The 72,089-nt window shown below is 41.9% G+C and overlaps 2 protein-coding genes across 2 annotated transcripts; both read left to right on the top strand.

Annotated features, from left to right (window-relative positions):
* The first annotated feature begins 13,907 nt into the window (after nt 1–13,907).
* smoc1 (SPARC related modular calcium binding 1) lies at nt 13,908–52,687 on the top strand. Its single transcript, XM_078289626.1, has 15 exons — nt 13,908–13,931; nt 15,289–15,454; nt 16,357–16,440; nt 18,867–18,979; nt 19,260–19,359; nt 21,270–21,320; nt 22,011–22,058; nt 25,620–25,676; nt 25,807–25,887; nt 33,266–33,458; nt 36,241–36,323; nt 39,776–39,881; nt 40,743–40,987; nt 42,334–42,387; nt 52,319–52,687. The coding sequence occupies exons 1-15, from the start codon at nt 13,908–13,910 to the stop codon at nt 52,333–52,335; spliced, it is 1,422 nt and encodes a 473-aa protein (XP_078145752.1). The 3' UTR covers nt 52,336–52,687.
* A 9,444-nt stretch (nt 52,688–62,131) lies between these two features.
* Nucleotides 62,132–70,598, top strand: slc2a1c (solute carrier family 2 member 1c). Its single transcript, XM_071902338.1, has 10 exons — nt 62,132–62,146; nt 62,818–62,916; nt 64,152–64,312; nt 65,375–65,615; nt 66,523–66,685; nt 67,104–67,288; nt 68,042–68,143; nt 68,981–69,082; nt 69,813–70,016; nt 70,419–70,598. The coding sequence occupies exons 1-10, from the start codon at nt 62,132–62,134 to the stop codon at nt 70,596–70,598; spliced, it is 1,452 nt and encodes a 483-aa protein (XP_071758439.1).
* The last annotated feature ends 1,491 nt before the right edge of the window (nt 70,599–72,089 follow it).

Below are 72,089 nucleotides of genomic sequence, written 5' to 3'. Positions count from 1 at the left end.
GGTAACGCAACACAGTCTTTTTCATAATCTGTCAAAACAAGGCAGTAGGTGCCAGGATGAATTATGTTTGATTCAAAGGTAATAATAGTAAGGAAAACGTCAGTGCTAAACCACATTATGTAAGTATGGTCCTATTGAAAAACTGATTAGTTGGCATGAATCTTTATACTGAATGATGCTTTCCCTTCCTGGTTCTGTCTGAGAAAGTGAAAGTTTCACATTTACTGGCATTTCCAAATGAACATAATCAGATTAAATCCACCACACTGTATTTAGGAGGTTTTTAGGGTTCTTAGTGCCAGGAATTATTTGTCTAAAAATGCAAGTGGTGGGCAGGCAAATTCTTGTTTCCTCTAACATTTTCACTACACTGCGAAAACCGACAAATAATGCAACAGGATGTTTCAGGACATTTAAGTTTCTTTTTTCCAGATTTTCTTCACTGTTTTATGATGATTTCTTGAAATAAGTCATATTGGCATGTATCAAGTGAAATTTCTTGAAACCAGCAGGATTATCTGCCAGTGCAGTGAGATAATTTGACTAAAAATATCACAAAATAAGCTTGATAGGTCTGGAAACAAGTTAAAATCGCTGGACAGCTTGTCATTTCTTGCAGTGTAAGAAACCTGTTTCCAGGTGGAGGTGCATTAAAAAATAAGTGCTAACAAGCGGTTGATGCCATCCACCCGTAACCATCCACCCTTAATCCCCCCTCGAATCCACCTATTAGTGGCGGGGATGGGTTGAGATGAGTGGTCGCCTGCATACTTTAGTGACAGCATCAGTGAAGACTCATAAACTCATTGAAAAACAAACATAAACAGGCCGGCCGGAGCGGAGTGGCAGCCAAGACTGCATACCTCCAGCTTGGGAAAGCAGAGCCCCGGTTCAAAAGCAGGAAAGCCTTTTTATTGGTGTGAGGTAGATCGCAGACACAGTGCAGGTGTGAGTGGTCTGTGTCTGCACGTCTGCACGTGTGTGTGTGTGTGTGTGTGTGTGTGTGTGTGGGTGCAGGTGCATGTGTGTATGCATGTGTGTGATGGCTGTATGGGGAGGTAATGAGTGTTAATTATGGTGCACACAGGAATGGAGAGGGTCAAGAGCTGCGGCTGTTTGTGAAGTGAGAGAGAAAAATCAAGTAAGAATAGACGGAGAATAAGAGGAGTTTGGATATTCAAAGGGAGAATCCATCCTGAAACACTTTAACACTGTTAAAAACAGCTATTGGCGATCTCCCTTGCATTCCTGGGTTCAATTTGTTCTTTGTTGGTGTATTTTTCTTATTCCCACGGATAACTGGCCAAATGTAGATGATGTGATGCCACGTTGAGATATTTCCAGCAGCCACAATGGAGTTTGGTAGCAGAAAATGTTTCAGATATCTAAAACATCAGCGGTAAATGTTGATATGATAGGAGAAACATTTTCAACTATTTGAAAGATGGGCAGTAAATGTCAGGTTTTGCTGTCAGTCCCTCATACAAGAGCAAGGTTCTCTTTCTAGACTCATTATTTTGCACCAACGTTCAAGAGGCATACAGGGAGAAATCCTTCGTAGAAAGGGGCAGAGACGGTAGCCTCAACAGACCAGAATGCAATGCAGCATCAAGACATGTTGCGTTTTGAGTAAGGGGTGCGACTCTTGCTTTTTTCCAACCTTGCTCCACTATCACTCCACTGTGTAAGAGTATCAGAGGGTGGAATTTTCCTTTCCTTTGGATAATTTATAATGGTTTTTTTTTTACCTTAGGAGACGAGATTTAGCATTTCTAACATATTCACTGCAAAAACGTCCATCTTAACAAGACATTTAGTCTCATATTCAGCCTTCAAATCTTATTTTTCTTAAACCAAGTGGAAAAATTCTGGTAGTGAGGTGAGATAACTCCAGAAACAAGTCAGAATAAGGCAGATCACTGCACTACTATCAAGGAAAAGGACATTTGATTCTACAAAATTCTTGAAACAAGTTGATTTGCATTGGAACCAAGTGAAATTATCTAACCCCACTGGCAGATTTTTTCACTTATTTTAAGAAAATTACAATTTTAGGACTCAATAATAGACTAGATGACTTGTTAAGATGGAGATTCTTCGCAGTGTGTTTGGTTGACACCTTTATCCAAAGCACCTTACGGGACCATGACTGCATTTCGAACATGAGCGGCCCTCAGCAGGAGTCGAACCCCTCACCTCAGCTGTGTTGTTGCACCCATCAGGCCAGACGGCACCAGAATAAAACACCGATGAAGAAATGTGACAAATGGACTGGACTTTTAAGGAATCCCAACCATTCGTACTATGTGCTGGGAATGTGTTTGTCCAATAGCTGTTGGTCTCGTTGGGACAGCTGCTGTTCAAATGAAAACCCTCCAGAATAGTTCAGATACAGTGAAGTCATCTCAAGGAAAGCCAAGTCAGATTTATTTATAAAGTGCTTTAAATGAACAGGTTTGACACAAGTGAATGTGTGTGAAAAGACCAAGTAGAAGGGCATTTATTCTACGGGTGATTTTAGGCCGTTTCTGCTTTATTACATCGTATACGGTAGACAGTGACTGGGAATGAGGAGAGAGAGAGAGAGAGAGAGAGAGGGATGACGTGAGAAATTCAAATTTAAACCCGTTACCTAGTGAGAACATGGTACGTCTCTTAATCCGCTGAGGCACCGGGACGCCCAGGAGAAGAGCTGTTGACCAAAATCACACAGATGTGCACTGCAGATTTCTCCATTTAGTCTTTATGGGGGAAAACATTCTTGGCAAAGCGATAAGGTCATAGTTTGGCATCATCGTCTTCTGTGAAAAGAGGTCATGAAATACAAACCTTTTAGATTAACTTTGTCCTGACTCGTTTTCTCAGCAGCAGTTTCTGATTATGTATTTAAAGGAAAAATCCGCCCAAAAACACTTTAGCTGTTAGCGATGTACCTTGCGTTTCTGGGCCCACTTTGCTGTTTGGTGGTGTATTTTTTCTTATTCCCGCAGATTGATTGGCCAAACGTAGATGATGTGACATCAAGATGTTTCCATCACAGCTACGATGGAGTTTGATAGCGGAAACATTTTCAGCTATTTAAAAGATCAGTGGTAAACGTCAGGTTTTGGTGTCAGTCCCTCAGAATCAAAAAGCGAGGGCTTCTTTCTAGAGCCGCCATTTTGCACCAAGAGACGTTCAACAATCATACAGGGAGAAATCCATCGTAGAAGAGGAAGAGAGACCAGTTTCTCCACTGACAGTATCCTCAATAGACCAGAATGCAATGCAGCATCAAATAATGAGCACGACTCTCAATTTTTCTTAACTAGAATAACTCTCACTCTCTCCACCTACACGTATAACCCATAGATGAATGCAACAAGTTCTCTGGGTTGTCAAAAGGCATTCTGGGAAACGTAGGAAATCACTAGCAGAAGTACAGTAGAAGTAGGCGAGGCAGGTTGAGGGAAAGTGGGTTCACCCAAAAATTAAATTGAAACACTTCATCACAAAATAACTCCTGGAATGCATTGGAACATCACAATCTGATGATGTATTCGAGGCTGGAATTTTCCTTTAACCCGACGTTTACACAATCCTGCACACACACACACACACGCACACACACACACACTCACACACACGTCCTGGTCCCATACCAAACACGCAAACACGCAGGTTCCCAAGCCAAGGCCTTACATACACAGGCACCTAGGCACCGCTTATGTTTCGCAGGACGTTGACAGATGGCTTTAAGGGTGACTCCACCAGCAACCAATCAAATTGCTTACACATGTCGATTCCCCTCTGATCACTTGCATGATCAGCAAACGCATTTCATGCTCAATTTCAGGTCTTTCTAATCAGTGTAATGAAATGCAGTCAAAGTCCGGCGCTGTGATTTGAGGCCAGCGAGTTCCCCGAACGGATCATCGCTGCTCCACTCACCCTTCCTTTCCCCCTCGCTAACCGTGACTAACTGACAGTTGCGGTTTATAGGGTGCTTTTGCATTTACGTAATTGTCTAGGGCCATTATGGGAACTCGCTGTATGTAAATTCAGTGCGTTAACGACACAAACCCTTTTTTTAATGTTTCCCCCTCGCTGCAGTTTGAGAGCGATACAGCTTGTTGAGGGAGTTATGGCTATATCTGTAATCCGTCACTTTATCAGAAACACTTCCCCGTCCCTCGCAAACCAGCTCAGTAGATTAGCCTCTGCTCCACCACATATTTAATCATTTCCTTTGATACGAGCGGGTGTGTGGTCTCAGCTTAAATGTGCAATGGTGGCGTGGAGTCAGTCTGGTGTGGGAGACACACACTCACACACACACACACACACACACACACACACTTCCACACTTCCTGGGAACAGGAGAGACAGCTGACTGTTCTGTAGCCAGGATGTAGCATTAGTGACAAACAAGGAATGTTGTTAATCAGATTTACACCCATTTCCGAAAAGGAAGAGTTTTTTTTCTCCCCCTCACTTTCATTTCAATTTCCTTATAATACTTCAAAAGGAAAAATAAGGAAGTCATCGGCTTCCTTCTCATTCATCTGGTGCTTAATCTCTCTGATCATAATCTGAGGAGGAAAGTCTAATTCATCACTGTGTGAAAGTGTTTTCACTGACTCTCTGTCAGATGCATTACATTTACTGGAGTCTATAACGGTAACTAATAAGTTGTTAAAAATAATAGTACACAAATTATAGTTGATACGGGGCATTTATGCATTCACATTACATTCAATACTATTACATTCCAATTTGTGCATTTGTATTTATTACATTACTTTATATTTACTCATATTACATAACTGGCATATGTTATGTTAAAGTCACAATGAAATGAAAAAATGCTAATTCTCCATATCAAACACATACATAACATACACCTACAATAAATGCCCCCCCAAAAAAGATATCTAAATGGGTTAGTTACTTTTTTTTACTTTTACTTAGTGGTGACCTCATGCTGTACCTGTAGTAAAATTCCAGCCAACAATACCATCACATAGTTTTGAACAAGCCGCCTCTCTGCTGCTCCGATCATATAAAACCTGCAACTTCACATCTTTCAAAGTGAAATCAGTGGCTGGAATTTATTCATTTTTCTGAATCCAGAATTTGTGAATGTTCGAATCCGGCCTGGAAATGTTGTCTCTCTCCTGGTCTGTCCCGTCTCTCTCTGCTTTGAACTGTATAATAAATGCAGAAAACATAATCTTAGAAAAAAAACCTTCAAATTCACAGTTCACCTGAATCAGTTTTGTCAATGTTTGTTCTCGTCCAACCTGCCCACTTTTGAACATTCCCTCCCTGCGTCATGTCCCGCCCCAGACATCCTGTTTCAACCGGGAGCAAGACCCCGTTCCTCCTCCACCTCTCCACTCCACTCCTTTCCTTGTGAGTTTAAATGTGCAGAAGACTGTCAGAGTTTGTGCTTCACTCAGCAGAGCCTGTAGCCGCCGGGCCGCCTGGTGCTTCAGCTGAGCTCCAGACAGACTGAAGCTTTGTTCTTTGCAGGGAAAGCTCAGTCCTGCTCAGCCCCTCTTCTCTTCTCAGAGTCGGTCCAGGGGGAGCGATAAGACAAAGCGACAGGTTATCACGCTGATCAACATTGTATATTGTTCTTGACTTGGTTGCTCACCACCGCTATTTTTCCACAGGGTAGTTTTAAACACAGCTTTATTAATATCGAAGCATTGAAACAAGACAGTACCAACAAAAAGGAAATAAAAAAAATCGGGGACTGGTGGAGTGGAGGACTAGACTTTGCTGTTTTAAGCCTAAGCCCCGCCCCCCTGCTGTGAGCGGCACACACACTTTGCACCTCCTGTGTGAAATTTCTCCAGCTCCTTTTGCGCTCGCCAGTTCACAACACGCTGGAACCCTGTTTTAAGGGTTACTTTGAAAATGTTAAATTACAGGTTTCTTTTTAAGACAAAACCTAATTAGAAATTTAAAGGGAATAGGGGGAGGAAGAGGGGAGGATGGGGGGGGGGAGGGAGGGGGGTTGCAGCTTTTCATACATTCCTTTTTATTTTCTCACTTTTTTATAACACGGTTAAGTAAAGTGTGTTAATTGAAACAGTATGAGGGATGGCATTCGCTTTATAGATTTCCTGAAAACTAAAATGCTAATTATCGGACAAAAGTGATTACCTTGGCCTGTTAAAAGCACATAACAGTACACAACAGTACGCAATTAGCCCTGAATCTGGTGGACAACTTTCATTGGCCTGAACAATGTGTAAGGCTGCCTCACTTTTATCCTCTTTTTCCTCATTTTGTATCACTTGGTGGCGAGTGAGGGAATGCCAACAACTCCTGGTGATTAATCACATAAGGATGTATTAGATGGCTATATGTGTATGTATGTATATGTGTGTGTGTGTGTGCGTGTGTGTGTGTGTGTGTTTGCTGTTTGTTGTTGTTGTGCCCAAGGGGATAATGGGTCTCTCACACGTTAGAGCGGAGCTGGCACATGGAGTTTTCTCTCTCTCTCTCTCTCTCTCTCTCTCTCTCTCTCTCGCTCCCTCTCTCTCTTTCTCTCTCTCTCTCTCCCTCTCTCTGTCTTTCTCTCTCTCTCTCTGCCTCTCTCTCCCTCTCCCCCTCTCTCTCTGTCTCTCTCTCTCCCCCATCTCTCTCTCCCTCTCTTTGTCTCTCTCTCTCTCTCTCTCTCTCTCTCTCTCTCTCTCTCTCTCCCACCCACCGGTGTAGCCCGGCCTGTAATGAATCTCCATCTGTGCATGCAGAAGTCTTCTCCTTAGAAGCAATGATGTCATTCATGTCAAGGTGCGTGTTCCTGTTAGTTAAATAGAACAGACAAGACATTTTTTAATATTTTTTTTTACCAAGGCTCAGGATTTGATGTAACTCTCCCCTGTGCTATCAGATGAGGAAAAGAGCTGACATCCATCCTTGCTGCGATGTTGAAACGAGACATACGGGTGAATGCCGGTTTGTCATCGGAGTTGTCAAGTGGAGATTCTCCAATCACAGATGTTTGAATTAGGCCCATGACTCCTCCAGGAGGCTCAACAGTAAATGTTGGACCGCTCCCCTCTATAATAATGATCAGATCTACATTTGCACTAAACTGCCCCCATGTTCAAACCTCCACCTGATCTGTACAGCAAAATTGTCAGTGTTAATTTAACTCTGAGAGTGTAAAAATCAGCACTGTGCCAGTGTTTATATAAGTCCACACACATCAGAGTTAATTTAACACTTTTAGATAGTTTTGAACAGCCGCCTCAGAGACATTTCAGTTCTGTGAGTGGACACACAACTCTCCAATCAACACCTGTCAACTCCAAGTGATTGTTAACTAAAAAATCAGCACTGATTGACACTGGAAATTTGGCTGCGCACCGTGTCGGTCCGATCTTGAAAACCAGTCATGTAAACGTCATGTATCACAGCAAAATTTCCAGTGTTAATAAATGTTCATTTTTCAGTGACGGTTATTTGGAGTTGACAAGTCCAAGCTCTGGGCGAGTGTTCAAAACTATCTAAGAGTATTAAATGAACTCTGATGGGCTTGGACTTATATAAATACTGGCATAGTGTTGATTTTGACACCAAACTCAACATTAGTCTCAACTACTGTAGGTTAATGGAATTTGAAACCTTAACAGCAGCTCATAAACTGGTTTGTACCAACACTCAGAGGCTATATGACCCTTGATACAGCCGTATACTACGTAGAAGGAAACACACCAAGGGCCATGGACAGCCTGTGACTTCCCACTTCGTCCAAAGCTATACCATCAAATGTTAAAGGTCCCATATTGTGTAATCAGGATTTCCTCTTGCCTCTGTGATTATAAAGGAGTTGGATGTGCTATCTAAACATCGTGAAAGTATTAAAATGCATGGTCGCCAACTAAATCCACACAATCCATATTAGAAAAGCGAGCCTCTAAACGAGCCGTTTGAACTTCCGTAACTTTGTGGCGTCACAAAGGTTCGCTCATTATCATTTCTGTAAGAAATAATAGACTAACAAAGTGTTTTTTTCAAAGCGGTTGAGCGGTTGTCATTGTCTATTTACCGGAGAGTTTTCCCTACCTGTAGCTGCCTGCTCTGCCGTGTCTGCGGTGTCTCACGGTTCACTCTTGAAACGGTTAGCCAATCAGAACAGAGGGGTCGTTAATATTAATGAGCCTTAAAGACACAGTAACAGAAACAGCCTGTTCTTGGCAAAGCTCAGAGAGATGCTGGAAAATGAACGTGTAAAAATGGATTGAGAGTGTTTTTGGTACATGACACCACACAAACAGCTTTGAATGGACCTCAAGACATAAAATAAAACACTGGAAAGTGGAGAATATTGGATCTTTAAATTAAGACACCTACAGTGTTTTAGGTTGGGTTATTACCTGATCCTCCCACACATCGTAAGACAAGTTCTCGTGTTCGTTGGTTTCAGCCTTGTATTTACCTGCAGTCTTATCATCCTGTCACCATAGCCATTCTGGCTCTGGGATTTAAATCAGCTAACATCTTGTTAAGCAAAACCTTAACAAGCCAAGCACCTACTAAAGCAGGAATAAATTGCTGTAATGCAGGTGAACATAGGAAAGATTGTTTTTGCATATTGTGTTGGGTTTTATAGCCGAGTTTTAGGAGAAAAACTGTCCAAAGAAATGAACTCTATCCTACAGGCATAAAACCAGTAGGAAAGTTCAACTTTATTGCGTTTAGTAGACTTGAAACGTAGAGCCATTTCTCTTACGTGGATTTGTTTATTTACTACCTTTGTTCCGTTTCACACAGCTCGCTTTTTCCCCCTGTCAACCTTTTAAGCCTGCATATATAAAAATGATTATTCTCTAATCGTATTCTTTCTTCTGGGTTATTGTTCCACTGCTGCGGGTCGGGCTGGAACAGATTCTCTGCCAGCGATGGTAAAAAAGACCATTTCGCTAATGCTGTAATGCTTGCACAATGGGCTTGTATTTCACTTATTTTATGAGTGGTGGAGAGAGAGAGAGAGCTTCATGTGCTTCTGGCTGAGATGTGTGTGTGTGTGTGTGTGTGTGTGTGTTTGTGCATGTGTGTGTGTTAGGGGATTTTTGGCTTGTTAAATGAGAGAATGTCCATACTCATTGTCTCCCACTCGAGATATCAGTACCAAACCGTCATGTAACTCGCATTTTACCCTCTGCTCATCTTTAAATTCACCTAAAGAGAGTTGAGGTGGGTCAGTTAAAAAAAACATTGGTGGTTCAACATCAGGGTATGACCTTTCTCATGTCATCCTTCCTCTCTCCTCCATCTTTGCTGTCTCTCTCCATGGTGCATTACCTCCTAAAGCTATAAAGTAATCTTTAAAAATATGCATTTCTCCATGTTTGAGCAACTTGTTTAGTTTGGGAGCTAAAGGGAAGGGCCTCTCGCTGGTTATTAAAGTGGGATTATTTCCTCAGGGGTGCGTTCAATGCTCCATTAAGTTGTTTGGCACGTTGTTTGGCTTCTTTGTAAATCGTTTGATGCACTGGCTCTCGCAGTACAATGTTAAATTTTGTATAATGATCATCAAAGGGGAGCAGGAGCGAGGTTCTCCCCACAGGTTTTGTTAAGCCAGTTATTTTGAGCTACGTGTCTCTCAGTAGAGCCAGCATCAGCTCCTGTTACATGTTAGTCTGTTTAATTTCGATGTGTTTATTTGGTTGTGATTATGGGATGTCGGGTGGGAGTCCATCCCGGCCTTTATTGGCCTTACAGGACGGACTGTTCTCCCTCAGGAGATAATGCCAGCTCCTGTCATCCTGGCTAATACCAGCTGATTGCCATCACCCTATCTGACAAGCAGACAGCTCTGATAGTAACTGAAAATAACTCTTAGCGTTTGTTTTAACCTTCTTAAAGTAGCAGATGGGTGGGGTTTACTACATCAGGACAATTCAGATAGCATTAGATGAGTTGAAAACTACAGAAAAGTATAATACATCTTGTCAAATGCTTTGCTGATTGTCTTAACTCCTTGACACTCTTTGTTTTGTCCTAAGTGGAAAAGCCCCAGCCATCTGGACGTCCCAAAACAAATGCCAGCTGTCTGTCACTGCCGGATGGAGTGAAACAAACTTTACCTCGACACCTTCGCCCTTTTAAATGTGAACCAATTGAGTTTGTGAGAGGGTTGATCATGATGATCCTGCAGAAACTGTGGTGACAGACAGAGATGAGACTCAGTATCAGACCTGAGAGGTGGCTGTGATGCAGCACAGAGAATCTGAGTCAGCAGATTAGATTAGACGGGGCTTGGTATACTGTCTGCCATTTGATATTCTTTCTTGGGGGTCTTTTTTTTTTTTTTTTTTAGCATTTTCCCTCTCCATTAGTGAAGTTTTTTTGGTCATATGAGTCATTTGGTCATTGAGTGTAATGTTTGTGTTTTTTTTTTAAAATGATCTGTGCACAAGTTGATTGCGTTTTATCTGTTTTTTTAAGATAGAATTTTCAATGCTGAAAGTAACTAATTACAATTACTCTTTACTGTAATTGAGTAGCATTTTGTTTACTTTTTTAAAAGTATTTTTTCAAGTCACATTCATCACAGAGTACAAATTCTGCAGGTTGTCCATCAACATTAGAAACTGGCCAACTGTGGTGCCTATTAGCAGTGAATGGTCAGTCAGCAGAGAAGAGTAATCTAGCTTTACTTGTTTTTGCACTTTATTTTGTAAAGGGTTTTTTATTTTTTATTTTTTTTCTGTTGCATGGGAAAGATCATATAACAATGTTCTCTTTTGTAAAAAAGTAACTCAATAACTTTTAACATGAGCTTTAAATTAACAGTTTTACACCAGTAATTTACTTCCACTCAAGTAAAATTTCAGCAGAGTTGCAGTACTTGTACTTGAGTATATTTTGATACTCTTTCCGCCCCTGGACTTTTACATGCTTTCACCTGTACAAAGTAGTAAAACTAAGACTAAGGGAAGGTCGCCACCAACACCTTGACAGATGAACGATGAGTCGAAATGTTCCGGTCCATCCATCCAGTCTTTAATCCATATTTTCCAAGCCTTTAAGACTATTTGTCTATTTAATTTTGACTTTAAGTAAAAGAAATCCCAACCAAACCTTTCCTGATCCCCACTTTATTTGCTGGAGTGTCTGGTTTCACCGCTGCAGGACAGGAGGCTGTGGGTGGGACGGTGTGACTAAGAAATGACTATTGTTACTGTGGGGGAGACGGGTGGGAGTGTTTACTTCCACTTAACCGGACAATAGTGCCCCAAAATCACTGATTTACTGCTTTATTATGACAGTGGAAGTACTAGGGCCGTGTCCATTAGGGTTGTGAGTCAGCAGGGGAGGACAGGCTCTGCTGGCTCTCTGTGGGTCCAGCCAGACTCTGTGGCTCTGCCTGAGTCGACTTCACCTGGAGGAGTGGCCACACAGACCTAAATCACTTTTTAGAATAGCTTGCTTTGGATACTGATTTAGCAATTTAACAGTTCATCACATAGACAAACTGCTTTCCCTCCAAAGTGCTTTGGCTCACCCCAGTCCACTTTTTATATTGACTTCTGCTGCGGAGAAAACAGGTAACCGCAGCTTTCTCTTTTTCCATACTTGAACTGGAAGTTTGAGCGGATGTTTGTGTGTTAATGGTGTTTCATGACGCTTCGCCCCCTCCATGATTTCAAAAACACACAGGAATAAATGAGAAAATAGCCATTTTTTTTCCTCTTTCCGGAAACAACATGCTTTTTTGCAGATACGTGTTTTTTTGTCCGACAGCGTTGAATTATTCCTGTCCTCCGCCGAAGCCAAGAGGAGGACACGCAAGTTAAAAATGAAATGATCTGCTATGTTTTCCTCCCTGTCTGCAGTTTCTCATAAAAAGGCACATCATGATTTAGTTTTACCCTGAGATGTCTGACAAGAGCTTCACCGCTGCGCTTCATCGCCAAGGCTGAAATCACATTAAGCTGTCTGGCTTGTTCTGGACGTATTGTTACGACGGGGCAGGTTGGGGTTTTACTGTATCCTCTAAAGTATTATTACCTTTTGTTTAAATTTCCTATCGCCTTGTTACATCTAGGCTCTTTTCTTAGCAATTTTTAGAGAACTATACACATTTCACCAGAGGGGTTTGGAGCACGAGGGCAGCCAGAGGTGCTGCGCTGTGTTCGGTGTTTGGCTCAAAGACACTTCAACAGGGACGCTGGCTTTTTGTGGGGATCGAACCTGCGACCTGCCAGCTCCAGGACAGGTTGTTAAAGCACCAGGCCGTCCTGCCACCCTGTTACCTCACCTCATGATTTCATCTGGCAGGCGCTGAAGCTCCAGACTCCAGAGTCACTGTTTCTGTTTCAATAAAACTCTTTACAGATACCAGAGTATCTGCCAGTGCTGACAGCTGTGACAGCCGTGATAATAACCCACATCATTTTTACACTGCGAAACCTCCATCTTAACAAGTCATTTCATCTCGTATTCAGTCTTATAATTTTATTTTTCTTAAAACAATTGAACATTTCTGCCCGCGGGGTGAGACAACCCCAATTGTTTCCAATGCAGTTCCATTTGCTTCGACGTTTCAAGGCAGAAAGAGGCAAATCACGCCACTAGCATCAAGAAAATGATTCAAGAAAATTCTTTAAACAAGTTAATTTGCATTGGAAACAAGTAAAATGATCTCATCCCGTTGGCAGACTTTTTCAGGTTTTTTTTAAAGATTTTTAGACTCAACACTCGATTAAATTGTTAGGATGGATATTTCTTCGCGGTGTAGGAATTACCGAAGCTGTTATCAAGGCTGTCAGAGCTGTCAGTGCTGGCAGATGCTCCGGTATCTGCAAAGCAACAGAACCACAGAGGGACTGGACGTTTCGGTTCCCCTTGGCCCTTTTGGTTGATTGACAAATTCTTTTCTAACCTGCATCCCATTTTCCTCACCGCAGTTTAGTTTATAATTTGTCCTGTAACAAGTTTGAACTCCGCTGTCGTTTCCAGGTTTTCACAGTGAGAGACATTAGCCAGAACTTGAAAAAGAACATACTGTAAATGTCTTTTTCAGGATTTTCAATATGTACCTCTTCCCTTAATCTAAACTTAATGACCTTAATTTACAGTGTGCAACATTTCTACCACATTTTAATTCTTATATTTAGAGTATATGTACAGTATACCGATATACAGTACAGCCACTCTACAGGTACAGTAGGAGGATTTTCACATAGTGTTCACATTTAGTTGAACTGTTTCAGTGAAGAGCAGAAGAATAGGCGAGTGTCGGAAATCTCAGCGATTAGTGTAAGTGTCCACTGATCTGTAGAAGTAAACTGTTCCAGGAAAATAGTGTCATCGGTAGATATTTAAAGTATGATTTTTATTGGCAGTTGTAACAGTAACAGAGCGGGTGGAAAAGCATGTAATTCAGACAGGATAATATGAGGGTTGCTAGAGCAGTCTAGCACATGGTTTCTAATTCATAATAATAATAATAATAATAATGATACAAATGCATGGATGGACAAGTATGGATTTCTGACAGGCAGAAAAATAGATTGGCTTGCAGTTGATGTGTTTAGGGGGAGTGAGACGAAAACCCCTGGTGATTCATTTGTATATGAGATCCAGTTGTACACCAGCTCATTCGTGACATCAGTGGTTTGGCTTTGTTACCATCTACATTTTGTTCAGGTCTGTCTGATTGCTCTTTATATGCTTTGAGAAAATCTGTCTCCAAGCAACATTTTTGATGTTGTTCAAAATACTGCTTTTTTTTTCAAGTGGGGCATTCGGGGCAAGGAGGGAGAGAGGGAGAATTTGTGTGTGTGTGTGTGTGTGTATATATGTGTGTGTGTGTGTATACAGTACGTGTGTGTATGTGCACGTGTGCATGCGAGCTCCACACACGCATTTCTACAGTATCCCTGCGGATCATTTCGAAAATGGCCTCAGATCCTCTGATAGGAGTTGGCTAGCGAGGGATGGAAACTGTGCCCTTTGTTTCTGGCTGCGTCTTATTTTCCACCACCTTCTTCCCTCCATACCTGCCCTTAATGAGATCTCCTGTGTCAGATTCAGAGCTGCAGCCCAGCAACCCGCGCTCTGGTAATTGCTTGAGAGACCTTGGGTGAAAAATGCCTTTGACAAGTTTTTTTTTTAAGTAGTTACCTACTTGAGGAACGCTTGTTTTTTTTAATATCTTTTATGAAACAGGCGTTTGAGCAGCCACAAAAGTCGAATCATCACATGCAAGATAAGATAAATCAATCGCTCCTTGTGTGTTTTTTCAAATAGTTGAAACCTATTCAACAACAGTTGGCTCAGGTACGCCGCTGGGCCGCTACGCACAGCGGATTCTGGTGCTGCTCAGTGCACACCTACTCTCTTCCTTCACGAAACCGCGACTTCATCCTTTTGGCAAACTTTCTGCTCCACTGAAATCCTTTAGACTTTAAATATATTCGAGGCGGCCGGGAAGCCAAGAGCCATTACGGCTGTCAGGAAGAGGGCCGACGTCCAACAGTAGAGTAGAATAGACTCACTAATAGATCATGAGTGAAGATTTGGGTAGAGGGGGAGGATGGATTCCCATTGCTCTCAGTGTGGTTTGGCTCCTTTGAAACTTAATGAAGGTTCAACCTGTCTTCAGCCAAAGATCAATGAGATAAATTAGCTTCCATGTAGAGAGTTTCTCACACCCATGTTACTGTAAACAAAGATGGCGGCACGCTGAGAGAGTTTTCAGAACGCAGAAAGGTTTGGAACAAAATGGGCAAATGAGCCACAAGTTAATCTATGAGATTCAGTTGAATTCAGTTCAGTATAGCCTTTGTTTAAACAGAGGAAAAGAAGAAAGGAAGGACTGACAGACAGAAGAAAGAAAGAAAGAAAGAATGAGGGAAAGAAAGAAAGAAGTAAAGAAGGAAAGAAAGAAGAAAAAAGAAAGAAAGAAAGAATCAATGAAGGAAAGGAAGAAAGAGGGAAGGAAGGAAAGAAAGAATGATGGAAAGAAGGAAAGAAATAAGGAAAGAATGAACCAAAGAAAAAAAAGAGTTAGAAGGAAAGAAAAGGAGACAAAGAGGGAAAGACATAATAAAGAAGAAAGAAAGAAAGAAAGAGGGAGGGAAGGAAAGAAAGAAGGAACGAAAGAAGAAAAAAGAAAGTTATAAGGAAAGAAAAAGACAGTCAGAAAGAGGCAAAGACATAAAAGTGACAATGAAAGAATGAAAGAAAAAAAAAAAGTACAACAATCTAAAGATGTATCAGTTAATCAAACCTGTAGTGGACTGAACTGGTCCCGGTCTGTCCTGTGTGTCCCTGCAGTGGCTGATCGGGGACAGGGACAGCCACTGTGGGATCATCTGCTCGCGGACGCAGGGGAAGCCGGTGTGCGGCTCGGACGGGCGGAGCTATGACACCGGCTGCGAGCTGCAGAGGGCGCGCTGCAAAGACCGCACTCTGTCGCTGGCGCACCGCGGGCGCTGCCGAGGTGAGGCCACAGACTGAGAAACACACACTTGTGTATATGTTGTATATTGTCCTTTCAAACGTGGCACCATTTTTCCAGATCCCATCCCCTTTCATTCTAATGAGAAAATGAATAGGAGTGTAAAATTACTGTCTTTAACTACGTCCAATGCTAATATTGACTATTTTTGCTTTCCTCTATTATGCATTTCTTCACTTGCTGAGGTGGATTCTGATGGGTTTTGAACCCGCAGTGAAAAAAATAAAAAATCACCAGCCATAGCATTTCATAGTTTTGTGATAACACAACATCCGCACCATGTTTACTTGCATAATATTTGTCAAAAATTCAGTAATACGACTACGAATACAGATACGAATACAAAACTTTATTGTCCACAATGTGGAAATTTGCCTTTAATGTGTTAAAATATGTAATAACTTCATCATTATGTTATTTCTACTTATATTATTTCATCTATTCTAAGAACAGAATGATTGGCAAACAGAATCCAAAAAATCCCATTCAGTTTCGACACAGGAGAAAAAGAAATGGATCCGGATAGCACTACAGACTTGAGACACTTAACACTTGAGAGGACACACATTTTTCACTCACAGTTCTATTCAGGCACACACACACACACACACACACACACACACACACACACAAACAGATATATAATGCATAGAAATGTATACATGCAAAGTTCCAAACAAACAAGCTATACAGACATACACACAGACACAGACATTTACTCAGATTAATAAGCTATACACACACTCACAGACACACATAAATACATACACACATGGATACATACACTCACACACTCATACTGTTCCTATCTGGCTGTAGCACATAACTCATAACTCAAATCTTTGAGACTATACAGGGATAAATGTGACCTTTTTGTCTCTCAGGTAAAAACTGGGTGAGGATTGATCAGCCGCCGGTGGCTCCGGTGCCAACCGCCACCTCAGAGGGGCGGGACCTGGAGCTGAAAGGTAAGGACCTGGCAACCTCCAGCACCCAACACCAAGAGACTTGCCCTGGAAACAGGTGGTGATCACAACAAGAGGTTTTAGTGGACGCTGGTTTGAGCCAGAGTGATTATGTGGTTCTCTCTGGCCAAGCTGCAAAACCACAACTTGCCATAATTTTCACCTAACATGCTGCGTTATCCGCCAAATCCAAACCTTAAACTGGAGACTGCATACTGTAAACTTTAAACAGTGAGAAAATACATTGAGTTCACTGAGTTTCAAAGATATAGCAAGTTTCTGACTGTGCAGCTCGGTCCCAAAGTGAACAGCAGAGAGACTGGGAGCAGTGGAACTGAATGAGAAGATGTCTTTCATTTTCCGCCCCTCGGTAGGCGTGTAAGTTTTTACAGACCAGGATCACACACTTCCTCAGTCTCTGGATGCCAGCCACTCAACAACAGCAGAGATTGATAGGTCTAGAGTCAAGGTTGGAACTTGGCATTTCCCCCCCCCTTTTTTCAGCCCCCTGCCCATTAGAAAAACAACAAACTCGACCAAATCCATTTTTGGAGTGATTTTTGTTCCCTCTGTATGGTAATGCGTGGTTTTGTTTCATAATATCATCGATGTGCCAAGGGAAGGAAAGCCGGGCAAAGCTCACTCAACCTTTGTAGATGCAGCAGGCCTGGTTTGTTGTATTGTATCTGCTGCTTTATTTAACCAGGCAGTTCAAGAACTGATCCTTATTTACAATGGCAAAGCCTGGCGAAGGCTAATTGAGGGGTGCGTGAGATCCAGATTAAACAGCACACAACAGATAAACTTGACAACAACACACAACACACACAACACACAGAAATTGCTAACAGGTAAGGCAAACAAATGCAACAACAGATGCAAAACTATAACAGGCAGATCCATCATTAGTTAACAGGCAGGATCCAGTCCGTAAGTAATGTTTTTTTTAGTTACCTACTATCTTTTTTTGCTATCAATCACCTTTTTAAAGCATAGATTTTTCACTTGGTGGATATCTAATTTGGAACGAAACCCCTCATGTCGTTGTCTTGTGCTTTGTAATGAAGCGCCTGGTCAGGATTTTGGATGTGCACACATTACTGCCTTGCCACAACTAACATACAAGCAGAGCTGTGCACAAGCCAAGGCTTAATGAAGAAAGTTCAAACTGCTAAAAGCTCCCGGTCATGAAGTTATTGTTTTTACAGCATTTCCATAAATCAGGGTTTGGTAAACTAGGCCCATGTCCTCGATGTGTCTGCTTGGTCCCTATATGACACTACAATGTTTAAATGAGCCTCTGTCCCAAGTTAAGACTAAACTTACTCAGTCCAGGTCCTGTGATTAAAAGGTTTAAGAATTCACGTTTTACATAACCTCTGCCTGTCCTCCTCGGTGACATCATCGTCCAGTTTCGAGTCCGGAGGAGACAACATGTCTGCCTCCTCCCAGGTTCACAGCCTGTTTATTTACCTTTATTTATCCAGGGAAGGGGTTTGCCAACAGTGGAGGACTGCGGTCGTACTGGGCAGTTCCCCGGTGTGAATGTGTATACAGTAACTATGAGCATGAAGCTCAGCCGCTGAGCAACTCCACAGGAGCAACTGGGGCCTGAGTGCAACAAAAATAGTAGTTGCTGATGGGATTTTGAACCAGTGACCTGCTGGTCTCAAGTCCACTCCATTCTCTAACTTTTCGGCTACTTCCATCTCAGTCCCGTCAGACCGGTTTCCACTGACGTTTCAAAATATCAAAGGCACATAACGCTTTCCTCAGAGCTTTGGCCTCACAGTGTGCTGCTCACACCTCACCTCAGTCTACCTACACTGGATCCTGTCCTACATATGGCATCCCATCTATCAGCAGGCGGGCCAGAGGGAGGCAGGTCAGCAGGTGGTTTATGTTTTCCCTTGTACAGATGGTATTGAAGCATTCGGTCAGTAGTGTGGCACGCTTTCACTGAGATGGAGTCAGACACTGCTACAGCTGCAGAGAGATGGGATGTTGTATGTGTGATGAATGAAAATTAGTCAGTGTTTCTGAGCATAGGAGGTATAATTTGTATGGGAAATTGCTGTTTTATTTTTTCAAAATCATGTAATAAATTCAGTATGGACGGGGAAATTTGTTTGACTTCTCCCAGTTGTTGTTGAAGAGCTATACAGTGGACAGGTTTCCCTCTTTCCTCTAAAATGTATTGTTTCAACAAAGGGGGTGGCCATTGTAATATGTGTTAACAATGGGAGGGGAGGGGGGTCATTTCCCTCCGTTACCCCAATTTGCCCTATATGGATAAAGACTTGGATATGGGTAAATCCCTAGGAACTCAAAACTTGTTGTTGAAAAAGGGCAAGCATTCTCAGCAATGGGAAGGTACAAAAAAGTAGAGTGTGAAGGTTTGTGTTGATTGTCCTGTCCCTGCGTCACAGATGCAGGTCAGTCGAAGTGTCGCGTTGAGAGGAGCCAGGCTCTGGAACAAGCCAAGAGGCCCCAGGAGTCCATGTTTATCCCAGAATGCAATGAGGATGGAACATTTGCCCAGGTCTGTCTCAGAGCCTTCATTGCTTTTCCTTCGATGTCTACAACTCTTCATCATTCTTCGTCTTCTTTCTCTTGGGCACTCTGTCACTTTCCCTCACTCTCTCTTGAACCATCCCATTCATGACCTCCAACAGTTCAGTTTCAGTTCATTGAGTATAAGAAACAAATCTTTGAATAGAAAACTAATTTGGCATTTGAATGTTGTGTTTTTACATTTGTTTTGACATTATTTTTATCAAATATTGTATCAATCCTATGACTTGTCCTTCTTGCCTCTGCAGGTCCAGTGCCACACTCTGACAGGTTACTGCTGGTGTGTCACCAGCGATGGGAAGCCAGTGAGTGGCTCCTCTGTGCACAACAGGACCCCAGTGTGTTCAGGTACTGGGCCAAAGGGTTTGGCAGCCTGAGGATGATATGTTCAGGGTTTCTCAACAGTGTCTTAAAGCTGTAATCTTTTTTGTTCGATACAAGGTTTCCACTGTCAAAGTGTCCGCTCCCACACCAGCTGCACTACACCCTGCATCTGTCCTGCCTTGGAGTTTTATTTATGCAAATGTTCTTGCAGGCAGAAATAATGTCTTTGGTTGACTTAAATCTCAGTGGGCGGAGCAAAGAACCACCGTTTTTCTGGCTAAGTAACGTTAGACTGAACACTGCCCAGTGAAAAAGGGAAGAGGTAAGAGAGGAGCTAGGTAATTTTATGAAGGCTAGTGCTGTTGATACAAGCTGAAAAGTTATCTAAACTCAAACTAGCCATACTAGCCTATAGCTCTCTAGGTAAGCTAGTTAGCTAGCTGCTGACCTTCCAACATCATGAATAACATGGTCATGAATGAATGAAAAATAATATGTTGACCATTGAAGTTTGGCAGCCGGCTAACTTGCGCACCTCCCACTAAGGTTTAACTCAGCCACTAAGATTATTTCTACCTCAGAGAAATGTTTGTGTAAGTAAAACTCCAGTCTGCTAGTATGGCAGGATATTTCCAGGTAATTCCTCTTTGGGGTGGAGAAGCAGTGTAGCAAACATGTAAAAAAAAAGTGGGATTTCCATGGTGGCTACATCTGTAGGATCTTAGTGCCAAGAGTGCTTGCAAGATAAGGTGTTGGGGTTGAGGCCAATTCACTTTCAATCACTTCAGGAAGTTAAAAAAAAAACAACTGTAAATCTTTTGGTATTGAAATAGCTTCTTATCTCCAATCTAAAACGAAACGGCTGAGAATGAAGGCTTTATCATTATTATGTGAATTACTGATTCAATATAGATTTTGAACCTTGACTGCTGAGGATAAAGGGCGACTGTGGCCTTTGGATCACAGCTGAAGAGGGTTTGTTCGTGAAGAGGGTATGCCATGTTATAGGCACATGTGTATTGTATGTCATGTGGCGTGGCAGGTGCAAGGTCAAGCGAGAGGGCTAATGGCCATACATCCAGGGGCCTCTCGATCCCCCCCCCCCCCCCCCCCCCCCACACACACACACACACACACACACAACCCCCCCCCCCCCCCCAACTCATCTAACTGCTCTCAGCAGGCCGGAGGAGAGAGCCGAGCTCCGCACACTCGACCTGGATGGGAACACTTTATGATAATCACCATCATTTTCCCTCAGAAGATAATACACAGGGGCCTTTGCCAGACTTGGATTGCACAGCCACTAGAGCATATGGTGCAAATTTTGTGTGGAGAGAGTGGTGAGAGTGGTCGCATGCCCCTCTGTAGCTGCTGCACAGACTGCCAAAGGCATCCCGCTCTCTCTCTCTCTCTCTCTCTCTCTCTCTCTCACTCGCTCCCTCTCTTTCTCTGTCTTTGTCTCTCTCCACTTGCACCACTAATCACCTGTAAGGCTTCCTTCAGCTCCTGCCGTACTTCATTTCTTCAACCAGAATCACCAAAGCTCACAAATTGAGCGTGGTTTTATGTCCGTTCATTCCTGAGAACAACTACTTTTGGGAAAACATGAGATTATGACTATGACTAGATTATGACGCAACCGTACAACCTGTCTCCCTTCTGTCCTGCATAAGATCCGATATCTTCATTGTTTCTTGCAAAGGTATGTATGTAAACCCCTGACAACCTTGGACAGATACGGCTACCAGAGGCTGGCCCGCTGTCTATTTTTTACAATGGACGCAATAGAAAATAAGAGAACGACAGACCCAATAACTCTCCTTCCCTTACGTTCCCTTCCCTCTCAGCTGGCAGCAAATAACCTTTCCTCACATGCTCAGATGCCCCCTGTACACTATGACCCAAATCAATCATCTCGCATACATTTGCAGGAAACTTCCGTGAATTTATGGGAACTCATGCTGGGACAAGTGGATTGTCAGGTAGTAAATTTCATTCCAATTGCCTTCACTCAAATTTCTCCCTTTGCCCTCCTATTCTAATTGGTTGTACTGTCTAATTTTGCTCATTCCCTCAGAATCCATGCATGCTTGACTGGACTACCTTGCATGAACAAAATCAAGAATAATACTCATGTTACACAACTTGATTTCGCTAATAATGGGTTTTCCACTGTATCAATAATAATAATAATACATGGCTCAGATTTCTTAGGATTGCTATATTCAATGCTAAGATAATGCAACAAACCTAATGTTTCAATGTGTGCCAACTATCAAGTACTAATACAATGTACTCATTATTCTGTGATAAACTTGTATCTAACTCTAGGGTAAGAAGTGGGTGGAATGGATAATCTATGGGAGTGTTGTTGTTTTGTGTCCTCTTTTAAGTTGAAATAAGTTAAGTTTCATTCCACTGAGATAGCCAACAATTAAAAAAAAACGATAACCAAAATGATTTAGGTTATAGTTTTGCTTATTTTAGTCATTAGCTTTGTTATTGTCTCCATTTTGAGGATGGAATCAGCTCTTTTTAGGGTGATTAATTTGAAGTAACACGTTTTTCTTTCTTCTAAAATGGATGTACAGCATTTTGGAGTCAAATGTACAGGAGGGATTGTGGCTGCTGTCTAGTCCTTGCTGTGTACATGTTATGCTTTTTCTTCAAAGGGTCAGTAACCGATAAACCGCCTGGGCCTCCGAACTCTGGTAGAAAAGGTGAGTTGAGATCTGCTGTATGTTGTGTGTGCATGCATGCGTCTGTGTGTGTGTCTTGTGTGTGTCTGTGTGTGTGTGTGTTTCTGTTTGTGTGTGTGTTTCTCTCTGTATGAGAAACAGAGAGAGCACATGTGTGGCAAGTTCAAAATTTCTTTTGACCTGGTTTCGTTACATCGGATCTGTGCAAAGTCCATATTTGTGCAGAGTGGAAAGGTACACAACTGACTTTTTTGCTTGATGTAATATGGTCAAAGAAATTTTGTAAAGAGAATTTGGCTGGAAACTGAGAGACTTTGACTGAAAACGGTCTGCTGCATTCATAGCTGTTGTTTTTAACATACTAGCACACTGCTGAATTCTTTAAATTAATGTATAAGAGTTCGGATTCAGGGCCTTTGACCAATCCACAGGTTATTTTGTAAAGAAAATAAATCTTGAAAATATTTCTGAATTGGTAGCTATTATTTTTGGCACATTAGCATACTGCTGAGTTCTTCAAATGAATATGTAACACTTCAGATTCAGGGACTATGGCCAATCCTCTGGTAAACTATGCATATTATCAATGACCTTCGTTCTCTGCTTATTGCACTAATGTATGCTTAAGGATGGACACACACTACATGAGTTTGACCAGATTTAGATCCAATGAGGCCATTCTACACAAATTGGGAGGAAAATCCTAGTGTACATCAAAGTTTTTCTCCGGTTTCCTTTAGGTATTTAAATCCTAAACTATTAGTGGGAGAGTAAAATTGGTGCTAGGTTAGTTCAAAAACTCTTGCAGTGTGCATCCTCCTCACACTATTCCTCACCTGTGTCTGCTCGCATCATCAAACAGAGACAAACGGCTGGTCTGGTGTACTGGAGGACCACACTGCTGGGTCCTCCCCTGCCCCCGACCCTCACTGAAACCCCAGCCCAGAAATATATACTTTCTTTACACCGAGGGAAGACGGGGAGCCTCTCAGGGTTTAACTATTGTGAAGCACTTTTGTCGTTTCCTAGCCCCTAGGGTGGTGTATACTGGAGGAGAGTTACTATTGTGGAGGACTGGGGGGAGGAGGGGAGGTGACAGTCGAGGGGAGGAGTGGGGGTGGGGGGTGTTAGTGCAGATGGCTGCACGGACTGGTTGTTCCTCACAGTTTGTAGATCATAGGCCAGACTTGGGTTAAATAGAATTTGGCAAATAATTCTCAGTGTTTGTTTTAACATGTTCGGGGCACAAGATGGGTGCGGTTTACATCAAGACAATTCAGATAGTGTAAAATAAGCTGTCAAACACAGAAATGTATAGCAAACTGACTTATAAATCATCTAAACGTCCTGACACTTCACCCATCTGGTAGTCCAAGTAGGGATGGACAATTCTTTTGGAGTCGACTCCAGCTCCGGCTCTGGCTCCTTGTAACGGAATTGATGGAACCCATTCCAAATGAAAATCAACACAAAAATCTAAGTTGTACAACAAAACTCATTTATTACATTACCACAAAATTGTACAAAACTTGGTACAAATGTTCTATAAAGTCTGGTTAGCTCGACGAGTTTTGTAGCAACTGTCCAATTGATGAATGAATTAATTACAAATTTGTTTAAATTAAACAGTTTCTTGGATTCCAGAGTTTGGAGTTGAGATTGTAGAATCGATTCTCAGAATCAACGTGATGGAATCGAGAATCTACTCTTTTGGAGTCTACTCTCCATCCCTAACTCCAAGCAGGTTAAAAACAAATACTGATAATTCTTTCCAACTACAGTTTGACCCAGGTCTGCGCAGAGAACAGCATAGTAACCATTGTATTTGATTTACAGTTTGACCAAACGGGTCATTGTGACCTTAACCTTTCCAGTTCACTGACATGCCATCTGATTTAAGGACTTGCTCTAGAGTAGTGTTAGTAAAACCACTCCAATCACCAACGTCCTCGGTGGTTTGCATTTGGTTGAACGATTTCCAAAGGAATGTTCCAGAGGCTACAAGACTGCACATGGGTAAGTATTTTAGGGAGCTGAATTCACAGCACAGTATAAGACTGGGAGACAACTTGTCCATTACAACTTATCCATTACTTACATTACAGTACATTGATTCTTTCAGCTTCTCTCAATATTTTCTTCAGCCTCTGCTAGAGTGTAAAATGGGCAGATTTTTGATTTTTGAGGGCAATCCAATTACTTCTACTGTACCAGGCAGTATCTATCCATTCCAGGGAAGTAATTAAATCCATTTCAAATGCTAATTTTCCCCAGATCTGCACTCAAGTATTTTCATTCCTAGGGTATTTCCACCTAAAAGCAAAAGTCCACCTTAATTCAGAATATGCATCTTATTACTATCATTTTATCAGTCAATATTTGTGAGCATGAACAATGCTTTCCCAATGCTAGAGATGTTATTGTTTCTTGCATTGGAAGAAACACATTTATGGTCACAAATCTAAACTTAACTGTCCAAGATGATAAGGAAATCTATGTGAATTCTGTTTTTAGGTGGATTTCCCTTTTATCGCTCAGTATTATAGCTGTGGCAAGCCTTTAGGTTAGTGAGGATATAGGATATGAGATAGTTTGTGATCACATCATTATTTGAAGTTTTTTTTCAAAATGAGATGAGTGACAGCTACTCTTCCAAAACAATTGATAGCACAAAATTTGGTACTTCATAAAAACTAGAAGGTAACTCAAGTCTTTGGTTGTAAAAATTACATTTTTACAGACTAGATCCTCTATATTTTGGAGATATTGTATGACAAAATTCAGATGTTTATATAGCATTTTGGAAATTTTTTGGCCGTCAGGATGGCTTACTGGTTGAGTGAGATCCCCCCAAAACCAGAGAGGCTGTGTTTGATTTCCTATGACATCATTTAATAAAAGATAGTTAACCCCTAACCCCTACCTGCTTCACCTCAATCAGAGAGCGAAAAGAGATTTTCACCTGGGGGATGAGTAAAGTATATAAAAAAAACATTTTCACAGTCAAAAATGATGAAGTTCACATAGTCCCCCATATATTCAGAGGTCCATCCATCTCTGTGTTTTTATTCTAGTTGTGGGTGGGCCTTTGTTCGTGCTGCTTTTTATCCCTATCAGCTTTGTCCTCCATAGAAAACTATGAGCAAGCCGGTATTGTGGAGGGATCCTACACCTGCACTACACTCATGCGGGCAGGAGTAAAGGGATCCTTGATGTCTGTGTGTGTGTGTGTGTGTGTGTGTGTGTGTGTGTGGTTGGGTGCTCTTTGGTTCTTACAGTATGTCTGAGAGAGAATGGGATGAATGCGTAGCGTGATCATGTGGGTATGGGAATGCATGTCAGTGAGAGGAGTTGATTTACTGTTGTGTGCAAGAGAGACGCAGAGCCATATGTGGGTGGTCTTCCTCCATCATCCTATCTATCTATCTGTCTATCTGTCTATCTGTCTATCTGTCTATCTATCTATCTATCTTCTTGGCCGGGCCATGTGCAAATCCCAACCATTCAACAGTTCTGGAGAGTAGATTGTATTAACCTCAATAATGGTAGTCTCTTTCCGTTTCTTTCTCACTCTCAACCCAGACGATGGCTCCAAGCCCACGCCCACCATGGAGACCCACGTCCTGCCTGAGGGCGATGGTAAGTCTCTCCAACACATTTGTTGCATCTCTCTCCACTGTATACTTTTAGAAAAAACATCTTGATTGTAGTAAAAAATTGTCTTGAAAAGATGTGGGTCATCTGGAAGTTTGTCCTGCTGTCGTTGCAGAGATCACCGCTCCCACACTGTGGATCAAGCAGCTGGTTTACAAGGAGAATAAGCAGAATAGCTCGAATTCCAGGAGGCAAGGTGAGAGAAAGACCCCCCCCCCCCCCCCCCCATTATTTAGTAACAATTAAAACTTTTCGCTTACATCATTCTTGCCTGACATGCATCATAAATTAGCACTGCGTTAAATTTTGAAAAAGTAGGTGTGGCCAGTAATACCCAAGAGGGCGTGCGTACTGCCTGAAAAAAATAATTCAAAATGGTACACATGTATAAGATACATAAGAATAAAAAACAGGAGGAAACAATAGAGGGCTTTCAGGTGACTTCACAGCTGATTGCGTTTCTAAACTTACAACTTGGCCGCCTCATAAGAACTGAGTAGACATGGTTGGTTCATTTCTGTGCTGCTTCTGACGGGGATCTGATCACTTCCCCACTGATAAATCTGATCGATTTTATGTTTAGATAATGTCAACTTGTTAGCTAGCAGGCAGCCATCACTGTCTTGTTGTTAGCACATTTTTTGCACACTAGCTAACGAATCCAGTAGAAGCAAACATTATAGCGTTAGAAATGGCTAGTTGTCGGTTGTGTTGCTAACAAAGCCAAAACTAGCTGTTTGTTCAGGTTAAAAAAACAATCTTTTGCAGATATCTCCCTTTTTCTAGCCTGATTGTTATATATTTAGCTATTATATGCGCATAGCCAATTCTCCACTGGACCTCCAAGATGGCACCAGCCGTGGTTTCTGGGAAATTTGTGACGCAACTGCAGAGCCTCTATAAAGATTGCTCACTAGCTCTCTGGTGTCGGCATAGCAAGTGATAAAGCAGGACGACCTGTGCTTAATGGGAGTTATCAGCAGGGCTGGAACGGATCTTTGACCAATCAGATTACTCGTCTGAAATTACCTGTGTTGTAATGAGTGATTACAGTACAAATGATTCAGTGGGTTGGATGGAGACAAGCATGATTCAGAAAAAGCTTTAAGATAAGATGCACATGTCCACCGCTTACAGCTGCCATCTGGACCCATGTTGTATAGTTGAAGGCACACACAGGTATACAGGATATAAACACCTCTTTTATAGGCTACATATCACCACTCCACTATTTTGGAAATACAATTATTGACCACAAGACTCTTAAGATGACTATTAGAATTGTACCACAGAAGTAGCTAGTACACTAAATAAAGTGTACACTTTGAGAGTATCAACTTGGCTCCAGTATAATTGGTTTCAAAGCCATTTTTGTTTCCAGCAGTTTAAGATGAAATGTAAAACATGTCCAGTTTGAGGACAGCCTGCACTGCTGGGATTAGGTTTCTCAGTTTCTTTCCTTTGGTGTAATTTGTTTAGCTTTCTCTGTCTCCTTTTCAATTACGCCTCGCCATGTTCACTACCCTCTAGGCAACTGGGCTGCTTTCACGCTTCTGCTCCGGTGAAGTCAGGGAGTGAGATCGGTGGGGGTTGTGTGTGTGTTTGGGTTGGACCGATATATCGGTTTGCTGATATATGGGGCCGATATTGGCCCTTTATTAAATACCGGCCTGTCATGTGAGCAGTGAAATTGTATTTTCTTTGCACATTTTATTTATCCATTTAACTGTTCAGCTATGTATTTTTGTAAATTAATGTATCCACTACCAGTGAGTTTTAGTGTCCCATGATGGTTTCAATGCTGTTTAAGAGGCTTTTCCACCCTGACAAGAATAACATTCTCATGGAAACACTGAATCCTTGCAATTTTTGGCACGAAATTTATCAAATTTAAAGATATTGAAATTGCCACAGAATATCGGCTATTGGCGACTGCAGTCTAAAAATAAAGGTATCGGTATTAGCCTGCAAAAACCCATATCGGTCGAATCTTAGTGTGTATGTGTGTGTATATGAGCGTGTGCCTGTCCGTTTCTGTATGTAAGAGTGTATGCTACTGTACGTGCATGTGTGCATGTTCGTGTGCTTGTGCGTATGTGTGTGTATTTGTAAACAGCGAATGCCCAGCTTTATGTATGCATGATCTTGCAGTGGCTTCTAGATCCGTTTTATATTCCTTGTACTGATTGTCATTCTAACACACTTACTGTACATGCTGTGTTCCCACGCAAAGCAGCGTAAGAACAGTTTGATTGCAGCATGAGGTTTTTTCAGCGTTTTGAATGCTGAAGACTGTATTTTACCAGACAGATATTCAGTGTGACAGCGCTTTGAAACTTCTGTGGAAACACCAGCTTCCTGTTTCTAATTAGCATCTGATGTCCTCAAAGGACAAGCGACAAGGCTGACGGAGGGGGAGATGTCATCACTTAGGAGGCATGAGCGATGTGTGTGTGTGTGTGAGTGTATGTGTATGTGATTGTGCATGAAAGCGTTTCTATGCGTTTGTGTGTATGTGTACATATGTCAGAAAGAAAGCAAGAGAGAGTTTGTCTGTTTATCTCTATGTGTGCCTGTGTGTATAAATGCATGTATCTTTGTGAGAGTGCGATTGAGGGCGTGTGTGTGAGAATATGCATGTTTACATGAAAGCCTATGCTTTTGTGTGTGTGTGTGTGTGTGTGTCTATAGTGAGTGTTGGGGTAGTGTAAGAAGTCTGGCAGTGGGCTTTGTCCTTGATAGCTGCCAGAATTTTAGGCCCAGCAGCGAGGGCAGAGAGTCGCTGAAACTGGAACTGAAGGGAGTTGGTACAGCGTGAGGTCATTATACAGAATCCAATAGATCACAATCTGTCTTTCTTTCTTTCTTTCTTTCTTTCTTTCTGTCTTTCTTTCTTTCTTTCTTTCTTTCGTTCGATAAACCCGAATGCTCACAAAGCAGTGGAGAGTTGGTGCAGCAAGACATCATTTTTCAGAGGCTTCTTGATCCAAATCTTTCTTTCTTCCTTTCTTTCTTTCTTTGTTGGTAAACCTTTCTTTGTTGGTGTCCGCAAAGCAGAGGAGAGGAGATTTGGTGCAGCAAGACATTAATCAGTGTCTCTTTGTTTGTTTGTTTCTTTCCTTCCTTCCTTCTATCCGTCCTTCTTACTCGTTTGGAAAAGCAGTTGTGAGTTGGTGCAGCAAGACATCATTATTCAGATTCCTCTTGATCAGAATCACTCTCTATATACATATATCTTTCTCTCTCTCTGCTTTTCTCTCTCTTAATCTCTGTCTTTTTCTTTCTGTCTTTCTCTTAATCGCTCTCTGTATTTCTCTCTCTGTCTTTCTCTCTCTCTCTGTCTCTCTCTCTGCATGCTGGAAAACCTGAGTGCTCACAAAGCAGCCCTCCTGTGTGCATATAAAGTGCGCTATTCATTTATTGGCTCTGTGTCTCTGGATATCCCATAATTATGATTTAGAGAGATGTGGAGATTGTGTTAGTGAAGCGTGTTTGCTTAGGCAAAGTATTGTAAAGTCCATTTTTCACAGCGAGGCACCGATGCCAGACTTTGACATGCTGTTGTTCAAATGCTGCAGGGAAAAGAAAGCGCTCTGTCATGCAGTCCATTTATAAATGTGTGTGGAGAACCAGAAACTCGCAAACCGCTGCTTCTCCCTCGCGGCGCAGCAAACAAAAGAAAAACAAAGAGTTGAGGGGATATAATGCGATCATGTCATCTAAGAACATGATGTTGTATAAAAATACAATCTTAAAAGGGATTTTTTTCATTTAATCCCATTTGCGTGTCTAGCTTGGGACAGCATATATTTGCGTTTTACTTTTAAACACAGCGAATGACGCCAGTAAAGTACACATTAACATATGTTGTGTTGAAAAGTAACACAGTCGAAAAGTAACGCAATTGTGCCGACGGATGAGTTAAAAATGACTTTTGTAAGAGTGAACTCACTATCATCTCACTCTCTCTTTTGCTCTCTCTCGCTCACACACACACTCACACACACCTACTCGCAGAGTTACTCGCATTTCCGCTACTTTAACTGCACAGAATGCATGCTACAGACAATATTGCAGTGATTACCCCACAGCTGAAAGCCATTGGAGTGAAGCGAAGAGGAGAAAGAGTGGGGTGTGTGTGTGTGGTGGGGGGGTTGAGAGAGAGAAGGATAGAGAGAGGGAGTTATCGAGATATAGAGGGAGGCAGAGAGAGAAGTAAAGGCTAAGGAAAGGATTGAGAAAGAGAGAGAGAGAGAAAAGTGTCTGGACTTGGCTTGGACCGTGGAAGATGAGAGCCAAAGGAATGACAGGGGCGAAGCTTGTTCTCATCAAAGAGCGACTGTCACCTTTTGTCCGTTATCTGTGTGTCCTGCAGAAAATAACCACAGCAAACCGCTCCTCCTGTCCCGTCCGCTTCTGTGGGTCTTTTCAGGACAATATTTGTTTTCTGAGGTTTTGAATTTCTCATCATTCATTGGCAGCATCCTGTCATGGAGCAAGAGAAACAAAAAACAAAACAAAAACAAAAAATAAATAGAGCAGAAATGAACATATCCAAGGCAGGCAGAGAAGAAGTCGTAGATTGAATTTCACGTACACACAAAAACTGAGAGGATTACATAGCCAGCGTCCAGCCTTTTTCCATTTATATGTATAAAAACAATTTTCTTTTGGGAATCCCAGCGCCTGGCGCCAGCATAACCTCTGTATAATAAACAGTGCTAAATAATTTAGATGTGAAGGAACCTTGGCGAGGGCCAGAGCCGCGCTAAGAACACTTGAGCGTGAGCCTTCGCAGGGAAAAAGGTCTTCGGTGCGTGGACACGTTCAGCCCTGCGATGGCAACCACGCTCAGGAAACACACACACACACACACACACACACACACACACACACGCCAGGTCCTACTTACAAAGCCCCAGGCCTGCTGCTGAACCTGCCACCACTGTCAGCTCCATCATTATTAACATGAGGAAGGTGAAGGAAGAGAAAGAAAACTGTTGTATTTTGTTTCACGACTGTAGGTCATGTTTTAAGTGAATTCAGTCAATCACTCCTTGTTCTTCTGGGCATTTACTCTGAATTGATAATGCCCCACTCTCCTAAACACACACACACACACACACACACACACACACACACACACACACACACACACCCTTTCTACAGATGTGAAATCCTACAAGCTGTAGCAGAAGCCCAGTCAGCAACATCAGAGTTTTGCTGACAGAGCAGATTAGAGAGGGATGGAGTTTGTGTGTTTATCATTAAAATCAGGTAAGCACTCAGATGTTATAGCATTGGCCTCAGTGTGTGAACCAGTATTGGTTACGTCTATGTGAGCCATGGATTGAAAATGTATATAGTTTTTGGCAAAATGTGCTCTTTAATCAATTTAGCATTTCACCTCTTTTGGTCCAGTAGTTTGCTATTGTGGATGCTAATGCTTTAGCACACTGTTTGTTTAGTTAACGGTACAAGCTAACACACCATCATCTCAAAAGGGTTCGAATATGTTGGCAAAAGGTCTGTGTGGTAATTCAGTATGCTAGCTGCTCTCATATCCCATTTGAACTAACCTGAAGACATGATGCTCCAAACTCAGCTAACCAAACCAAAACCAAGGAACCTATAAAGAAGGAAAAGTCAGATTTGTCAGAGCCATGTGTGTGAGTGTTAACTGGAGACAAGCTGTAAACCCTGCAGAGCAATTTGTGTTGTAGCTGATGGGAAGCCCATACTTTAGTTATTGAGTTTAAAACGTGTCGTAACTTCTCCATGACACCGACAGTAATTTGTTATTTTTGGGATGCGACCAGAATGTACCAGACTCTGTCTTTGACCACTAAAGCCCCAAACTAAATAGATAAACTCTGCTAAACGGCAACTGCCTTGTACATTCACTTCAGTCAGCAATCCTCAGTTAACTTTAGCTCTGTTGCCACTGCAGCATGCCCACTCACTATGCTCTCAACAGCTTTAACTAATTCATTAATTAATTAGCAAACAGTAGGCTAACCGTGTGATTAACAAAAACAACCTTCTTTCTCTTTATTTATTTAACGGTACCCTACATAATAAACTCTAGAGAAGTTAACATTATTTGCTCATCTTCACACAGCAGTGGGAGTTTACACATTTATCAATCAGAAGTCACTATGAAAACACCCTAAACATTAGCTAGTAAACCAAATAACAAATTACCATCAGTGTCATTGCCAAGGTAGAACACGTTTGAAACTGCTACGATGCAAATTGTGCTTCAGGCTTCAGAGTTTGTCTCCGCTTAACACTCATGCACATGGCTCTAACATATCTGACTTTACTTTCTTTATTAATTCCTCTGCCAAAACCATACTGGACTGATTCAGTAGGTGGATCGGGGCGGTTGGTGGTGAGGAAAAGAGAATATGCTCAAACATGGTAGAAGAGGAGTCGCATATCTAATTTCAGAAGCCCCCCATTCCTGATTTCTGTCCTGCAGCTGGCAGTGACTGCGCCATATTGGCCTGATTATGCATTCACTACGGTTACTGGAGCTGTGTGAGCTGGAGCTGCCCGGACCAGTGTGGCACAGATCAGGCCCGCTGTGTGAGAACGCCCCATGTCATCACCTTGTGAGGCCGGAGGGAAGGGAAGGGCCTGAACCGTTAGTATAGGACTGTTGTTGTAGCTTAATGCTTCATAAGCACACTTGATTGTAAAATGAAGAATGGATCAGTGGTGGTAAAAAAGCACACTTCATCGCCACGGTAACAGGCTCAGCACACGGCTCTGTTGTACTTGGCTTAAGAGTGAGCGATGGACTAAATGGATGTGAATGTAAATACAGTGTGGTGGAACAAGGTGTTGCACGAGCATCTCTCAAGTGCAGAGCGCCTGTTGTTGAACAGATACATATGAGAGATTGTGGTGGATGAAGACCTGGCATCTGCAAATACAACCTGAGGAAAGAATGGAAAAGGTCTTTAGGCAGCGGCGTGTCCACACTAAAGTCAAACGGCACGAAATAGAAACACAGTTGAACATACAAATTTGTTCATACCTGCTGTGGCTTGGTCTGGTTTGTTTGTTTACACTCCACATCAGCGGGGGAACATGAAGATTAAAGAGGTAACTTGACCTAGGGAGGATGGAAACAGCAACAAGAGCAACGGGCCGCGGTGAAAGAGCGAAAATGGCGGCTGAGGAAATATGAGGATTTAGATTGGTCATGAAGGTGCAGATATCCTCGAACAGCCTCAAAATTATTCACTTTGAAAGTGTTGAACACGAGATGAGACATAAACAAAGGCAATGAACCGGAAAAGGAAATGGAGACGCTTTTTCACCAGGCAACACGACATATCTTGTGATATATATATCAGCTAAATGAATTTCCCAAACCTTGTATCCGTATTGCATACAATCATCCTGAATTGGGTTTATATTAGTGACTATTCTGATGCTGCACAGTTTACTGTTTGATGCATTCTCCCATCTTCCACCCCGTCCCACATCATCACCAAGTAGCCTTGTGTGTCCTGTTTCCCGGTTGTGTGTCTCCGTATTGAGTGTGTTTCTCACGGTTTTAGAGAAGGTTCCCTCTTGTGACCAGGAGAGGCAGAGCGCTCTGGACGAGGCGCGGCAGAACCCACGGGAGGCCATCTTCATCCCCGACTGCGGGCCGGGAGGCCTTTACAAGCCGGTCCAGTGCCACCAGTCCACAGGCTACTGCTGGTGTGTTCTGGTCGACACGGGACGGCCCATTCCTGGAACCTCCACCAGGTAATATAATACACAAAATTAACACTAGCCACCAGTCAGATTTGTTATTTCTGTTGTCTGGGAGCTGTGACTTTGACCTTTGCACTCCTATTTTTGCTGGTTTGGTTGCTTGTAATGTTGGTGATCTGGGAACTCGAGTTTATTCTATGCATTCATCTGAAGTCCTCTGGAAAAGAGCATCAGCTGAATGCCAAAAAATTTAAATATTCATGAATTTCAGTGTAAATACATCCACCCTTGTCAGAATTTAAGTTATGTGCATGTTATGCAAACATGCCCATTAAGCACTTCAAATGCAATTTTTGTATATATTATTCTTGGAAATATATATGTGGAATTGTTTGACATTTATTCAGGTGATGGTTGGCATTACACAAGTCAGGTGGTATTTGTTTGTGTATCGGAAAATACATTTGTGATCACCCTTGTTTATTTACAAGTCATGATATATATGTGAATCTTGTTTTGAGGATTTATTCATAAATGAGACATCCTTGATTCCATAGACAACACACTTGGCAGCACAAGCCATATTGCTACGGCATGCTTTTCATGTTACTTTTAATAAGTAGTAACATTGTCACACAATTAGTTACTTTAAGGTAAGTAATGAATTAAAGTAACTAATTACTTTTAAAAGTAAGTTTCCCCAACACTGGTACATTTTGTCTGCGACATTTCAGTCTGTCAATTCTATTTTTAAAAACTACTTCAGCCGCTAAGACCTTTAATTTGACTTGGCAAAAAAATTAGTCTCAAGCCCTGATGGGAATATCGGCTAGCCGGCCATAAACACTCAGCTCTTGCTATGACGTTTCTTTTCAGTGCAGTTGCTACTGTTTATATTGCTTTCGGGGAAATGGCGGAGGCAGAATGAGTTTTTGCGGGAGCCGTATGTCAGAGGGATGGAAATGAGGCAACAGAGAAACGCTTGAATAAATGATGCCCATCATTCATGTTTTGATGTTGCCGAGGTTGTTTAAAGAAGTTTTCATGATTTGTTTTTAGAGCATGAATATTACAACTTGAAACACAACGCTAGACAAAGACAAAGAGATTGGATGTCTGAGGGATTGTAAACATGCACGGGTCAATAGATTAACTGTTTTTGTTCCCCATGAAGCGTCATCATTCTTGCTCCAGGAGGATTTACAGGATGTGCCATAGGAGCTTTTCCCAGCAGAAAAAAAATGCTGTTCGGACATCCTGAAGATAGAACAGGATAACTAAGGTCCTGTGTCTTAGATCAGTGGTTCTCAAATGGTAAATATCGGTAAAATCGCTAAATCGTGACCCCTTAGAATAAAGCGATGCCTACCCATGACTCCATCGCAGGCTGCATATGCAGAGTGGTGAACAGTTCAACCAAAGAATGATTTTCCCTTTTCAGGTCTTTTCATTTCATTATCAGAAGAGGTCTAGAGGCTGAAAACTATTCAGCATTTCACAAGAAAAAAGAGAAAAATCTGAAATTACACATGATAATAAATCTGTATAAATAATCAGTATTATCTGTAATCAGTATTATCTGTAATAAATATGTTTTCTCCTATCCCATAAATCATCTCGCGACCCCCCAAAATGATCTCGCGACCCCCTGGAGGGTCCCAACCCCCAGTTTGAGAACCACCCTCTCAGCTGAATAGTTTAAAGAGTTTAATTCTAAAGTGAGATACCAGCCTTTTTAAAGAAGTGACACCAAGTCTAAGAAAATGATTGATAGCCGAACCCTAAAAGAAATCGCACTACTTTTTAAAGGATGGTAGGTAACTTAAGTCCTTGGTTGACAAAATCATAATACTTACACAGACCAGATCCTCCATATTTCAGAAATACTGAATGATGAACTTGAGGCAATTGGTTTTTCCAAAAGGGATATATTGCATTTTGGAATAGACCTCATGTCACTCATCCCCGTTGCTTTCCTCTGGACAGCGATGTGCAGAGTCATGCATCAGACATCCCAACTTGGAACAGTGGCACTGCAGACTGTGAAAAAAACAAATGACAACTTTTACTTGTTTAAAAAAAAAAAAGAAAGGCAAATGGGACACACATGTTCCTTTTTCCATTCTATTCAAGAAGCACTGATACAATGGCCAGGAGAAAACTAGTCATGCCACGCATAATGCTGAACAGTTTTTTATGGATCTGAAACAAAAGCTTTAGTCAAGTCAAGTCAAATTTATTTATTGAGCGCTTTAAAAAAAAAAAAAAAATGAAATCACAAAGTTTACAGAGCAACAAAGGACATACATTGCATAAAGATAAATGCCAGAAAACAATGCATCACAGTTAAGAGACCAGAGTTTGCATGTGTGTGTGTGTGCGTGCGTGTTATGAAGAGATTGGGTGTGCGAGTGAATGCGATTAAGAGAAAGACTTTACCATAGTTTAGTATAGATACTGTGTTGATCATTACTTTTGTGCTCATGCACTAATAACTTCCCCTGGCATTAGTGAGCTGCATTCCTGGTGGGACGGTCCTGGCAGCACCTCAGATTGTTTTGAGGCCTGGAAGGACAACAGGAAAATCTTTTGTGGTGTTTCTGGTGCTTTGAGTTTTCAGTTCCAGGCGATGTTTGATTTCTCTTTTCATTTTCTGCAGCTAATCAAATTTATCAGCATGGACGAGCTGCTCCTTTGAAGTCTCAATTTTTCACACATTTTTATTCTTTTATTCTTTTATTCTTTCCATCGCTTTCCATTAGCTTCCACTTCATAGTTCTGTTTCTCTCTCATGCAGCGGCGTTCCTTCTGTCGTCTCCTCTCTGTGTAACAGGTACCAGACACCGGAGTGTGACGGTGCCGCGCGCTCTCGTGTTTCGGACACCGAGGATCCCTTCCAAGGCCGAGACCTGACAGGTTAGACAGCAACAACTCCTAACTTTTCACTTCGTTTCAATTCAACTTTATTATTATGATACAAAAGCTGTTTTCTTGGTTTTCTTGGTCACAGTGCAGTCCAAACAAGAGTATAATAAAAAAACAAAACAGTAACAAACACAATACAAGACAGAACAGTGCAGCAAAACAAAATAGTGCAATGCAATATTAACAAATGTAGTATAAAGTGACAGATGCATAAAATTCAAGTATTGTAGTATTACAGCTTATCAGAGGAGGATCACTAACCAGCCCAGATCATTAACATTGAGTTAGAGCTGTAAATTGTGAGCTGTAAAAATGTAGATTAGGTGTGTGTTAAGTGTGTTTGTTTCAACACACATCAGGATAATCTAGACAATGTCAGATAAATTGTCACTGACAGAAAAGTATGCTTCATTGACTTCCAAATATTTTCTTGATTGCTGTCTTTAATGTGGAACAATTTGGGGTTGATCATGAATGTTGCATTCCTCACGCCTCAGTTCACACGTTTCTGCACACTACCAATACTTGGCCTTGTAATATAAAGCTGTGAAGACTTAAAATTCAATCATAAGCCTAGCAATTTTCTTTTAAGATTAAACCTATTTTTAAGAAAGATATCAACACCATCGGTATTTTTAGGCCACTAAAAATAAAGCCCAGCATTGTGACTCTCAAGCCAGCAATACTTCGGCATCACTAGCAGTTAATGTTTGTACATTAATGTAAACCTGACGTAGAGCTACGACTGTTTCTATGTCATATTGAGGTTTTATAAATAACTACTTTGTCGTGATTTTCTGCATACGCCAAGAGATAAGATCAAATATGATCCATAAATGAGGTCCCATCTTTTTGCCATCTGTAAAGACTTGGATGTTTATTTCCACACTAATCCTTTGCTACCATCATGCCAGCTAACCTGGTGTATGATGTTAATGTCGCGCTCTTTAAGAATCGACCACATCACGCTTTGCGGTGTTGGATTCCCTGGGAGGAAAGATCAGAGACTCTCCTCTCAACCCGAGGTCAGAACCTCGGCTCATACTCCTCTGCCCTCGGTTACTGCTCACTTATTTTTGTTGCCCCTCTGTTTCCCCATCATTTAAAGTTGCATTGTAACTCTTATTTAATTCCCCATCTGGTGAGTTTACAGAGTCAAGCATGGCTCCTGACTGTGCAGCAGATGTGTGGTATGTTTTATGGAAGGTGTGAGTGTTGCGGGGTGCGGCGGGGAGGCTGCGGGGGGCGCTGGGGGTGTTGGAGACCGCGGGGCGGCTGAGTGGAGATATTTTTATGTACTGTAGTGGGATGTTCTGAACCACCACAACAAAGCGCAATATTTCATCACAGTCACATCAAGGCAGAGGGAGAGAAGAATGCTGGAGAGGGCAGTTTATTAAGAGGAGCGGCTGCAGGTCCGGTCTCACCGGCCCACAATACAAGCTCTGTCAGGAGAAAGGGAAGCAGGCTGGCTTTCCCCCTGAGACTGAGGGCTGGGATCTGTTAACGTCCAGTCCAGTCAATTCAGGAATGGAATTTTGTTCAGAATTAAATACCAAATACCTTTTGCCGTGAAAAGTTTGGTCATATTACAATTACAATTACAATTTCCCATTTGGCAGACGCTTTTATCCAAAGCGACGTACATATGAGATTTTAATACAACACAAGCAAGGTTCTAGTCAGGAGAGAACAACGAGAGTAAGTGCCATAAAGCTAAGTTCTGGTCCAACAGGACATAGGTGCTACGAGGCAGTGCATAGAGGCAATGCATCATATCCTGTGTATCAACAAGTATTTTAGAATTTAGGTGTGATTTCTAGCAAATAAACAATAGTTTCTGTTCAGATGTTGAAGTGATCTGTATTTTTGTGTAATGAATATGATGCTAATGCTGCTGTTCCATGATAAGACCATGAATGAACACCAGAATGGAAATAAGTCTCTTTATTGAGGACTTTATTGCGACATCCTCAATTATGTTTTTCATGCCTAAATCTACACTAGGCAACTTTGCATGTTGGAGGCTCCAAATGGCAGTGAGAGGCAACTGTTTGAAAAATTCAAATTCACTTAAATCCCTAGAAATCCTGTAAGGTGAGGTCAGTAATCTGCACACAGCTCACTCATGTTTCCCAACCCGGCCGGTCTGTGATGCTTTATACCAAAGGAAACTAAACAGATGAGAGAGGAAAAGATCTAACGTTGGTGAGTCCAGCTTTCTCTGGACGGAGCGCTGCTCACTGCTGTTTAGGAGACAGATTCAATTTCACTCTTAATTTTGAATTCCTCACTTACTGTGGGGCAGAGAAGTGTCCATACTGACACCAGAATATAATTTCGGCAAACAGGGCGAAGGGTTAGGGTTAGGGTTAGAGTCTCAATTTCAGGGCGATGGGATGCTCTTCTCAGTTGCAGCCGGGTGTATTTTTACATAAAAGTCTTGCCTGGTGCATCTTTAATGTGTTTCAAAGTGCTCAGGTAAAGGAGATCAAATCAAATTGACCCCGACCCAGTGTCAGCCTGCCAGAGGTCCTGCACCACACTGTGCCCCTGCCACCTTGCCACATACAACAAGAGGGGTTGCGCTTCATAACGTCCCAATTTAACACTTGGATTAAGGCGCAGCGAGGCAGTGCTTCTCCGAGCTTGTCACGTCGTAGGAAATGCTAATTGGATTCACCTGGCGGGGCAGCGGACCACCTCCCACAGAACGCCCTGAGCCAGCAGAACAGGAATGAAAAGAAACCGAACAGAGCGGAGGACAAGGAGGCCACAAAGGCACGGAGAAAGGGGAGGAGGAGGGGAACAACTGAGAATGTGAGAGACCCAAAGAGAGAGAGAGAGAGACTGTATCAAGAAAAAAAAAAAAGGACAGAATGAGAAGATTAGTTTACTATGCAGCAGCGTTTGAAGTTTCCCTTTAAGAGACACAATTAGGAGGGAAAAATTTGCACTGGTTGAGCGCGCCATTAAAACCATACATCTGGGCAATTAAAAAGAGCTACCCAAGGTGTTCAGCATTGTGTCATAAAAGTTAACAGGTCTGCACTGCCCAACAAAGCTCTCTTATCACCGCACACTTCTGTTCGGCCTCTCCCCATGTGCCTCAACTCTGGCCCGCTCGCTTTTTCCTTCAGCCTTACAAAACAGCCAAACAATGAGTCTCACCTCAATGGAAAATGTATTCACACGGATTTACCAGTAATTGGTTGATATAGGCCATTTACCAGGGGCGTTTGATACACCTGGTTTGCCATTTAGCTTTGGACAAGGTTTGCATGCGTACTTTTACTGCGGAACACCCCCTTTTCCGTTTTACATCTTTCATACTGCTTCATTGGTGCCGTGGCTTTAGAAGCACTTCAGCTACACTGTGCCGTAATGACTCAAATTAGTTGTGGAAGGTAATTTTGGTGTTTTTTATCTTTGATTTGTGCCAGGCTGCCCCGAGGGGAAGAAAGTGGAATTCATTACAAGCTTGTTAGATGCCCTCTCCACAGACATGGTGCAAGCCATGAACTCACCAGCCCCCTCTGGTGGTGGGAGGTAAGTGCTACTGACTATAATGCACCTCACCGTAAACCTCAGTGCTGTTTCTTTATGGAGAAACTTAAACCTCTTCTCATTCACCTCAAATAATCTTTCCCTCTGGTTCCTTGAGACTGGTTCCCTTGCTAATATTTTGTTTCTGTGTAGTGTAATGAGATCTTGGCACTAACACTGCCAGGGTTAGGTGTTCGCTTCCCACTGGTGCCACCCATGCTAAAAATGTTTACACTGATGGGACTGAATGACTGAATTTTGGATAAAAGCCGTCCCACAAATGGCATACAGTGTGTTATGTTATATAAGGAATAATGCACAGTGAGACAGTCATTATTGCAAAATAAGGCCTGACTGGGTGATTCAAGACTGACGCAAAGCAGAATATTGAATTAAAATGATTTATTTCAAGCTAAAATAACTTGCCAGCTTCTGCCAAAAAGTAATCCAGCAGGACTGTCTGCAGTAACCAAGGAATAACGTCTTTTTGGCTCAGGATGTTGTGAGTTCATTGGATTAGAAATCAACAAAAAGGACCAAACTTCTTCACTGTGGAGTGATATAATTAGATGTGAAACATTCAGAAATAAGAATGCATTCATTGGCCAATCAGAATTGAGTATTCATCAAACCTCTGTAGTATGTTATGTTACTTTATGTTATGTTATGTCACACCCTGAACTTCTGTATTTCTGGTTTAACTATGTCCTGTCTGAGCAGCATGCTATGGTATTGATGTGTATTGCTATGATTTATGGTGTGATTTTATAGGTATTACTGCCTTTAAATTGCTTTTGTTTTCATCTGATATGTCTGTTTTCACCCCTATTTGTTGCTCTGACTCTGCTGCCTGTGTCTTTGCAGGTTTGTGGAGCCCGACCCCAGCCACACCTTAGAGGAGAGGGTGGTGCACTGGTACTTCGCCCAGCTGGATAACAACGGCAGCCACGACATCAACAAGAAGGAACTCAAGCCGTTCAAGAGGTACCTGAAGAAGAAAGCCAAACCCAAGAAATGCGCCCGCAAGTTCACCGACTACTGCGACCTGAACAAGGACAGGGCCATCTCCCTGCAGGAGCTGAAAGGCTGTCTGGGCGTCAGCAAGGAGGGTGAGTGAGGAGGAGGAGGAGGAGGGCCAGGGGAGAGCTGAGGGGGAGGGTGGGGGGGTAGAGAGCCAGATTGTGACTGGAGGGTCATGAACTCCGTTAGAGCAGCTGGGAAAATCTTTGCTGGAGTGAATGAATCTCCTCTCCTTCAACAGCTAGCACTGAGGAGCCCTTTGGCAAGGCACTCTGCACTCATTTACTCCACTTACACAGTCTGTAGCCAACAGTTGAAGCCTTGTATGCATTGTACCAGGCAGTTGCCAGGTGTGAATGTGTGTACATGTGATGAATATGAAGTAGGGGGTTGCTGAAAAACAGCATGTGTGCTGGGAAGGTCTGAAAAACTAAAACGAAATGAATCCCCTTAATGAAATACAGAAATGAGGATTTACAGAAATACATAATTGGTCCTTGATTGTTTTAAGATGTTCATATTCCCACAAATAAATTAGACTACTGTAAACTAACATTTAAAGAGCCGTATTCCCACACATTAGATTTTCGCTAGTATTTCATCATCATGTCGTGGTTAAAAAAACAATCTGTCATTTAGGGGAAGGAATGAAGTAACTGTGGAGCATGTGACAAACAGATGTCTTGGCAGTCTAAACAAGGTGCACTGCTCCACTCAGCGCTCTCTGATGAATATTTAGGCAAGACTAATGTATTAGTGGATCGAGACACTGTCTGGGCCGGAAGTGTGGAAAACTGTAACTACTCATCATGAGTTCAGACTCGTCTTAATCGAGATCATTAGCATCTGTCACAGGCGCTGCTGTCAGCTACAAACCGCGTATCTTTCAGGAAGGAAGAAAAGAATGCTTATTTTCTCACTGACTCCTGTGTGTTTTGAAATTATGAAATTAGGTTTTAACAGATTTGAAAGCCCCAACGGTCATGAAATTCATTTAACATACAAATGAATATGTAAACTTTCAAACCAGGAAAGAAAAACAGCAAAGCTTCAGTTGAGTGTTTCTTTTTGTCCCACGGAAGTGAGGGAGATGATTTTTGCAGGCCTTGTGCTGATTAATGGAATTTGAAAAATTACAAATATATATATATTCTAATATATTTCAGATTTATTATCATGCTATATCCTCCTGAATATTATATCGTCCAGTAATTAATTAAGTAAAACAACCTGCAAAGGTAAAATAAAAATCATAATTTGGTCTCAAACTTCCCCTTTCTGCTCAGTATAGTTTTGTTTTGGGAGGTTGTGAGCCTAAATATTTGAGAATCCCTATTCTGCAGAATCACTTAGAGACGGCTCAGTCAAAACCAGTGAACTCAAAATGTGAAAACACTAAACGCCTTTTTAAATCCTTTGTTTTTCTCTTCTGCAGGTAGTTCTACAAGCAGCGGCAACCAAGGGACAAGGCAAGGGACAAATTTGTTCAGTAAGGCAAACTAATACGCTTTCACTAACCCTAGCTCCGGCTGAGAGTGCTGTAGGTGGCTTGATGTGTAATCTATTAACATCCACACTGGTGATATACGACAGTTTAGATTGGAGTAGTTACAGCTAGTTGATACAGCAGACGTCTGTTCACATGCAAAGTTTTAGAGAAGAAAACCTGGATGTTTTCTTTTTGTTGAACACTTGATTCAGCTTGAGCTGTCTGTCTGTCTGTGTGTGTGTCTGTGTGTCTGTGTGCATGTGTGCTTAGGTCTGGTGTGTGTGTGTGTGTGTTCCCGTATGTGTTGTTTTTACATAGGATGTGTGTGTAGAAGGTAGTTCAGCCAGGAAACCAGGATAAAATTTATTGGATAAGAATGGCAATACAATTCTAGGTTTTGGTGATGGATGGATCTGCTTTTATATACTCCCTGTTCTCATACTGAGTGCACTGCCGCCAGTCAGGGAGCACACAAAATCCCCCTTGCAGTACATGAAAGCAGATCCAAGCAGGTAGTAGATGGGTTGGATGAGCAGGTGGTGGGTGAGCAAGCAGCCAAGCACGCATATCCAGCAGCAGCAACTTAGCAAACAGGTACAGACAGGTTCGTTTTCCTATTTTTAAATAGACCGCTCTCTTAGTAGAAGATGCTGTGATTGGAGTATGGTGATATGAGGCCAACCATTGGCCAGCTGTCAGCAAGAGTTTCCTGGCTGAACTTGCTACGCTCATTTCTATTCCCTCAGTTACCCATGCAGTCTGGTTGAGTTAGTCTAGTGTTGATAGAGGGAGCAGTTCAACATGAGCCAAGCAGATTCAGCCTTGTTATGCTCTAAGCTACAGGTCTGCCTGCTTTTCCCCGTTTTGCCTTAGTGTTTTGTTAGGTGAAACCATGCATGGCTTTGTTACCATGGATTTGTAGGTGAAGGTATTGCAACCAGAAGCATCTCCATACCCAAGGAAGCTGACAATTGTGTTTTTTGAATATTTATTGTGATTGACAGGGCTGTTGTACTCGATGCTGGTCTTGGACTTGAGTCCATTCTCCAGACCGCTTTTCTGACGTCTTGTACTTGTCTCTGCCTATTTTGATTCAAACTTGTCTTGGTCTCGGCCACTGTTGGATGTTGACTAGACTTTTTCCCACCTATCTAAAAACTTTCAAAGATGTGCGTTTCTCCACCTGTCCCCCCTGCATTTATTTTCTCCCCTAGAACTACAAACAAGTTAGGGGATTACACCAGTGTCATTGAATAGACAAAATCCTTTGCATTGATTATTTGGATGTTGAATGGTTTAGCACAGAGCTGATAGATCTACATGTCTGTTCATCATTAAGAAACTCCTAATTGTTACATTTGGGAAGACATGTACACAGTGTATCGCCTATTTTGATCTTGGTGTTGAATAGGACTTTGCCCTGGTCTCTGGCTTGATTGGGTCACTAACCCCCTTTAGACCTGGTCTTGATTCAAACTCGACTTGACCTGGTCTACGAATTGGCTTGGACTTGACTGAGGTGGTCTTGACAACCACCCTGCTGATTGAAGCCTTAGAAATAGACATGTCCAAGGCCTGATTTTAATGGGATTCTAAGAATTAGAACTAAACTTAGTAGAAGAAGCGACACTAAGTACTGCTGTTCAAAGATTTACAGTCTTGCTTTCTCGTTTATGACAAGTAAGTATGCGAGAGGAAATATCTGACAACTCAGTGTTAATTGTTTTCTGTAATCCATCAACTTTCAATCTGGAGCCATAGGTTACATTGTACTTGCGGAATTTGTTCAGTTTTAACAAAGGGGATGGGGGGTAGACAAATTGTTGTTTCCCTCAAATAATAAACGCTAATATCACTAATAATATTCAACTGGAGTAATATTTGTTTAAGGGGGGCTGATATTTTATGCTAAGAATGGGGATTCCATTCATTGAAGTAGTATGAGGTAGTAGTGAAATAGTAGTAACAGTTATACCTTCAAAACAATGTTAATTTGAGCTTTGTTTTCTCAAAAAAGGCCCCTTTTCATGCAATTACATTAATATGATGTTGGTTACTATAATATATACGATGAATTCATATCATTAACATTCATATAAGCTTAAAAAGATGTTATCGACTGATTTTAGATACAGTAGATTTAGTGTTCATTACATCACTGAGCCCCAGCTCTCCTGCCCCTCCTCACATATACAGACTGTGTCTATATAACTCTACTTCTATCCTCACCAGTTAGTCACTGTCTGATATACAGGTCTTACTGTATGCTTCCTCTGGTGGAAACAGCCAGCATCTGGTGACAGCATGGTCCTCCTCCTCCCCTCCCTCCCTCTTCTTCACCTCCGCCCTCCCCCTCTCATCATTCACTGTAATCCTACTGCAGTAGGAATGTTGGAGATACGGGTGCAGAGCGACGCTGCATCTCCCAGCCTGTCCTCCCCTGTCCTCCAGGAGACTGGGGGAGTCGGGGGTCCAGAACAGTACGACACACAGCCATGAATAAATAAGCTTTCCTCACCTTGTCCCTGCTCACAGTAGGTTCCCCCTCCCCCCTCCTCCCTGGAGCTTTCCAGGTCACAAACTTGAGCTCAAAGACTTGTGAGGAAAGAGAAATTTGTCATGGCCCTTTGTCCTTTTTATTTGTTTATTTTTCACTTTAGCCCAATTTGCGCAGGACTACACAGCCAATTTTCCGTAATTTTTGGGGCTTTTTGTCTTTATTGTTATTATAGTTTTACAGTAGAGGTAGACTGGAAAGATTAGGAGAGAGAGGGGGATGACATGCGACAAAGGTCCTGGTCCCGATTCGAACCAAGGACGTCTTGCCACCAGGACACAGACACACACACACCAGACACACACGGCACAACAAATTTTCCAGTGTTAATAAGTGTTGGTTTTCCAGTAACAATCATTTGGAGTTGACAAGTATTGATTGGAGAGTTGTGTGTTCACTCATAGAGCTGATATGACTCTGGAGCAGCTGTTCAAAACTTATCTAAAAGTGTTCACTTAATTCTGACGGGTGTGGACTTACAGAAACACTGGTATAGTGTTGAGTTAAATTAACCCAGCTGCCCTGTTACCCAACCTCTGCATTTCTTGAAACGCATTCACGCAGGATAATCAGATTTTCTGAAATCACCGCTGTCTCTGATACAATTAGAATTTGTCACTTCCTTATTCAGCAAAGCAAAGCTTGACACTTTTGTGCCCAAAATGCATTCAAAACCTTCCTCTTTAGAGTCCACTACTGCCTCCATTTATCATGAGAGGAGGAAGATAAAAATTGCATGTCTAGAAGAAGAAGAAAAAGAAATTGCCAAAAACAAATTACGGCTGAAATTGCCAAGAGTTCATTCACATGAAATCAGTGTCATCAGGGGACCTCTGTCTTCACCAAAATACAGCAGATCATTTGTTCTGGAATTTTTACTTTAGACATTACAGCTATGGCAGATTCGCATGGGATTAAAATCACAGACGATCTCCGGAATTATTACAAATGACTGTGCGTCCCCAGGTTGTATTCGTCCTGTGTGAATACGACTTTTGCCTCTTTTGCCGAGTTTCTCTATCTTTCTCTGTCTCTCTTTGAGTCTCTCTGTCTCTCTCTCTCCATCTTTCTCTGTCTCGTTTGATCCGGTGGGATTCCCCCATTGAGCCATTATTAGTCCCATCGGTGCTGTTGACTCTGGCCCGTGGGCCTGTTCAGTGCCGCAGTGCGCTGAGGTCATGTGTTTACCCTGGCGCTGCCCCGCCGCGCCTGGAGAACGGTGGCTCGGAGCGGGCATAACGTCAGGCCTCTCGGACCCGGGGGCGCCGCTGCCAGGATAAACAGCGCCGGTATTGGAAGAGCTGAGAAGGGGGCTCGGCCCGGGCCGGCGCAGATGGGGAGGTTTGTTTTAGCTGTAGTCACTGAATCTCTCACCTTCATGCTTAGGAGCTAGAGGTAAACGGCCTGACAGCTTTATACGGCTCCTTATGCCGCCACTCAGGCACTCTGGGCAATTGATGATTCTGGAGAGAGGGAGGGTGGTAAAGAGAGAGAGAGAAGTCAGGAGTCTGCATGAAAGAACCAAGGGTCTGCAAGAACATATGGCGCCATTCTGCCTTGACTAAGATAGACGGCCATTGTGCTGGATCGTTCAGGTATGCCTCGCTCTGTTCAAGGCGATCCGATCCTCGATGGCCTGGATCCCTTTAAGTCGAGATATATTTTTTTGCCAGGCATTAAATCTTATCATGCTCTGTCGCAGTTTTGGATCGTCACAGTGCTGCTGGAATGAAAGTGGTGCCGGAGATATTTACAGTATACGTGCCTTTTCATGAGGGATTGTGAATACGTAAGGGAGAGCGGAGCACATCTGTGCGAGGCTCCTCTCTCGACGTGTTGGCAACGGCAAAGGAAAACATCTGAATACCTTGTGTGTGTCTTGAAGTGCTAGAGAGAGTGGCATCCATCCTCTGAAGAGGCTGTGGAAACCTCATTATAGATGAGATTTGTAACAGAAGCCCAGGCGAGGCTCATTTTGCAGTAAACCCTTCTCACTTTTGGCCAAAATGTCCAATGTCCAAGCCATGGGAGATCGACAGGTCTGGTTGTTCAAATGGCTCCAGACGTTGCCGCTGTAATGAATGAAATACAGTACAAAAACTTAATGTCTCTATTAAAGTTGTTGGAAGGGGATCTAGCAGCAGGGTTCATGATGTTCTCTTCAATAGTCTCATTCCATTTAGAAAGACATAAACATGCATTTGAATAAGCACAAACACATGCGGGTGTACACACACGAATGCACACACAGGCACACACACACACCAAATGTGGGAATACACATGTAGGCAAGCATGCACAAAATGTTCTCTCACATTTTAGGCTTTATGGACTGAAAAGGTTTGAGGGAGGCAGTTACAGGACGTACCCACCATAGTGACACAAGTGTTTACAGAGTTTTTATCTTCCAGGAAGCGTCAGTTGCTGTTGAGAGTGTGTGGATGTGTATTTGATAATTAGGTGCACCATTCTTGCCAGTTATGTGCTGCTACTGTAGCTGTTATGCTTTGTGACTTGTCTCTTATTCTGTTTTATATCAGACTGAGAATTGAGCTCTCTTCTCTTCTCTTCTCTTCTTTTCTCTTCTCTTCTCTTCTATTTTCTCCTCTCTTCTCCTCTCCTCTCCTCTCCTCTCCTCTCCTCTCCTCTCCTGTTTGTCCTGGCTGTGTCCGTCATTAGGCAGGAATGAATGGAGGGCATTATGAGGCCGGCCTGGCACCGGGGCTGCAGGACCATTAGAGAGCCCAGAGCTCTGTCCTGTCAGAGCCAGCAGTAATTACTCCACACCACTTGTGTTTTAATTGCTGTGACATCAGCTCGACGCACTGTTCTGTGTCTGCTAACGGTAACGGAGGTCAACGGAAACGACCGCGATGGTTAGATAAGCATCGTTTCGCTCACCTGTTACTAGATGCCTTTCGCTCCATTTGAATGTACAACACAGTTCAGTAGCTGTCTTATCCTCCAAAAACAGAAGATAGACCCCCTTTCCCTACTTTATGGGGGTCTTTATGTTCTGCAAGGCTAACAGTAAACCCAAGCCTGTGTATCAGTCCTCTTAGCCAAGTCCTTTTCCCCTGGTTGCCACCATGTACAGGTATACCATGATTCCCAGCTCCTGAGCCAAGCTTCTTTATTGGCCGGTCCCTGGTGAGGCGAGGCGATTCACCGCTAGACGGGATCTGCTTTCAGCTCTTTATCACAAGTGGGGCCAAGGTGTCCAGGGAGAGGCCGGGGAGCTTTGTGTTGTTAATGGCACAGACAGTGTCCTCAGTGACTGGGAGGAGAGGAGGGAGAGGACCATTCGCTGCTCTGGAGCCTGGTAATTGCCAAGGCAATTCATCAGCACTACTGTAGATCGGCCCCGCACAACAGAGACATTTATCTGTGCTAAAGAGGCAAGCAGCATGACTTCACTGCAAAGAGGTATCATGAAATGCTGTGCTTCTGTATAGCTTAACAGGTAGAACATGCCACTAACACTGCCAGGGTTTGGGATTTATGTTATGTTCATTTACACTGAATATACACAATATTAGGTCTGAGTTCCTGATATTGAGTTCTACCTTCTTTTGCAAAAACCCATGATTCATGTCTCAAGGCTTAAAAATCCTTTAACACTAGGAAGGCCAAGCCGCAGCCAACTGACAGCTGTTTTGAATATTAGAATTGAAATATCTCAGCTTCCAAAATGTCTCTCCATTACTTTTCCTATAGACCCATTTTCTGCACAAACCAGTGTTATTACATTTTTAAAACCACGCAAGGAAATAGTAGTTCTAATGATATTTATTACCTTCAACTGATGTCTTGTTGGCCTTCTCTTAATCCCTTAAAATCCACCGGCCTTTCTAGTGTTAATTTAAAGTGGTAATCCTCAAGGTTTTTTTGTCTTTGTTGCTAAGCGCTCATTGCTGTGGTGTTTCTGCACTGCACTTCCCAGAGATCACCTGTCAATCAAACAGTGTTCACGGTACTGTGACGTATTTTTGCTTGGATTTTCTGTTCGATGCAGTTTGAGTTTCTGTAGGTGGCGCTCTTTTCTTTGTCTGTTCAGCCATGGTGGCTATCGCTGCTCATGCTAACTACCCAGTTCTTCTTCTGTTTATTCCAAACAAATCGGAAACGTAAAAAAAAAAAAAACGCATCGTGTCCCGTGAACTGGGTGTAGGTTGAATCTCTATTGTGTTTTATCAAGTGGTGATAGAGAGTAGCAAAATGGACTTTTATTTAGATGAAACTGTCACGGATTATTACTTAAAGCGATTCCAGCTTTCACCTGGATTCACTTGGTCAGATTATAGTATTTCACGGTAGGACTGGAGTAGGCGGTCGTAACATTTTGTAGGCTACACTCAGAGAATAGGTGAAAGCATTCACTATTGTCATATATAAGGTAAGCTAATTTATGATTTATGAAGCTATTGAGTGATTTTGACGTGTTCGGTACTGAATGCTTGCCTCCAAGGTAAAAGAATTGCTTGAGACTATAGAACCTTCCAGGGTGAACATCTGTAGTGAAATCAGCTGGCCTTCTATTCACGTCTCGCATAACAAGCAGTGACAGGGACGCACCTGCACATCCCAACCCCCACAGTCTGTCCACATGTTACCTCATGCAGGCAAATAGACAGACACAATCACACATAACCACATGTACATATGCACACGCGCAAAAGCACCCTGATGCGCGTGCACACACACACACACACACACACACACACACACATACACACATACTTTCCCTGCCCTACATATACACAAACACATGAACACCACAGGGGGTGCATGCATCTACACAAACACACACCACACAAAATCTCACACACACAGATACACATATGCAACCTCATGCAGACAGACAGACAGACAGACAGACAGACAGACAGACAGACAGACAGACACACACACACATTGTATGAGCCCTCATGGGGCTCAGGTGGACCCCTCTCCTCAGCCTCCTCCCTCCTCCCATGGGGAGAAGCTCCACAACTCCCTTCTGACAGCCATCTGTAAGCAATCTGCACTCTTTACCCATCTCCTTTCCTCCCATTTCAGGCCTCACTCTCTCTTCTCCCTCTCTCTCTCTCTCTCTCCCTCTCTTTCTCTGATTTTGCTGATTGATGAGCCAGGAAGGATTCCCATCCCTTGTACAGCACGCTGTCCCATGCAGTTCCACACAATGTAACTTCAGAAACCTGTTGAATTATAGCTCTATTGTAACTTAACATCACATCAGCACATGTGATGGTGCATAAATGGCTGATACAGTATTGGGGGTAATGCTAAATGGGGTAATGGTAAATAAGAGTACTCAGATTACTTTTTGTGGCTATTAGTACGCTGTTAGTACACGTTACTTTAATTTCTCTTTCATATTGTTTCACTTTTGTGAACACAATGCTTTTTAAAAGTAGATAAAAGTGAAAAATCTCCAGCATCAAACATTCTGCTAAACACCCCCCCCCCCCTCCCCCCCCGCAATTTAAGTATGCTTAATATTAATGAGATTGGCTTACTATTTTAAAAACAGAGTAATAGTCATGCATTATATTTTAAAACAATGCTGGACAGCATGTTTTGAAGTGTATAATCCAGTACTCTGAGTTACTTTTCATAAAGAATACATTTGTAACATAAGTAGTTACTTTTTAAAGTAAGTAACAAAGTAAAGTAATTACTTTTAAAAGTAACTTTCCCAAGCGCTGGCCTGATGGCTTTACAAATGTCTTGATTCTTTCCAGTGATATCATGAACATCATGAATAAAACAAAAAAAACAAAAATGCTAAATATATTAGATAGAATAGATAGATTTATTTTTGGTTGAAAGCCAAACTAAAAATGTGCGGTCTGGACGGGAATCTCCCTTGAATTGTATAATTGAGGTAATCATGCTTGTGAGATAGAGAGAAGGGAAGGAAAGGGAAGAGGGGAAGATGATAGTTTTAGGCGGAAGACACTTGCAGAGAGAAACTTATTAACCACAAACCACAGAGGATGGATCTGCTTTCCACATGATCGTTCAGAGAGCACGACCACCTCTTTGGCACAGATACATATGCACACACACACACACACACACACGTCAAAAAGCACACACACATATGCACATAGAAAAGCACATACTCACACATGCATATACACACATTAGGGTTTGACTGGTACAGGCTTTTGAGAACGATATGATACCGATATATACACCTCACCACCAATAGCTGATATTTTGTGCCAATATTCAGTATCTTTAATTTGGACCATTTTCATACCAAAAATTACAAGTATTCAGTGTTTGTTTTTTGCCAGAATTCTATTCTTGGCAGCATTTAGACAATCTGAAACTCACTCACACTGAAACTCTCCATTGAAACCAATACTAATTAAAGTCTCTTAGATGACATAGCAGTTCTTTAAAGCAGTGTCTCCTATTCAATGGAAGGGGGAAATCTGGGATACATTAGGCCTTTAAATGAAGAATGAATTTACAAAAAGGGAGGAACCTTCATCATATCAGAGGGGGGTGACAATCTGTGATGCATTCCAGGAGTGTAGTAATTTACTGTTTTTGGTGTGCTCACTTTCCCTCAACATGACAACTCCCAGTGAACGTGCCTGAACTTGTTGTGTTCAATACGTGTAGATGGAGAGAGCCACGGTGACACTGAAAGCGATAGCATAGTAACAGCAAGAGAAAGAAAAAGTGAGAGTCCTGCCTCTTATTCACAACGTAACATGCCTTGTGGCTGCATTGCATTCTGGTCTATTGAGGCTACTGTTGGTGGAGAAATTGGTCTGTCTGCTTCTTCTACGATGGATTGTATGTATGATTGTTGAGCGTTGGTGCAAAATGGCAGTTCTAGAAAGAAGCCCTCACACCAAAACCTGACGCTTACTGTTGATGTTTTAGATAGTTAAAGAAATTCAGCTATCAAACTCCATTGTAGCTGCGCTGGAAATATCTCAGCATGATGTCATGCCATCCACTTTTGGACAGTTATCACCACCAAACAACAAAAAGTACATCACCAATAACTGTTCTTTAACAGTGTTAGTGGATTTTTCCTTTAATGTCCTTACACCATGTTAATCCCTAATATCTAAATTGTGTTATAATCATTATTTAATTTAGTGGCTTACATTATACAGTGACATTTAACATGTGTGCTTGTGTGTGTGTGTGTGTGTGTGTGTGTGCTTGTGTGTGTGTGCATGTGAGTCTGAATGAGCTAAGGCATGCTGAGGTTGAGGAATGCCGTCGTTTTGTCACGCAACAGCGATGTGTGTGAGCGCATCTGCACGCCGGATACTGAAACAGACGAGTCATGGCATTTTCTTTTTCTTTTTTTTTTTTTTTTCTCTGTCTGTCTATTCCCAGTAGGTCGTCTGGTGTGAGAAGAGAAGGTTCCAGAAGCTGAGACGAGAGCAGAGGGCACAGAGGGAAGGCATCTGTACGCTTGCTGACAGGAAAGAGAAAGATGGAGCAGAAAAATTAAGAAGTTCCTGAGTTTAAAACGAAAAAAAAAAGAGGAAAAAAAACAAGAAAAGAAAACGAAGCGGCGCCAAAATATTTGCACTTTCTCCTCCCAATGTTTGACGTTTTATCTGTTTGTACATGTGTTTTGACGTTTTTTTTTTTTTTCTCTTGATGTGACTGAAAAGATCTAGATAAGAATGAGAATATGTAACTATATGTAAGAGATGACAGACTCACCACTGGAACAGCAAGCATGTGTATGTTATCACATTTCCCTGTGCGTTCAGTCTGCTGTTGTGATTCGTTCTGTCCTCAGATAACAAGAACAGGCACTAGTCTTCAGCATTTTGTGGCTATTAACTAATGCTTGCATTTCCCCTGTTAAGCGTCGCTGCATACAGTTTAATGGCAACCCACTAGAGAGGAACTTGAAGGAGGCAGAAGGTATTGCCCAAATGTGCCTGCATACACCTCCCATAGAGAAATACACACCTTCCTAAAGTGTTTGGATCCCTACATAGGAAGAGCAATGGCAGCGTCGACCATTTCAAACGAATGTGTAACTATATACGAACTGCAATAACTGCCATATTATGTGAATGGCGTGCATTAAAATGAAACTGTGACCGTTGAGTCTAAGTCATCAGCACAGAATTAGCTGTATGAATCCCCTTGCACTGTTCGGTACAGTATAGAAACATTAACATTTTGGCTTTAGAGACGAATCAGATGTGAGAGCCTGCAATACTGCAATACTTCATTAGAAACGCCTGTGCTATGTCCGACTTCTGTTCAGTACATACCAGTGTTGGGAAAAGTTTGTTTTAAAAGTAATTAGTTACTTTACTTCCTTATTATACAGTTACTTAGAGTACTCTTGCATAACCCACCTCAAAAACTGACAAAAAAATGAAACAATATGAAAGAAAAATAAAAGTAACAACATTCTAATATTAAAAAGCAGCTAATAACGGATTACGAGAATTGAAAAACTCATGTGTGAAGTTATCAGTTACCGCAAAAAAGTAATCCAACGTGTTTCAAAGTAACGTGTTACACCCCAACACTGGTACATACACAATCCTAGCAATATACTAACTGAACTTTCCATTGTAACATGCAGCATGTGAAAAATGTCCACATGCTACATGGCAGTTTGAACATACTACATTCAAACCATAATGAAGCCCATTGGCTCACAAGTATCTAATTTTATGTCAAGTTACAAGTCATTGTGGCTAGTTTTATAACTTTACTAATTTGAAGTTAGTATTTGGTCAATGCTTACTCAGTCAAACCTGGAAATCAATATAACACCTGGGCAATTTTAGTAATTTCCCTACTGACTCGTTTTAAAGAGCGTCTCTAATCGTTGAGTCATTGGTATTGATCATCAACCCCCTGCAGATATATTATAGTCATTTTGTGCTATGGGGAAGTAAAAGCCTTACTTATTTCTAGGGCTGTACAATTAATAAAACAAAATGGCAATATGAACTACTTCAATTTACAAATCGCAGGAGGCAGGAGATGCAATTATTTTTTCAGAGTGGTACATGCTCAGAATGGATGCTAAACATGGTACCTAGAAATTAAATTGCACATTGTAAAAAAAAAACATTCATTGTATTCAAACAACAAATCTTAAGCAGTAACACCTCAGTTTTTTATTAAAAATGTTCTCTTTTCTATCTAAAATAAATCTAAAATATTGAAAAATCTGTCTGCATACTGTATTGCAATTTATGTCGCTATTGCAATACTCAGCAAAATAACCCAATATGATTATCTGTGAATATCGTACAGCCCTACTTATTTCCCCTTTAACTTCACTGTACTGAAGTAGCCTACAGATCAGCATGTGCTACATACACTGGTCTGTTTTAACTCTTCACTCTTGATTATTTGACATCAGGCCTCATTGAGTGTGTTTACATGCACATAGTGTTCTAGCACAGAGTGTAACGCTTATATCCCGTTTAAGGTCATATCCCATTCACAAATAACCATTAATAGATATACATGAATGCGTTAATCACAAATATATACAGTATATGAAGAATATTCCTAATAGTACCATGGAAACAGAAGTCACACAGATGACAAAAGCCAACCAGTAAATGGAATAAGGTGTTTACATGGCTCAGCATCCCCTTAATATCAGTGTATTCCAGCAGTCGTATTTGCGTTATTTTAAACAAGATGTGCCAACTCCTAAAATAAATATTTGAGTCTCCCCAGTAATATCAGAATACTTTCGTGCATGTAAACACATTCATTGCCCGCCTTCCAACAGATGATGTCAGTCCTATTCTGTAAAATACTTACCACACACACACACACACACTTGGAGCTTCGCCACCTTATGTAAGACAATGCAAAAAAGTCTGTTAAAATACTCCTTTAGGGCGTTCTATTAATAGGAAAATGACTGAGCAGGGGGGGAGAAATATTAGAAAAAGACCATAAGTTTTCAAAAGCAAAAATAACAAACTAATAATTCCTTTCTCACATTTGGCAACGATTCTCTTTCTAAATTGGAAAGACTTGAGTTATTGTGGTTTGAATGTTTGTGTATTTTTTTTTTTTTTTTTTTTTTTGTATTTCTTTGCATATCTCCCCAGAGTCACTGCAGTGGCTCATGAAAGTAAGGCAAGAAGGCTCCCATTGTAAATATGTATAATAACTTTTGTTTGTTTGTGTGTTTTACCACATTTCATTGTGGGGCTTGGGTGTTCACTTACAGTACTTTCTAAAAGCAGTTCCATCCTCATTCTGGCTTAGCGTAGAAAAATAGACACTCGCCTCCACTGTCTCTACATCATGTCAGACATTATTCTGTTACTGTAGCTAATGCACAGCATCGAAACACGTAGACCAGACTGTATGTTATCAACTCTGAACACTGTTTATTTTACCTTTTGGAGGTTTTATTTGACCGTTTCTGTTAGCGTTTTTGATTCCTGTCATCATCACTGCATAATCAAGTATGTATACCTGGTGCTTAATCCACTAGGATCACAGGTCCAATAGCGTCTAATTTGAATTGGATTGTTATGCCAAGAAACCTCTCTTTCCTGGAGGGCTCTCCTGTCTCCTGTGTGCCTGTTCCTGTCCAGGTCTGAACCTGAACACTGGGCCTGTGTGTGTCTGTCTGCTGAAGTGCTTCCAGACCCTGCAGGGCTACACATCACATGCAAGATCTGAAACAACCTAACAGGCTAGTAATCAGCGCTAATCAGGACGGGGGGAATCATTGTGGAGGAGGTTTACAGATGACTGTCAGTCTGACAGGGGGAGAGAGAGGCCCAGGTCATCCACTGCAAGGCCAAATGAGGCTTTTCAGGACCATCTCCACATGTTTTGCCATGATTTCGTATTCATAGTGGTAATATAGCTGGAAAAATGACATCTATTGTAAAACGTATGTTCAGTCAGAGATGTGTTGTTTTTGGGTGAAACTGATGTTGATGCGAGTCATTTTAGTTTGGCTCAGTGATGGAAACTAAAATGCTCTTCCACTGCTGTATTCCTGTACAGTGGCCATTTTGAACTTGTATCACATTTGGGATGGGAAACTACCTGGAAGAATGGCATGGAAAACAATGGCAGACAACAGAGACAAACTAGATCGAAGAAGAAAATGGACCAAAAAATGGAAATTAGCTCGCTGACTATAGTTAGCTAGTAGCTAGCTACCTAGATTACGGTATAGTGGGCAAAATGTATTGCCTTAAAATGTGAACCTATATCCCTCTAGATTATTAAGATCCATTCGTTTCTGACACGTTTTTCAGTGGGGAACCGATGTACTTGCTCTTCCGGTAGTTTCCCACGTCAAGTGTGACCTAAATTCAAAATGGCCGCAGTGGGAAAAAGGTCTGTAGATAACCATGCTGTAATTGCACTGGCACATATGGTACTGTACAGTTACTAGAAAAAAACAAAACAAAAATGAATAAAACAAATCCTGATTCCATACCACACCTATTTAAAGTGGGCCCAGTTTGGATACAGTAGTACACCTCTTGTGCCGTGGAAAAGCATTTAAAGTAGTTGTGCTAAAGAAGAGGAAACAAGCTCTCTGGGGGGGAGATGGAGCTCCATACTGACCCCTAACGGTGAAGATGGCTCACTGCTTTTAGAAACGGTCCTGAAACACCCAGCATCTAGTTCACACAGTACCTTGTTAGCCAGGTATGCTATAACACAAGGAGTTTACACACACTATACTTTCAACCAAGCCAATTGACTTCCATGAATTGAAAATAAATGTTTTTAAAGAAGGATTACCCCTTTCGTCTTGTTTGTTTTCAATTTTACAGTGGACTCCCATGTCTCCCATTGTTTTAAACTTGTATCACATGTAAACTCTGTGAAAAAAGTTGGCACGGCCCCTTATTTAGACCTCACAGATCGCTAAAGGTGGTCTCTCTGGTTGCTATAAACATTAACAAGGTTAATTGTCCCTTGTGTGAATTATGAGGCCTTGCACGGATGGCACTCTGTTGTGTGTGTGTGAGATATTCTGATGTGGCGATGAGACTTCAAAGGTGTGGATGTTGTGGGTGCATGATGGGAGGTTGGGGCCGTCGCGGTGAGGTCGCTGGTGATGGCGGCGGCGGTGGGAGAGGAGCGGTGGGAGGGAGGGAAGAGGGTTGTAGCGCAGATGAAATTGGAGCCAAGAGGCAGCTGCAGTACATCTGTCTTGCACTGACACATGTGGCATTTGACTTCCAGTGTGAAGTTCAAAAGAGTTTTATAATGACGCAGCTGCTTAGGGATGTATGTGCGTGCGTGTGTGTGTGTGTGAGAGAGTGTGTGTTTTCTCCTTTGTTGAAGGGTGGGAGGGTTGCCAGAGGGGTTTCATAGGTGGATAGGTGAGGACTGGAATTTTGGAGAGTGACGTGTGGGCAGTACAGGTGCTGCATGATGTTATTTTGGGATGTTTATAACGGTATGTTCTCTAATATTCTGACGGTGGTCACATTAACTTAGTGCTGTTTTTGCCCTAATCACTTTTACCCAATTTGCAGATAATTTGGTGATACTTTTAACCAATATAATTTCCAAAAAGCTGGATAAACATAGGCTACTGTCATTCAGTATCTCTAAAGGTAGAAGATCCAGTCTGTAAATTGTTTGAATTACATGCTATATTTATATCAGTGCCATATTTTGTCTTTTTGTGCCATCAATTACTTTATCTTTATCTCATTTTGGGATGAAACTGTCTCCAGCAAATTGGAAATCAGTGAATATGGACTTGAGATTTAGAAATGAATAGACTCAGTTTCATTTTGGAATCAATTATTATGATGATATGGTAACTAAAGTGTTCTTCATCCCTAACAGTCGACTTGATTCAGATGGAGAGTTGTGGAATATCTGCTCACATCGGAGATAGTTTGTTAGAGCCAAAAACAATGAACTTTTACTGCACAACTCCTGTCTGTTTTAGTGGGTATGAGTATTTTTGTCTAGTTCTTTCCCCCTTTGTGGGCATTGAAACACTTAGAAATAGATCAAACACCATTAGAGGTAATTAGAGAGGGCCATTAGGTTGTGTGATAGCTAAACATTGACGGAGAGGGGGGGGTGAGGGGGGGGTCAGGGTGGGGGGGGGGGGCATACAGAGAGTCTGCACTGTTCACCATTTGTGCCTGATGCCCTCTGCGCCTGCAGCAGCACCTGCCCAGCAGCCTGAGCGCAGGGTCAGGGTTCGCCTGCCAGGAGGCCAGGGCTCGGGGTCAAAGGTCATGTTCCAGACAGGCGTATCCACACGCTGATTGAGAACTCAGCTGGAGGAACACAGGCACATAGCTTGCAGGTGGACGACGCATTTTACCCCCTATCGCTAACTATTCTTTCCCCGCTTTTTTTTTTTGTGCTCATACTCGCTCTGCTGTGCTGCAGAACATCAGACCAGCCTACAGGTCTGTGTTAAAGATACGCCTGTAACAGCGGTTTTGTGGGTGGATTTCCACGGCAAATAAAAAGCAATAGAGAGTGGAACTGAGCATCGGGCAGCCGTTTGGCAAGAACTGCCAGTAATAAATCCCATAAAAGTTCACTTTCACTGAATATCTTATTGCTAATTTCAGTCGTAAAAAAGATTCTTCTCTCATTTACTTTGGACTACACAGAGTCTTTTTATTGTAGGTGGTTTAACATATAGATGATAACTGCACAGTACGTTCAGTTCTATAAGGGAATAAATAAAAAATAAGACAACATGAAAGATTTCATTCTAAATAATGAGATTCCAACATTTGAAAAATATTACATCTACTCTTACAAAGTGATTGCTGGCATGAAATGAAAACGCACCAGTTAGTTGTTTTTTTTTTTTTTTTCTCAAAATAGAAATATATCATTTTGGAAAGGAACCATGCAAATAACTTACACAGTTAATAAGAAAAGTCTGAAATGTGAAACACTTGGTGAATAAATAGTACTGTATAAAGTATGCAGTTTTGGATGAGGATCTTTTGTTTTGTGTCTGCAGCTCTACTCAGGTATTTCCCACATGGCTCAATGCAGCACAGCAGGTTTCCCTGAGGAACCTGGACATCAAGTATTAGGGTTAGGGTTAGGGTTAGGGTTAGGGCTTTTCAGCACCATCAAGCCCCAGCAGGCACTAAGGGGCACTTAATACTTATAGGTGCATATTTCACTTAATTTTTATTGTAGGGAATGTTTCACCCACGAGTGATGTGGTTTGTGCTGAGGAATGTTTCCTTCATGGTTAAAGCATTTTTCCTCCCCCCCTTTTATTTGTTTGGATCATAATAGAGGCAGTGAAAACCAATTAACCCCCATTTGGATTTGCTTATTGGAAGAGGGGTGTGTGTGTGTGTGTGTGTGTGTGTGTGTGTGTGTGTGTGGACTGTGGTTGAGGGGGTGGAGGGTTGACTCTGATGTCCCATTGAATGAATCTACCTTATCATGATTGCATTTTGCAGAGTCAGTTATAAACTGCAGCTCACACACACATGCACACACACACACAGACACACACACGCACACACGCACACACACCTACACACACACACACACACACACACACACACACACACACACACACACAAAGGCATATACAAGCACACAAACATGCATGCCCAAACACACACTCTGACAGACAGACAGACAAAAACATGCAAACACAACTGTAACAGATAGGAATGGAAAGGGCACACACACACACACACACACACACACACACACACACACACACACACACACACACTTCATCCTGGTACTGTCAATTAAATCCTCGTGGCTCTAAATTGTCACACTACTGTGTGATGGGCGTTGCCTTTCAAGACGAACCTTGCAGGCTCCATTTCTCGGCCTCAATGAACAAATCTTGACCCATGCAGTGTTTCATCAGATCATTTCAATATGGTGTTGTTGACAACTTCTGCTGATCGTTCTCACATTGCTTTCTCTCTTAAAGTAGAAACATTATCATTAAATTATGGAAGGAAGCTTTTCCATTAATGCAGACCAGGCAGGCCAGATGGGAATTTATTTTCCTTCATTTAATTTGCATGGGGTTGTTCCTTAATAAACAGGCCCAAGAAAAAAGCCTTATCTCACTGGACAGTGTTAACACTCTTGGTCATAACAACCTATAGCATAATTCACTGCAAGTTACTCTTATTAGTACAACGATTATCAGAAGGAATGAGCAGCCAATAGTTCTTTATTATGTGTCAACAGGAGCAGAATTACTTACTGGAGACACTGCAAAGCATGCTGGGATCTCTCATAAGGATTTAGCATAACATAGAAGGTGCTGATGTTAAAATAATTGCTTTGAACTTGAGAAGACTGTAGAAATGATTTTCACTGTAATAGTAATTATTAGATGTTTTACCTGCATTGCTCAAAAGAGATTTGCAGTATATGACTACAGAATGGGTTTTCAATGTTGCCCTTTCTCTACTTTCACATGTTTGATTATAGAGTTACTATGGCATATGGGTCAAAGTTGAAATATGCATTTTGCTGTTGTTGGGTGAGAACAGCTTATGGAACTCTTTCAAAATACATTGGATAATATCAAAAATGCATTGTCATCAAGCTAAAAACAAGGCTGTTTTTCTTAGTTCCTGAAGAGTTGACATTTTAGAGATACAAGGTTTTCACCTGACAATGATGATTTGTTTTTCTGCTCCCACTAGTGTCTTCTGTTCATTATTGCATTCCAGCTAACATTACCAGAGGACTTAGCCTAAGTTACCCATTACTCCACACACATAAATTCAAACAATTGGCTGTGTTACAGTATTCCCAAAATGGCTACTCAAAGCTCCTGCAAGGGAGTGTTGCGTCTCTGCACTGACCTGAGGACAGGTTTGCTGTTTCCATGATGGTTAATTTTAGGATAGGGCGCAGGTAAACTGATCCTCAGTCAGAACTCAGGATGTCGACCTGCTGGTCCAGAGGAGGAGAGGAGGCCCACGGCTGCCATTCTGTCAGGACCGCCACAAATTCACCAGCTGGGTGTGACTTCATCACTCCACTCATGGGTCCAGTGTGTGTGTGTGTGTGTGTGTGTGTGTGTGTGTGTGTGTCTGTACAGTATTTTTTTAGGTGTGTGTCTATGAATGTGTGTGTGTGTGTGTGTATGTGATGGTGGTGTGTACATGGGCACTCAGGAGGATCTAGACAGACACTTTAAACTCATGGATGAAGACAGGATCAGCTTACGGCACTCAGAGGAAGAGTGGTGAGAACTTCAATATAGAAATATATAAATCCAGAAAACAGTCTGTAAAGATGTTGCCATTTGTCAACTAAGGACCTTAGTTAACTACTATCCTTCAAGATAGATATTTGTGTCAGTGCTATGAGTCATTTTGTTATCAGTCATTTTATAAGAGTACAGTATGTGTCACTTCATTCAAATGGAGAATTTCTAATTTTGGAGAAAAACTCTTGAGCAAAACCCACCTTTTTATTTATCCACATTTTTGAGTTGATGTAAATGTTTATGATATGAATTCACTGTATATTATTGTGTCAAACTTGTGCAATTTCTGTTTATATTGGTGGGTGTTTGTTCGCCTCACACTAATCACTGACTGGATTTAATGTGTTATCCACCTTTTTATTTTCTACATTGCTGGAGAAGACGTGTGCAGTCTGCACTCCACAGCACAGGTAAGTTGGCATATATACTGTATGTATAGCATGTATATTGATTTTCTGATTGATTGCACTGATGAGCGTGTTTTACAGCCTCCTTTATTAAAATTAATTGTGTGACCTGAAGCATAGACATTTCCTCTGTGCCTATATATTTAGGTAACTGTGTTTACAATTTAGATTTTAATGCAGTTGGGAAGCAGTATTGTAAAATTATAGTTGAAAATGAACACCAATGGAAAAATCCTTATTTATTTGTAACCGATATTACAAAAATCTATATTTGTCTATAACATACAGAAAGTCTATGACATCTTTTGTATATTGTGTGTGAAATTTGTTATGGAAAAGCTCATAGCAGTGCTACATCATTCCACTGACCGCTGGCTATTGTCTTCAGTGTCACATGTATCTTTGTAAACTGTTATTTATTTGGTGACTTCCTGCGCTAGTAGACATTAACTCTGGGCTCATTTGGGCTTTTTACAGCAGAGGAAATTAGAAGACAATAAATGCACCTACATCTTGAGGGAGTGATACCCCATCTCACCCAGACAAATGGCGTCCAAGGAGGTTTGTTTGTTTTACCCCTTTTGCTGAAAACGACCACTGACTTGTGGTAATTTGAATGCCGCACGTCTTGCGGATGTGTGAAAATACTGTGGTTCGTGCCATCCTTGACCTCTACAAACGGTCATGAGGATTGCTGATGTTGGGAGAGGTCAAAGGTCACATACTGTAGTGTCCCTGAATCTGAGATCACTGGCTGTGCTGTGAGATCAGACTTCTGTGTCTGTATATCTATGATTTGTATTGTCAGTGTTGGAGGTAACATGTTAAGTACTGAGATTTTGTGGTAACTAGTAACTTAATGTGTTACAATATTTTCACCCATTATTAATTTTTTCAAATTAAAATGTAGTTACTGTTATTTTTCCTTCATATTGTTTATTTTTTTTATGCAAATTTATAAAACAGTAGGAAAAAACACTGAAAATCATGCAGCATCTCTTGCAGACTATGCTTCTAATTGGTAAATAAAATTCTGCTTGACATATGAGATTATCTTACCGTTTTAAAAACAGCAATAGTCTTGTATTGCATTGGCTGTCAACACACAGCATAAGCCATTTTTATGCCATGCTTACTCCTTAAATAAGGAGTAACTTTTTATGTAACTACTTTTTAAGGGAAGTTACAAGATAAAGTAACACATTATTTTTCCCCAACACTGTCTGCTACAGAGCCATCTGACAGCCACGCTCCTGACCTCCATACTGGCAGCAGTGCTCGGCTCCCTGCAGATTGGATACCACACCGGCAACGTGAACGCTCCAGCCAAGGTGAGCAGGACAGAGAGGAGGAGGAGGAGCTCAGGGGGTTTGACTGATACGGGCTCATGATGGTCGATACTGATAATACTGATATTATAATGTCAAAGCTGCTGATAGACGATATTCAATAATGATAACTTACAAAACACATAATTGAACATTGACAGTAGACGACACCCTCTGGCCCATATCCCTTATTTAATAAAAGGCCAATATCGGCCCAATATATCAGACTAACCCTGGCTGAGAGGTCTGGCTGACAGTTGGTGCTAACCTCCAAACATCTCACAGCTTCTATAAAACATTGAATAAACTTAACAATCCAGTGCAACTTTGTGGCTAAGGTCCAGGTCTGGTTCATGGGCAGGCAGGGGTTTGGACAGCTCACTATTTGCACACAGGTAGCTATCACAATGGAAGCCTGTTGACTTATGGAGAGTGTGTGTGTGTGTGGACTTTTGCATCTGAGGCAACTCTCTACATTTAGCCTTTAAAGGAAAATTGCAGGCACAGATACTCTTACACTATTACGTTAAATGTATTCCAGGAGTTATTTTGTGATGTTGTGACCATTTTGGTGCACATACCTTCCCTCAACCTGCCTCATCTACTTCTACTTCACGTAGTGATTTCCTACATTTCCCAGAATGCCTTTCAACAACTCCCAGAGAACGTGCATGAACATGCCTGAGCATTTCAGCTGTGGGTTTTACATGTAGGTGGCGAGAGGTAACAATAACGAGAGGTTTTCTAGTGGAGAAACGGTGTCAGGCTGCATTGCATTCTGGTCTAATGAAGCTACCGACAGTTTCCATGATGGATTTCTCCCTGTATGATTGCTGAACATTGGTGCAAAATAGTGGGTCTAGAAAGAAGGCCTTGCCCTTTGATTCTGAGGGACTGACACCAAAACCTGACGTTTACTATTGAAGTTTTAGAAAAATCTTCTATTGTCAAACTCCATTGTAGCCGCTGGAAACACTTGGCCAGTTATCCATGTTTTCCAGTTATCCAAATGCTAAGGACATCTCCAAAAGCTGTTTTTTAACAGTATTAAAGTGGTTCAGGGTGATTTTTTTGCCTTTAACAATTTAAAGAAGTCTGGGTAAGAAGCTGTAAGTCATTTCAATCAGACAGCAGGTCCACTCCCTGCTATATTTATACCCTGTTTAGTGACACAGACCTGGTTTTGAAGACTGGGCAGCTGATTAAAAGAGATGTTTGATCCCCCCTCTGTTGTCTAGATCATCGAGCAGTTCTTCAACACCACCTGGAGAGCCAGACACAACCAGTCGATGCCGGACCACAGCCTGACTCTGCTGTGGTCGCTCTCCGTCAGCATTAAGGACTTCGGAGCCCTGCTGGGGTCGCTGGGGGTCAAATGTCTGGCAGACTCTTACGGCAGGTAGATACCATGAATAGACACCAGCCTGAACACTCAGATATGTGGAATAAAGCAACATGTGAGTCTCCACTTCAGACTGGAGCCAGGTTCTACTATGTAGGTCAGAACTGAGTGGACAACAGGAGCAGGAAGAGTCTCTGCTGCTGACTGTTTCAAAGGCCAGAGAGAACCTCTATTCTATTCTATTCTATTCTAATCCAATCCTATTCTATTCTGTTCTTTCTTAATACTACTCTATTGTATTCTATTCTATTCTATTCTATTCTATTCTACTCTTCGTTGCATCCTTATTTTGATTCTATTGTGTCCTTATTTGTATTCTTTTCTATTCTGTTCAGTTCAGTTCATTCTTAATACTTTTCTATTCTATTCTATTCTATTCTATTCTATTCTATTATATTCTCTCAATTTGGTTCTATTGTGTCCTTATTTTATTGTATTGTATAGTATAGTATTGTATTGTATTCTAGTGTTTTATTTCTAGTTTGTTTTATGCCATTCTGTTGTATTCTATTCTATTCTATTCTATTCTGTGCTTATTTCTACTCTATTCCAATCTATTTTATCCTGTTGCATCCTTATTTGTGTTGTTTTCTCTCCTCTTCTCTCCTCTCCTCTCCTCTCCTCCCCTCTCTCCTCCCCTCTCTCCTCTCCTCTCTCCTCTCCTCTCCTCTCCTCTCCTCTCTCCTCTTTCCTCTCCTCTCCTCTCCTCTCCTCTCCTCTCCTCTCCTCTCTCCTCTCCTCTCCTCTCCTCTCCTCTCCTCTCCTCTCCTCTCCTCTCTCCTCTCCTCTCCTCTCCTCTCCTCTCCTCTCCTCTCCTCTCTCCTCTTTCCTCTCCTCTCTCCTCTTTCCTCTCCTCTCCTCTCTCCTCTCCTCTCCTCTCCTCTCCTCTCCTCTCCTCTCTCCTCTCTCCTCTCCTTTCCTCTCCTCTCCTCTCCTCTCCTCTCCTCTCTCCTCTTTCCTCTCCTCTCTCCTCTTTCCTCTCCTCTCCTCTCTCCTCTCCTCTCCTCTCCTCTCCTCTCTCCTCTCCTCTCCTCTCCTCTCCTCCTCCTCCTCTCTCAGGCGTAACTCCATCCTGATAGTGAACTGCCTGTCTGTGGTCGGAGCCTGTCTGATGTTCGCCTCCAAGGCCAGCGAGTCGTTCGAGGTTCTGATCGTGGGCCGGTTGGTGTTCGGTCTCTTCTGCGGTCTGGTGATGAGCCTCAATCCGCTCTACATCCAGGAAGTGTCGCCCACCGACCTGAGAGGAGCCTTCGCTACGCTCAACCAGGTGTCCTTCGCCTCCGGCATCCTGGTGGGAATGGTGAGGCTGGGGTGTAATCCTTTCATTTTTACAGAAAAAGTTAAGACTGGTTTGTTTGTAGAAAACAACTGAGATATACTAGAACTAACAATGAGAACCTCCAGTGAAAAGAAAGTAAACCAACGCGTTTCAACCCTATGACTTTAGGGTCGAAATGCATTGGTTCTAAGCTATGCACTGCAAAAAATCTCCATCTTAACAAGCCATTTAGTCTATTAATAAGTCCTTGAAAAAAATCTGTCACGGGGGTTCGATAAATTGTTTCCAGTGCAAAGAATGCAAGAATTTTGTAGAATCAAGTGTCATTTTCTTGATAGTAGTGCAGTGATCTGCCTTATTCTGACTTGTTTCAAGGTACTGACACTCATTTCTAGAAAATTCCTGAAACAAGTGAAACTGCAGTGGAAACAAGTGGAGTTATCTCACCCCATTGGCAGAAAAAATTAGATTTGAAGGCTGAATATGAGACTAAATGACTTGTTAGGTTGGACATTTTTTGCAGTGTGACAACAAAGGCCTTTTAGATTCAAACCTTTAAGTCTCTTCCCTCCTTATTGGACTTGGACATTGTGGATACAGCTCAAGATTTTACTCTCTTCTCACTGGAGGTTCTCATTGTAAGTGTTAGTATCCTGTTTCCAATGAGCACCTGTCAACCTAAGGACTTTACTTTTTCTTAATCCAGAAGAGTTGCAAAAACAAAACAATGGAAATCATACTTTGGCTTTGTCTCAATTTACCTTCTCTGGTGTCTGGTGACAGTTCAACAACTCAATACTAAACCAAATATTATGGGTCCCTGGTCAGATATGTGTGTCTATTTGGGAGACTGTGACATGAAGACATTTGACAACCCCTGTGCTAGAAATGAAATGAAACTGTGCATTTCTTCCCTTGCTTACTGCAGGTGGTGGGCCTGGAGACAGTGCTGGGCACAGAGCATTACTGGGCCATGATGCTGTCCCTGTCCCTCATCCCGGCCCTGGTTCAGTACCTGGTCCTGCCTTTCTGCCCCGAGAGCCCTCGCTACCTGCTCATCAACCGGGGCAAAGAGAGCGAGGCAGAGGCTGGTGGGTCCAACTGACTGTGGCATTCATAAAAATGCACCTTTGAATGGCCCGATAATTTACATTTTAGTTGTTCAGCTGGAGCTCTCTCTTGCTACAGTACAATACATTTTATTTTGGGTATCATCAGTATAACAAGCTGCCAATAATACAGAGGGCAATGGTCAAAACAATAGTGTGCCAACAGTATAATGAGTAGAAAAACACTCAGCAAATATTGATGTACAGTACCATCAATTATAGAGAAGAAATCCGTCATAGATATAAGCAGAAGACACTTTTTTCCCTGCTTACGGATTTATGACTGACCTCCAGATATCAAAACATGGAAATGCTTTTTGATGTACTCCAGTGTTCTGCTCAGTGGATGCACTATATAGCAGTATAGCTCCATTTTAAGAGATGCTATTTGAATCCCCAGCCCTGCTGAGACTGAGAGGCAGTCCGGACAAGATGTTGACTGAGCTGCAGGAGATGAAGGAAGAGGCGGCTCACACCCAGACCGGCGTCACCATCCACGAGTTCTTCAAGAAGCGCAGCTACAGGCAGCCCATCATTATCGTCCTCATCGTCAACTTGGGCAGCCAGCTGTCCGGATTCAATGCGGTCAGTCATGTGATTTGGTGGTGACACATGAAAGAGTAAAACCAATATCAAAGTCCGGCCTGAAAAAGATCCATTCAGGATTAAAATCTCGCTCCACTAAACAGTTGCACTATCTTTTCTTTCTTCTTCTTCTTCTTTGTTTTTTAATTTAAAGCAAAACACCATAAAAAAAGCCAATTTGGTAGTGGTGGTTTAATTTATTGGGGGAATATTTATAGCGACAGTCTCACTGTGATTCAGTCATTAGGGAATACTTGGCTTGCCACAATTATTTCCCTTTCCACCCTGTTTTAACGCTAGCAAGGCCAATGGATTTTGGGGGTCTAAGAAGAGGCCAACAAGCTGTCAGCTGAAGCGTTTAAATAGTTATAACTGCTTTTTCCCCGTGTGATTTTGAAAATATAACAGCGCTGGTTTGCACAGAAAGTGGGTCATTTTGAAAGCTGAGATATTGCAATTCTAAAATTAAAAACTGACCATAGCTTTTCATGGCAAAGATTGTCTCAGAAGTGTGGCTCGCAAATTCTTGGATGGTGCTGCTCGCTGTCTGATGAATATTCACTTGCAGGATGTGGTATTTATTCAATGAATTATTCAGGCTCTTTCTCCTGAAGCTCAGCACTTCTCCTCCCTGCGGGACAGATTCTGGGGCAGTGTGTCAGGATGTTGCCTCCGATCCTAAAAACACAGTAGGATATGGAAGGCCCAGTAACCCACTAAGCTAAAAAAGAAAACCTATTCTCTCTCTTCCAGATCATCAATTATTCCACCAGAATGTTCCAGGCCAGGTTTGACGAGGCCAAATACCTGACTCTGGGTGTCGGGGCTGTCAATGTGACCTTCACTTTGGTGGCAGTGAGTATTGACTCTACTGGTAGCCCTTTACATTACAGCTCCCTCACTTCCGTATATGTGGAGTAATAATAGACAGGGCCGTTTCTACCTTTTTGGGAGCGCTATGCAAAATTGTGTTTGCCTCAATCTGACCGTCCAATCATATTGTAACTTTCGTTCAGTTCAGCGATCAACAACGTCAGCATGTACGTCAGCAAACATGAGAATCTGATGATGTGTTTATAAGGCAAAGTGCTCTCTATTTCCCTATCCATTGCAATAACATTGTCTTAATAATAATGGCTAAAGAAAAGCAGCTCTTGGATCTGTCTAGCCTACAATAAATGCATTTTATCTTAGCTGTTGTGAGCTTAAAATGTATGTGTTTTAGATCAAGACATCAGGGCGCTTGGTCACCAATGGTTACCAAGAGTGGTAATTTTAATTTCGAGGAAGGAAGAAAAAAAACAACAACAAAAAACAAACAAACACAAAAACGGTGGCACAACTGGAAGGAAGGAGAAAAACCGAGAACTGGTCTGTCAATTGGCAATGTTTTTTTTAATCTCAAGGTGTTGCCAGATTTATCAATCTGATAGTAACTATTAAAATGTATAAGTGATGTTGCTAACATAACCAGCTATGTCATATTTTGTTGGTTTTGCTACTGAGTAACTATTCTGAAATAGCGGGTAAAGGGAGCTGTAATCTAAAACGTTACCTCTGTTTCCTTATGAATGGTTTAGCAGCTTGAACCACACCACAGGATAGTGTTGCATTTTTGTTTCAAAGAGAGACCATTATTCACACTGGGAAGAAATGTGAGCAGAGTCACTTGTGTTGTTTTTTCCTCTGCAGTTCTTCCTGATGGAAAGGGCAGGAAGGAGGAGATTGCTCCTGACTGGTTTCATATCCATCGCAGTGTGCAACTTACTCATGACCATTGTGGATTCTGTCCTGGTAAGATCATTTCAGTCAGTGTTATTGTTATTTTCACTCGCACATGAAAGGTTTTGTTCCGAAATGAGATATCCACCGTTTGGAAAACCTGACGCCTACTAAAATGATTGACAGGATAAAATTAAAACAAATCATCATATTTTTTAAACAATAATCAGTAATGACTTACCGTTGACTAAAGTATAAAATGTTTACAGATTGGATCCTCTGTGTTTAACATATTGAAAAATGAACTTGACCTGAAAATTTTCCAAATGTCCAAGGTACTCTAAGAAGAGTAAAAAAGTAAAAAGCCTTTATTATTTATTGGCTAATGAAAAAATGTTTAAAAAGCAAAGAAAACAAGCAACAAAAAAGCTTTTAAAACATTTTTAACATGTGTATGCTATGCATTAGCCAATAATTAATAAAGGCTTTTTACTTTTTGTGTGGGAAGAGTGCCTTGGACACATATTTTCTGCCGAAACATGACCCTATCACCCAAGCTTCAATGAGCATCTCTCCATACTACACTGAAGCCAAAGATAAGAAGTGTTCATATGCACAGCAGTTGGGAGATTGATTTAAATAACAAAAGAATGCCATGTGGATTACAATTCTCATCCCATTTTCCCCTGTCATCTTTTTACAGCATGGTAGCTATATTACAAAAACCCCTCCACCAACTCACAATGACTGGCCGATAACCAACCTGCAAACTATAACTTTGTGTCGCCTTCCCACTGTGCAGCACCTGGTCCCGGAGCTGCGCAGCCTCCAGGTCCTGGTGGTTTTCGGCCTGATTTCGGCCTATGAGCTGGGCCCGGGTCCCATCTCCTGGTTCATTGCCGCCGAGCTGTTTGACCAGCCTGGCCGGCCCATCGCCATGGCCTTCACCAGCATGCTCAACTGGGGAGGGAAGTTTGTACTGGCACTCCTCTTTCCTCCATTACTGGTGGGTTTATGCTGTTGGCCTGCACGCTGCATGACAGAGCTAGACTTGGGGGAAACTTCAGGGGTGGATTTCTTATTTGCTTTTGCCAATTCCTTTGCGCCTTAGAGACGTGGCTGTTAAATACAGGCTGTAAATCTGTTCAATCTGTTAAATATATATGCATCTGCAATAAAATAGACATAAATCTGTTACATGTTAAATATATATAAATCCATTGCTAAATCCTTTAAAATCAGGTTGAAATAATAGAAATTAATTTAACAGCTAACCTGGGAAACATCTGTTTGTTATATTGATGCAGAGAGGGAGGCAAAACCTAAACGAAGACAGAGGAACCAAATCAAACGACATGGTGGATAAGAGGTTATCCTATATGCTCCTCTGTCTGTCTCTCCCACACAGAAAGTATGCGGCGCCTACGTCTACCTCCTCTTCATGACTGTGGCTCTGTTCGCCTTCACCTTCACCTGGATACGCCTTCCTGAGACCAGGGGCCGCACCTTCGATGACATTGCGGAGGAGTTCAGAGGAGCGGAGGGCATTCCCTTGCACAATAAGACTGGATTCAACACCTTCACCTGACCGAAACTCCGCCTTGAACCTGGTCATGGCCGTACTGTTAGCACCATCATGTGCAGGCCAAAGGACATACTGTACATTCAGCAATGAGTCAAAGTGCAGACTGTATGTGTCTTAAAGAGGCCGAGACAGCCTCACTTTATTTTATTTTTCAGAATTGCTTGATACTGTATGTTTTGAGGCATTTTGTGACCCTTTTGTGTTTTCATTTTGTAAATAGATTTAACCTTCTGTACTTGACAAACTGCTGGGTGTGTTTACATGCACACAGTACTCTGGTTACTATGAATTAACACCTGGCATGTTTGGAGCGGTTTATTCAAACTCTGGAGTGTTTACTCCTCCTTTAGTTTGGTTCGTTTGGGCAGGTGAGAACAAGGCCATTCGAACTCGGGTGTGCACCAAATAACCAAAATGTGAGTCGTCTTCCAAGCGAAGTTAGGAGTGAGAACATAATCTGAACCAACTAGAAACAACCCCAAAACGACTGATGTTCATATTCAGCTATTTCTTCATGTTTCTTAACTGGTATGAACACCAGAGACGGTAAATTATGGCAAAACGTGCAGATAAATCCATCATGTTAGCTAAAGTTACAGTGACTGGAACCAGATTTGTTTTTATCTCCCCCTGGTACCAAAATCTCCAATAACAGGTGACCAAAACTCTGTCCAATAAACAAGTTACTTGTGATTTCATGTGACTTTTCAAGCCCTGGTTCTACAAAAAAAATGCAACAAAGTGAACTTTTCCACTATGGTTCAGACCGAAGAAAACAAACTGTTGGTGGGATTGCACCCAATGTTAAGATTGACCAGATTAAAGTGATAGTTTGATTAAAGTGCTTACTTTGTTTGAAGTAACACAGTTTCCCCCCAGTAACCCAAGTGTACATGGGTTTATTTGATGGTTGTGTTAGTTTACTCACAGAAGGATGTGATGCAGTGATCCAGTGTGTAGTCATCTCAATATCAAATGAAAAATGACCATTCTCATCTAAAATCTTGAGGACGCTCATTTCTTTCAGTTGATTCAGCATGAAAAGGGTTTTCCCCCCAAAATTGTGGCTTTTGCCACCACCACTTGCCATGTTGTCATTTGTGTAAATAAACTCTGTGAGAGGAAACTTCCTCAGTGACTTGTTTGGCACATTTATAAAAGTGAATGAAGTCAGACTAAGGTATTAAATACATCAAAACATGGAGCAGAAATCCAGTCTGTTTATCAGGTTATGCTTACACTAAATATGACCTTACTCTGATTGAGCTAATCAGACTACGGCATTTACATGTCAATTGCTGTAGTCTACATTGCCTTAATCACATTCAAATCTGTTTTTTGGTGTGCATGTAAACGTGCCCACTGAGTGCCAGGTGAAGCCAAAAGCATTTCCTGATCCCCTCTCGAACCGGTCTCACCAGCAGGCAAGCCTTCTCCTGAAAACCTGGGTTTTCAGCCACACCGACACCTTTCCAGATCCTTACCAGTCTGTGA

Source organism: Centroberyx gerrardi, chromosome 17, assembly GCF_048128805.1.
Source record: "Centroberyx gerrardi isolate f3 chromosome 17, fCenGer3.hap1.cur.20231027, whole genome shotgun sequence".
In the NCBI taxonomy this organism is placed as follows: domain Eukaryota; kingdom Metazoa; phylum Chordata; class Actinopteri; order Beryciformes; family Berycidae; genus Centroberyx; species Centroberyx gerrardi.
The sequence above is the reverse complement of the archived record's forward strand: the minus strand, read 5'-3'. Positions and strand labels throughout refer to the sequence as shown.

Bases quoted from the DNA above. Each gene is read 5' to 3' on its own strand.
- smoc1 (XM_078289626.1), top strand. From the start codon at position 13,908: ATGGCCTCAGATCCTCTGATAGGA. The intron at 25,677-25,806 runs GTAAGTCTCTCC...CTGTCGTTGCAG, and splicing joins CGTCCTGCCTGAGGGCGATG to AGATCACCGCTCCCACACTG. The intron at 36,324-39,775 runs GTTAGACAGCAA...GATTTGTGCCAG, and splicing joins CCAAGGCCGAGACCTGACAG to GCTGCCCCGAGGGGAAGAAA.
- slc2a1c (XM_071902338.1), top strand. The intron at 62,917-64,151 runs GTGAGCAGGACA...TCTGTTGTCTAG, and splicing joins ACGTGAACGCTCCAGCCAAG to ATCATCGAGCAGTTCTTCAA. The intron at 65,616-66,522 runs GTGAGGCTGGGG...TGCTTACTGCAG, and splicing joins CCGGCATCCTGGTGGGAATG to GTGGTGGGCCTGGAGACAGT.